At 41.8% G+C, this 72,089-nt stretch overlaps 1 protein-coding gene across 1 annotated transcript; it reads left to right on the plus strand.

Annotated features, from left to right (window-relative positions):
• Positions 1 to 29,586: 29,586 nt before the first annotated feature.
• Positions 29,587 to 58,638, plus strand: LOC121290501 (deleted in malignant brain tumors 1 protein-like). Its single transcript, XM_041210939.1, has 13 exons — positions 29,587 to 29,664; positions 34,809 to 34,841; positions 35,540 to 35,860; positions 37,363 to 37,488; positions 41,952 to 42,266; positions 43,244 to 43,558; positions 44,541 to 44,858; positions 44,934 to 44,996; positions 45,085 to 45,402; positions 45,555 to 45,596; positions 45,783 to 45,899; positions 48,078 to 48,185; positions 58,590 to 58,638. The coding sequence occupies exons 1-13, from the start codon at positions 29,619 to 29,621 to the stop codon at positions 58,610 to 58,612; spliced, it is 2,145 nt and encodes a 714-aa protein (XP_041066873.1). The 5' UTR covers positions 29,587 to 29,618; the 3' UTR covers positions 58,613 to 58,638.
• Positions 58,639 to 72,089: the final 13,451 nt, after the last annotated feature.

Below are 72,089 nucleotides of genomic sequence, written 5' to 3' on the forward strand. Positions count from 1 at the left end.
ATGAGGCAGAATAGATAAGGGAGCTTATGATCAGGGAACCCCTAGTAGGAAGTGACGATAATAAGATAGAATTCACCCTGCAATTTGAAAGGAAAAAGCTGGAATCAGATGTAACTGTATTAGAGTTGAATAAAGGCAACTCCAGAGGCATGAGGAAGGAGCTGGCAGGAATTGATTGGGAGATGAGCCTAGACGAAAGACAGTGGAACAGCAATTTCAGGAGTTTCTGGGAGTAATTTGGGAGACACAGAAAAAAACCATCCCTAGGAAGAAGAAGCATACGAAAGGGAGTACGAGGCAACCATGGCTGACAAGGGAAGTCAGGGACAGGATTAAAGCTAAAGAGAGAGCATACAATGTGGCGAAGAGTAAAAGGAAACCAAGGGATTTGGAAGCCTACAAAGACCAACAGAGGACAACTAAAATGAAATAAGGAGGGAGAAGTTTAAATATGAGTGTAAACTAGCCAGTAATATAAAACAAATTTGCAATAGTTTTTTTTAAATATATAAAGAGTAAGAGAGAGGCAGAACTGGACATTGGGCCTCTGAATAATGACACTTGAGAAGTAGTAGTGGACAAAAAAGAAATAGCGGAGGATTGAATAGATACTTTATGTCAGTCTTCACGGTGGAAGACACGAGTAACATCCCCAAAGTTCAAGAGAGTCGGGGGGGCAGAGGTGAGTATCCTGGCCATCACTAAAGAGAAGGTGCTCGGGAAAGTGAAAGGCCTGACGGTGGATAAATCAGCTGGACCAGATGGATTACACCACAGAGTTCTGAAGGAGATAGCTGAAGAGAGAGTGGAGGCGTTAGTGGCGATCTTTCAGGAATCACTGGAGTCAGGGAGGGTCGCAAAGGACTAGAAAATCGCTAAAGTAACCCGCGTGTTTAAGAAGGACATAAGGAAAAAAGAGAAAATTACAGGCCAATTAGTCTGACCTCGGTCGTTGGTAAGATTTTAGAGTCCAATAATAAGGATGAGATTTCAGAATACTTGGAAGTGCATGATAAAATAGACGAAAGTCAGCATGGTTTCATCAAGTGGCTGTCAGACGTGACAAATCTGTTAGATTTCTTTGAGGAGGTAATGAGTAGGTTAGACAAAGGAGGGCTGATGGTTGTTATCTACCTGGACTTACAGAAGCCCATTGACAAGGTGCCACAAAGGATGCTGCTCAGTAAGATAAGAGCCCATGATCTTAGAGGCAAAGATAGAAGATTGGCTGTCTGGCAGGAGGCAGAGAGTGGGGATAAGGGACTCCGTCTCAGCATGGTGGCCGGTGACTGGTGGGGTTCCACTGGCATCAGTGTTGGGTCCACAACTTTTCACTTTACACATTAATGATCTAGATGAAGGAACTTTGGGCATCCTGGCTAAGTTTGGAGATGATACAAAGGTCCGTGAAGAGTCAAATAGTATTGAGGATGCGGGGAGGCTGCAGAAGCATTTGTACAGGTTAGGAGAATGGGCAAAAAAGCGGCAGATGGTATGTAACGTTGGGAAGTGTGATGGCATGCACTTTGGTAGGCAGAATACAGGCATAGACTATTTTCCAAGTGGGGAGAAAATTCAGAAATCTGGAGTGCAAAGGGACTTGGGTGTTCTAGTCCAGGATTCTCTTAAGGTTAAATTGTAGGTTGAGTCGGTAGTTAGGAAGGCAAATGCAAAGATGGCATTTATTTCGAGAGGACTAGAATATAAAAGCAGGGATGTACTGCTGAGGCTTTATAAGGCTCTGGCCAGACCACATCTAGTATTTTGTGAGCTATTTTGAGCCCTGTATCTCAGAAAAGCTGTGCTGGCCCTGGAGAGGGTCTAGACGAAATTCACAAGAACGATCCCAGGAATGAAAGGCTTAACATTTGAGAACGTTTGAGGGCTGTGGGTCTATACTCGATGGAGTTTAGAAGGATGAGGGGGTATCTGATGGAAACTTACAGAATAATGAAAGGCCTGGATAGAGTGGACGTGGGGGAGATATTTGTATGAGTAGGAGAGACTAGGCCCCGAGTTCATAGCCTCAGAGTAAAGAGAAGACCTTTTAGAACGGAGATGAGGAGAAACTTCTTTAGCCAGAGAGTGGTAAATCTGCGGAATTAATTGCCCAGAAGGCTGTGGAGGGCAGCTCATTGAGTTTATTTAAACCAAGAAAGATAGGATCTCATTTGGTAGGATGATCAAAGGTATTGGTGAGAAGGCAGGACAATGGGGTTGAAAAACTTATCAGCCATGATCAAATGGCAGAGCAGACTCGATGGGCCGAATTCACTAATTGCTGCTCCTATGTCTTATGTTGTTATGATCTTATGGAATCTGGAAGCAAACGTTCTTGCAAGCTAGCACATACCTAACCTTAAATTCTCTTCACCGCTAAAGGTTTTTTTAACTTTTGCCACCCCCCAAAAATGTAAATTCCCTGAAAAAACACGTTTTGATGCCTCAAATCCGATGTCCAATCCTTTCAACATGCAGAAACGGACTATGAAATGACATTTTAGGGAAAGTATCCCTTATCTTTCTCCATTGGAGGATAGTATAGAGTGATGGAATAAGTTTTATGTTGAGTAACAGCCTCTTGAGCCATATCACTTAACAAGTTATTCATGATCAATACAACCTGAGCTTCGAATTCAACCTCGCGGTTTTCTGATCAGTGAAAGTAACTTAGCCATTAGATGGCATGCTAACGCCTGAAGTGTTTGTTACTATTGCCCACCTATAATTTGATTTGAGATCACTCAGAGTCAGTGTGTGACGACTAAATATTATCGAATGTTATCTGAACAGGGATTAAACTCAAAATGAGGGCTGTCTGAAGTGACGGGGCGGGTCAGGGTGAGTGGAAATATTGGGTGCCTCCCCTTTTTTTAATTTTGCGTCGCTTAAACAACCTACTCTGAGAATTGATGTACATTAACTGCATGGAGGCAGGTGACGGTTTTATCAGGCCACTTCCTAATATTCATATTGGACAAATCCAGTGAAATTATAAGAAGGCCATTGGAAGAGTTTTCAAACAGTTGGATGACTTTAAAAAGTGACTTCCTCACAAGCTGCAGATGTCGGTACCCTCCAGGCGACCTTCCTTTGATACAATGGATCGTTGAAAGCTCTCACATAACAGGTGCCGTTTGCCTTTGTGTCCATATACACCAGACTGCCTTTTGTTAACACACATAATACCCTACCTTAAATCGAATCATGATGTTATAAGCGCCAATGGAGGAACGCAGTGAACTCTGTACAATAAAACTTGTAAATTGCAGTGAGGAGTATGAACACAGATGTCGAGACATCAAATGTTCTAGGCAAAAAAAAAAAATAAAATAAGAGAAGTAACTCTCAATTGAAAGTGTGAAAGAAAGTTCCCATGAACAAACGAAATTCCAATGGCAAAGATATTCCGGAAAGTCGCCGGGAAACTTGTGTCCCAGAAGAGAAGTATCGGCCTTGGAGCCTTTAAAACGCCTGCCAGAAATCCCAAATTTAATTTAAAATACATAATTAAAAACAATCTTTGCTCTAAGTGAAAAAAAGAAATGTTGTGTAATATTCAAATTATTGATCCCTGTCCTTACAAATTGAGTTTTCTTCCAAATGAGGCTAAATGGGAAAGATCAGAAATTCAAAATCGGTACGGGGGATAAAAATAGTACAACGATTATTATCGATGCGTACTGGCCAAGGGAGCACTATAGAATTATTTTAGCACAAATGACTATTTGCTGCTTTATTTGATTGTTGTAACATTTAAATCGCTCAGAAGGTAAAGCACTCCTGCAAAAGCATAAGGATTATCAATGAATCTTGTGGCTTTAATGTGGGGATTACGACGCCAGATTGACAGAGACGAAGCATAATGTTTTTCAGATGTTCGACGGCTTATTCGACCATAAGCTGCGTGTCCCGCATCATCCAAAGTCAAGGGCGTGATGATATATCCAAAAAAAGCTCGTATAGCATTTGATGGAATATTAGATTTACAATTTGAATGGTTGTGATATCCTAATCATAGAATAGCACGTAAGAATATAAGAAATATTAGCAGGAGTAGTCCAAACGGTATCTTGAGACTTCCCCTCGATGAAAATGGATCATGGTTGATATGACGCGGCCTGAAATCCACATCTGTGCACCTGTGCCTTCTCTATCATTAATTATATTATTGATGTAGCTCCCCTGCCAGCTGTGGAAGAGAATTTTAAATACTAACAATCCTCTGAGTGAACGGCAAAAATGCTCCTCCCCTCCGAAATAAATGGGAAACTCCATAATGTTATTTTTAGCAGCGCCCCTCGCCCTATATACCAGCTGGCATCGGCCATGATTCTTTCATTCATAAAGTTATATCGGAGGAAACACATCACCTCTCAGTCCTCTTACTTTCAAAATTTTCAACAACACATGCTCAAAAGTAATTTATCGCACGCAATTCATCCCAGTAATCCGCGTCCTGATTGTTGTCTGAACCAACTCCCATAAAATTCTAACCTGTCTCTCTCTGAATTTACTGCACTCCATTCTCTCAGGTCCAACCCTGACATTGTCATCAAACCCGCTCACAAGGGTGGTGCTGTTGTTGTCTGGCGCACTGACCTCTACCTCGCGGAGGCTGAGCGTCAACTCGCAGAAACCTCCTCTTACCTCTCCCTGGACCATGACCCCACCACTGAACATCAAGCCATTGTTTCCAGGACTGTCACTGACCTCATCTCCTCTGGGGATCTCCCTCCCACAGCTTCCAACCTGATAGTCGCCCAACCTCGGACGGCCCGCTTCTATCTCCTACCCAAAATCCACAAACAGAACTGCCCCGGTAGACCGATCGTCTCAGCTTGCTCCTGCCCCACAGAACTCATTTCTCGTTATCTTGACTCCCTTCTCTCTCCCCTTGTCCAGTCCCTTCCCACCTACATCCGTGATTCCTCTAACACCTTACGTCACATCAACAATTTCCAGTTCCCTGGCCCCAACCGCTTACTCTTCACCATGGACGTCCAATCCCTCTACACCTCCATCCCCCACCAGGATGGTCTGAGGGCCCTTAGCTTCTTCCTCGAACAGAGGCCCGAACAATCCCCATCCACCACTACTCTCCTCCATCTGGCTGAACTTGTTCTCACACTGAACAATTTCTCCCTCAACTCCTCTCACATCCTGCAAATAAAAGGTGTGGCTATGTGTGCCCGCATGGGCCCCAGCTATGCCTGTCTCTTTATGGGGTATGTGGAACATTCCTTGTTGCAGTCCTACTCCGGCCCCCTTCCACAACTCTTTCTCCGGTACATCGATGATTACTTCGGTGCCGCTTCATGCTCTCGTCAGGACTTGGAAAAATTTATTAATTTTGCTTCCAATCTCCACCCCTCCATCATTTTCACGTGGTCCATCTCTGACACTTCCCTTCCCTTCCTTGACCTCTCTGTCTCAATCTCTGGTGATAGACTGTCCACCAATATCCATTACAAACCCACCGACTCCCACAGCTATCTCGACTACAGCTCCTCACACCCTGCTTCCTGTAAGCACACCATCCCATTCTCTCAATTCCTTCGCCTCCGTCGCATCTGTTCCGATGATGCTACATTCAAAAACAGTTCCTCTGACATGTCCTCCTTCTTCCTTAACCGAGGTTTTCCACCCACGGTCGTTGACAGGGCCCTCAACCGTGTCCGGCCCATCTCCCGCGCATCCGCCCTCACGCCTTCTCCTCCATCCCAGAAACATGATAGGGTCCCCCTTGTCCTCACTTATCACCCCACCAGCCTCCGCATTTAAAGGATCATCCTCCGCCATTTCCGCCAACTCCAGCATGATGTCACCACAAAACACATCTTCCCTTCACCCCCCCTTATCGGCATTCCGTAGGGATCGCTCCCTCCGGGACACCCTGGTCCACTCCTCCATCACCCCCTACTCCTCAACCCCCTCCTATGGCACCACCCCATGCCCACGCAATAGATGCAACACCTGCCCCTTCACTTCCTCTCTCCTCACCGTCCAAGGACCCAAACACTCCTTTCAAGTGAAGCAGCATTTCACTTGCATTTCCCCCAACTTAGTCTACTGCATCCGTTGCTCCCAATGTGGTCTCCTCTACATTGGAGAGACCAAACGTAAACTGGGCGACTGCTTTGCAGAACACCTGCGGTCTGTCCGCAAGAATGACCCAAACCTCCCTGTCGCTTGCCATTTCAACACTCCACCCTGCTCTCTTGCCCACATGTCTGTCCTTGGCTTGCTGCATTGTTCCAGTGAAGCCCAACGCAAACTGGAGGAACAACACCTCATCTTCCAACTAGGGACTTTACAGCCTTCCGGACTGAATATTGAATTCAACAACTTTAGGTCGTAAGCTCCCTCCCCCATCCCCACCCCCTTTCTGTTTCCCCCTTCCCTTTTTTTTCCAATAAATTATAAAGATTTTCCTTTTCCCACCTATTTCCATTATACATATAAAAAAAAATTAAAAAAAAATAAAAAAAACCACTAGAGCTATACCTTGAGTGCCCTACCATCCATTCTTAATTAGCACATTCGTTTAGATAATATCACCAACTTTAATTTTAACACCTATATGTTCTATTGTACTATTGTCGTTGAAATCTTTTGATGATCTGCTTCTATCACTGCTTGTTTGTCCCTACAACCACACACCCCCACCCCCCCTCCACCTCTTTGTCTCTCTATCTCTCCGCCCCCCACACACACACCTTAAACCAGCTTATATTTCAACTCTTTCTTGGACTCGAACGCAAGTTCTGTCGAAGGGTCATGAGGACTCGAAACGTCAACTCTTTTCTTCTCCACCGATGCTGCCAGACCTGCTGAGTTTTTCCAGGTAATTCTGTTTTTGTTTTGGATTTCCAGCATCCGCAGTTTTTTTGTTTTTATCCCATAAAATTAAGTTGCTCTTTAAATAAGGTGACAAAAAATGGACTCTGTACTCTAGGTGTGTTCTCACCGATAATTTGTACTTTTATAGCAGAAGTGTTTTTGTTTTATTCTTCGTCATACTTGCAATCAAGAGCACCATTCTATTTACCTTCTGAGCTTGCTGTACAGGCACGCTGACTTGTGTTCATAGGTGCTCTTGAATACCAGGGTGCCTCTTTACCGTTGCATCCTATAGTCTCTCTCCTTTTAAAAAAAAATCTGATTTTATATTCTTCCTTCCGGTGGAGAACCTCATGTTTTCCCATATAAGGCTCCTTGTTTCAAATTTTAGCCACCCACTAAACCTATCTATATCAATTTCCATACGTTTCTCATTCTGATCAGTACTCGCTTCCCTCCCCATCTTAGTATTGTTCACAAATTGTGTTACAATGCAACCTGTTGCCTCACAGAAGGCACTAATACAGAGCATAAGAAGCTAAGGACCGATAAGTGATTATTTCCAGTTTTAAGGGTAGAAATATGGAGATATACAACTCCGGAATGCTTTGTGAAGGGAGTTACTGCAAGTTCAGTAGTAAAATCGTGGGGTTATCCGAACTCTGTGTTTGCTGTGTTTTTTCTGTTCGCAACTGTTTCATTGTTATTAGTTTTTAACAGTTTGAAGGGTGCAAATGATCTCTCGTAACTTTCAGGCCTCTTGCAATCTGTGCTTTGGTAAACTAATTGAAAAACAATGTTGTTTTTCGGAATGATTCTCAGGCCTTTCCTGAAGAAAATCTCTCCACTTTACACACAACTTTAAAATGGCGACATTTTAGTTGTATTTGGGAAATTTGTAAGAAGGCCAACTATCATACGGGGCATAACTCAGAAACCGGAAACAGAGCTGCCCGTAAAATCATCACTCACTTTATGTAGCTACAGGCTGAAACGGACAGCGCATCTGCACATGTGCATGAACTGGTCCTCACGTATGTTGAGATACAAGTGAACAAAGTTTTTTTTCTCAAGCGACTGAAAAAAAGTTAATCTCTCCGTCTTCCATCTAATAGATGCTGTCACTGGCAACAGCGATTCATTTGTTGCTCTGCATCATTAATTTATAACTATCTTGAGAATATTTAATCTGGCGAGATGTCCACTAGCGCACATAGCTCAGATATTCGTTTTGCACCGAATCTTGACTGACGCTTCCACCTGCATTGTTTTTATTTTTGTGTGTGGATTATCAAGAACAGTATTCTCCTCTCTGTACTCATTTAAGGGAATCATACCCCACTGTCAGTGTCCGTGTCCATAAGGGCAGTGATAGAAAAATGGTTTTGGGAAGAATTTTACTGTTATTCATTGCTCAAATATTCAAAACCAAAATATTGTTGCAATCTATTGACGTTAAAATTAATCTACACGTGCACAGTTCACACGTTTTTCTGGACGGAGAAGCCCCGATATAGTTGCTCTTTTTTTTATTAGCTTTGTTTGTACATACATTTGACGAGGGATTGGAATGGAAATCATAACAGCGCCAGGGCACAGAGGAGGGGTAACTGCGTGAATGTCAGCAATTCAAATCACCGAGAGTGGGGAGATCATTACCGGCATCTATCACTGTGAAGAGATCACAACGGCCAGATTCCAGCAGCAGCTAACCGACCTGATATTCAATGGTTTCATCCTGAAATCATCATAATATCCCGGAAGCGGACCTACGATCAAACAGAGACTTTTACTGAAACCAAGTGATAACACCTAGCCATCAGGCATCAAGTTTTAGGTGTAAAACGACCGAGATTTCTAAGGTCACGAAGCAATGGATCACTGTTGTTCTTTCGGTGTGGAAAGAGCAGACTGGTGGAAAATATTGGACCGTGCACAGTTGGTGATGTTACACATTGAAGTTGCTGAAAATCTAAAAAAAGCTATTAGAATCCTCCAGAAATATTGACTGCCTGAGATAAAATAAGTGAGTTTGCACCCATTTAAAGGCGGTCTAACACGTTGCTGCTTCACTGGGTCACTAATTCCCTGGAGAACGTGTAAATCAGCTCCTTTGTTTCCTCCACAGTGCTCAGCTGCCGTAGTTGATGCTGCTTGCTGCGATGACCGCGAACAATTCGAAGTCCCTTCTCAACTTTGCAAATATCAACACATTATTTAGGCCTTAACACGGCCAGTAAAATTCCCCTTGATCTTTTGTTCATGACATCAAGATTAGTCCCTCCTTTTCAATCAGCTATCGCTGGCCTTCTATGCAGCTTTATCTGCTCCACACGCATTGAACAGTATGCATTTAATTAAATTTCTACTTCACTTTAGCTCTGAAGAAGGGTGAATCAAATTCGCTATTTGGTCCCCGTTTGTCCCTCCAGAGATGCTATTGGACTTGCTCGGTTTTAAAAAAATGTTCTGTTATTGTTTCAGATTTCAATTATGCAGTTTTCCGCTTTCATCTTCGTGTTTAATTCACTTTTACCCCTCTTCCTGGAATTCCTACCTTCAAGAAATTCTAATCTTCTCCACAGGTCTCTTTTGACCTGTTGACCTCCTTTGTTTTGCATTTCCCTCCTTGTGTTTGACAAAGTGTTTGCCAAAACTCGCTTTCACAGCTGTACTCCCTTACTCAGCGACTGTCTCCATCTCCGATTTCCACCATATGGATCCAAGTCCATGTTCAATTGATAATGTTTCGAATCAATTTATCCATCCAAGATTCCAGGTATCCCCAGGACACACAAGGTTCCTCTGATTGGTGTCCTTCCTTATCCTTCAGTCCACGTTCAGTGCACTGAGCTGCCACAAGTACGCACGCGAGCAACCACACATCAGCTTCGATGCATTCTATCTCATAGCTGTCCCCAGATTCATTTTAGATTTCGCCTCACCCAACATTTTCAGAGATAACTTTTCTCTTCCTTTCAGTTACTAAGGAACGAAAGCTCCAACCATTTATGGATAACAACGCCCATCCACAAGCCAAACCCCTTCCCATCCTTTTGACTCCATCCATGTCTCATAATCCCACCCTTTGCGATTTATTCACAATATTATCTGGCCTTACATCTCTGATGCTCAACATTCAGTATTCAGCAATTGACTAATTTACATGCACTTGTGTCGTCACCTCAATGAATATTGGGCTCTGCACAATGCTGAACACTTATTCTGCTGCATTCGGATCCGTGCTCACGTTTTTGGGAAGGAGTATGCTCCACGCCCCAACGCCACCTATTTACCCGGTAATTTCAACCACCCCCTGGATTCTCCCTGCACCTGGACACCTGCCGCTGGCATATTCCCTGCTCTTGATCTTTTTTTGAGAGCTGTCATTGTGACGTCATCCAACTCAATTCCTATGTCCTCTTACCCACTCCAAACTTTTTCCTTCTGAACTAGCTGCACTGCGTTCTAATAGGTGCAAAACTGACTTTGTTATGAAACCTACTGACAAACGTTTTGTGATGTTGTCTGGACTACTTCCCTCTACCTCAGAGAGGCTGAGCTTTAAATCTCAGACAACGCTTCCTACCTCCCCTTGTAACATGGCCCCACCACCGAAAATGTGGCCATTGATTCCAGGACTGTGACTGTCCTCATCTACTCCGAAGCTGTTCCGTCCAGAGCTTCCACTCATAGTCTCCCAACCATAGAACCCAAGCTTCGAACTCCTTCCCAAAAGTAACAAACAGGACTCCCCAGCAAAGCGATGGGGCCTGAGTGTCCTTGCCTCACTGTACTCATTTATTTCTATATTGATTCCGTCCTTTCTCCCCTTGTCCAGTATTCTCCCTCCTATATCCATGCTTCCTCTGATGCCCAAAGCCAGATCAACCATTTCCACTTCCCTGGTTCTAACGTTCTCCTCTTTACCATGGAAGCCCAATATCTCTACTCCTTCATCTCCACCAGTATCTTGAACAGGGGCCCGGGCAACCAGCCATCCATCATTCCACCCCGTCTGTCTGAAATTGTTCTCTCAATGATACAATTCTGCTTTTACTTGTCTCACTTCATTCATTTCACTTATGAGGCTATGGGTTGCCGCATGTACCCAGTTTTGTCCACCTCTTCGAGTGTACAGTAGAGTATTCCTTGTTCCAGTGATACTCAGCCCTCCTCACACAACTCTTTTTCTTGCAGTACATCGATGACTGTACCCGTGCAGCTTCATGTTCTCATCCAAATCTTAGGAAAAAAAAAAAACAATTTTGCTTCAAATTTCTTCTCCTCTACCACCTTCATATGCTCTATCTCCGGCACTTCCCCTCCATTCCTTAACCTCTCTGTTGTAACTTATGGTGATAGCGTGCCCATCACTTTTCATGATACGCCCAGCCACTATCACAGACCAATCGACTCATGCTCCTCCTCGGCATTCTTCCTGTGACGCCTCCATCCCATTCTCCCAGTTCTCTCGGCGACTTTGCATCTGGTCCGATGATGCTACTTCCCAAAATGGCACTTCGGGCATGTGTCCCTTCCTCCATAAAGGAGGTTCTCCACACTCTGAGACTGACAGAGTACTTAGGCGTATCCTACCTCCTCCCGTGCTTCTGCCCGAATACGCTCTTTACCTCCTAGAAGCATGATAGGTCCCCCATGCCCTCAATTTTCACCACAGCCATCTACACCTTTGAAGCATATTCTCGCACCATTTTCACCAACTGCACCATGATGCCACCACAAAACACAACTTCCAGTGACCCCGTCAGTCAGCATTCCGTTCCAACTGTTCCCTCTAAGCTCCTGCGATCACTCCTCTATCAGCCCTAATCTTTCATTCTGTTCCCACAGCACCTTTCCATGCAATTGCACAATTTGCAGCACGCGATCCTTTACCTCATCTTGTCTTACCACCCAACGGCTCAAACACTTCTTTCAGGTGAATCAGCGCTTCACTTGCACCACCTTCAATTCAGTCTACTAAGGTCACTGTGCCAAATACGATCTCCGTGACATTGGACAGAACAAAGGAAGACTAAATAACCGCTTTGCAGGACACCTCAGTTTGTCCACAAGCATGACCCAGACCTTCCTGACGCTTCTCATTTTAACACAACATCCTGCTCTTATGCCCACATGTAAATTATCGGGCAGTTGCAAAGTTTCAGTGAAACCCCACACAAACTGGAGAGACAGTGTCTCGTCTATTTAGGCACATTACAGCCGTTCATAATTAACATTCCGTTCAACAACTCCGGTTTTTTTTTAGCTCTCTTCCCTATCCAAACTCTCATTTTAATCCCATTTTTCTTCATTCACAATTATTTCATCAACTTATGTTGTAGTCATTTATACATTTTTATACTTATTAATCTGCTCTTCTATCATATTTTCTATTATTTTCCACAAAAACCGACGCCCCCAACAACCCTACCCCCAAAATTGCGACCTTTTACTTCTTCCCTGTTGTTCTATCACACAATCCTACTCTTGTTCAACGATCATCCCATTTTGCTTTCTTGAATTTATGCGACTATCAGCGCCGTCTTTCACCCGTACCACTACCATTAACAGTCCCAGTGTCAGTGTATCATTATTACATCTTTGTCAATCTCTCCTTTGACATCACCTATCACTTTTTTTCTCCATCTTCACCTGCTCCTCTGCCCTTAAACAGTATAAATCTCATAAAAAATCCACTTGTCTTCAGCTCCCTCGAAGGGTCGTACAGAATTGAAGCAATGGCTCAGTTTCTTTCTCCACAGATGCTGCTGGACCTGCTATGCTTTCCCAGCATTGGCTGTTACTGCTTCAGTTTACAGCATCCCCTATTCACCAAAACTGCAGGTTAATTTTCTACACAGAATATTGGTCACACCCTGACAATAATGAGCTCAATATGACGCCATAACCGGGAGTCACAATATCTACCAATATGAATGGTTTATTTTCTCATAACGCTGTAGAAACCAACAAATCACTGATCAACTTTATAAATTCCATGAAATGTACAAAGACTCCTAAAACTTTCTTGCCAGTTACACAACTCAGCTATGTTTTCATGCATGTAATTCTTTTCATCTATGTTTTCAAGTGCTAGATTATGGGGAATAGAGAGCTGGTAGTAGGTAGGGTTAGACGGCATCCAGGAGTAGGTTGCGGGAAGTCAATGACAGGGTCTTAAGTGCAAGATGTTGAACTACAGCACTGGGCTCAGAGGTTTGGAGTTTTGAGCATAAGGTACTAGGGGCAGCCCCTGTAAGACACCAAGACTGTGAATGCAGAGTGAGTGGGGTGGAGGGGGTGGGGGGTGGGGGCTTGTGTGTGTTTGTGTGTTTTTGCTCCGGTGGAGGTGCAAGGGTTGTGCTGGCAGCAGGCCGAGGAGAGGATCGGTTCTTATTGTGCCTCTGTGAACAGCAGGGTTCAGACTGCCAGATGTTCTAACGCTGCAGGAAAACAATAAAAATAAAATCTCACCTAAAGAGGTCAAATTCAGGTTTCTGGATACATCAAAGGCGGATTGCTGCAGGCTTCGGATCAAGGGTCACAATGGGGAAAAATGAGACACTTTAGGGACTGTAACCCAAGGAAAATGCAGCGGTGGGAATAACAATGATATGGGTCAGTAGATGAAGTGTGGAAATTGAACACAACCTGGTTAGTGCGGGGCTTATTGATAGAAGATGCAGATTGATTGGCTGGCAATTACTGAAGGCGACCCTTCTAATTTAACTAGTATCATCTTCTGAACAAGGAGAAGAAGAAAAATATCGGCTGATAAACAGTGAATTTGGGAATGTCAGTGGGACAACATCAGTGCCTGCACATACAATTATCGCAGCACACCCTCGGTTGGAATCCTGAACGTGAATGTTACCTGTCCTCATGTCAGAGACACACAGTTAATGGTTTGACTGACAAAATGCAGGGTTGGAATTAAGCTGTTAGCTTGTGTTCCTATATTCATTTTAATACAGATGCATCAGTAAGAATTAGATTTGGAACTGAATGAGTGAACAGGGTCCAAAAGTCGTTCGAAAATTGTGAAGCGCCAGTTCCTTTTTATGAGATGAGCCGTTAATGTGCACAGTTATGCGTTTTCTGTGAGGATAGTTCTGAGTTAGGTGTTGTCTTGCATTTGGAAATGCCTGTCTTGAGCCAAATAATTCAAAGCTGCTGACGGAATCTGTTTGTTTAAGTGAGTGTGAATTCGAGCAATTAACGTACATATAACAATCGGTGTAGTCTCACCCCGCGTATCCGTCACGACACATTTAAATGGGTCTGTTCAGAGCTTCTTCATGAAATGCAGGTATCCTGAAAAGCAGAGGTCGCTGTTTCACAGAGAAAAGGGTTATTCGGTAATCGAGCAGGGGGGTTTGTTCACCTTCAAGGACCTGCAGCTGCTGAAGTTCCAAATGAATTTACATTTCTGTTCTTAATATTGTTTGTGACTATTAAACATTCTGCTGTACTACGTTTTATTTCTCACTGTGTGCTTTAGACAACCGTTTGTTTTCTCACTTTCAGCAGTTGATTCATCGATGCCCCAGTCTCTGATATTTCAGTCTTGTAGCAGTTGCCCTTTACCTGTATTTCAAAATGCTTTGAAATGTTACGAATCTTAAATTGCTTAATAATCATACGCGATGCATTGCACATGTATTTCTGGGCTAACAGCATGATTCAGACCATCATGAGCTCTGAATATGGTTTTGTTTCTGGGCTTCATGTCTTGCATTATTTTGATGAAAGTTTTTCCAGGGTTTCAGAATGACACAGTTGACTGTTACATTTTTAAATGTGGCAGCGGAAATACTGCCCTCTCCAATAGCATGCTTACTTTTTAACTTTGATTCATTTTTTTTCTCACTGTTGTGTTGTTTCATTCTGGCACTGCCTCAGATTTCCAATTGAATTCCCTACTCAATAATTCATATCTGCTCCCAATCTCATTTTGGAATCATTCAATGTAAGTGGGCCGCACTGAAAAAAAAGCATTTTAATTGGACGTTGTATAATGTTCACAGTTTCTTTAGGGATGTTCACTCCTTCTGTAGCGTGGACGGTTCCCTCCAGTAAAATATAAAGTTAGAGGAATTATCGATTAAGTTGCATTTCTGCTTTTGAATCGTAGGACAATCTAGTGCTGTGCATTACATTTGGAAAATAAACATGTTTTTTTGCGTGAGGTCTGGCTGGAAGAGCCATGGAATATTTTTATTTCACTGTGCATTGTATATGATATAAACAGAAGGAGACACGCATCGTTTGTTAACATTTTCAGCTGCTCACAGCGCTGGACAACTGTACAAACTGTGAATTGTAACGTTGAAAATCTGGCGGGGGAAAACTATGGAGAAGCAGGGTGTACAAGGGATTACCATCATTGAGAGAAGAGAACAGAGCATTGGAGAGATAGAGAGAGAGAGAGAACGAAATGTAGTGAGCGAATCATCAGTCTAAACAATCCACAAGGTTGGACGGCTGATAGGCTCGCAGCAATTACTGAAAAAAACTGATTAGAAGTTATTCAAATGATGCTGCTACGTATAGAGAGGATTCATGGTGGACCTGGTCCCTATGAGTTCAGCTTATCCAGTCCTGAGTTTGTTTTGCTTTTTTTTTTCCCCTTTCATGAAGCTTAATTTTCTACCTTACCGAGTAACCAGGCGATTTAGCGCCCTGTTTTTATTTGAATGTTGGCAATTCATTGATTCACTATTTTTTTTTTAAATTCTATCTGACAATTGAATTGAAAAAATGGCAAAATGATTTCAAGACCATCATTTAATTAAATGCCCATGAAAATGTGCTGAGGGAATTAATCATAGGTGTTATGTTCCCAGGTTACTGCTTCAATAACACAAATGGGAATAAATCCTTATTGCACTAAATGACCCCTGTTGCTGACATTTTAAGGCAGTAATTCTGCTGAAATGTATCCCTGTTTGACTCAGCCTCCACGTATTTTGTTCAAATAGTCTACTTTCCAAAACCATCTGCTCCAGCCTTCCTTCCAGCTCGCACATGTCATGTCCTCTCTCCTACTTGCAATTTCACTCAATCTCTCGTTCCCCAAATTCTTCTTCAAATGGGAGCCAAAAGCTGCAACCAACTACGGAGTAAGTCTTTTATTTTAAGTTTTGCGTTATAAAAGCACTGACCGAATGCCTTAAAACAATAGAACGAACCAGCTGTAATAAACGATTTCGCTCAGGCTTCCTTGCCCTTTGACTTCAGGCCATATGAGAATTTAAACATTTGGATTCCGCCTGTGTAAAAAAAAAGAAAATCTGCCTCTCGACTGGCACTGCAGAGTCACTCAGTTCTTTCTGCAGCATCCGCAAAATTGTGTGCATTTATTAAAGGAGCTCATTACTTATTTCTGACAGTTTTTTTAAAAATCCAAAGGTTTAAAAAAAAGCGTGAAACGTGCGATGAAGGAAGAAAGTAGTAAATTCCACCACAGGGCATATCACCTCTTGTTTTGGACCCGCATCTTAATTGAAACATGTATGTTTATTTTTTTCCGTTGTCCCAGTTAAATTAGTATCGATTGGGAACATTTCCTGAGGAAAGTGCGGTCTGTCAAAATGTATCACTACGCACCTGCTGGGCATGGCTGTGGCCGATCCCCCTGTCGCAATCACTGAAATGATATTGCGATGGAATGTTTTCTTTTATTTCCGAGATTAGTTCCTGTAGATTACTGCTGTGAGCTGCGTCATAATCACATTAGTATTTGCAGCCACACTGCTTTCTATATGGTTCACAGTCGCTTTGAACTTTGACTGATTCTGGCCATTTTTCCCGAGAAACTGAAAACAAAATATTGTACAGCGTATACAGAGGCCGTTGTTCATGGAACAGTCAACGTGGTGGGCTGTTCTACATTGTCCCAGGGTATATTAGACGTGAAAAACTATATATGATAATGTTCCCTGGCATGTCATATTTAACTTAATTTTTGATACTTCACTTGCATCATCCGCTGATTTATTATTTCTTATGATTTTAAATCTCTATATCCCAATGATCAGACATATTGTGCTTTCTAGTAAAATCAGACGATGACTCCTGAGTTGAAAGAAGGTGTAGAATCTCAATGAACCTTAGCTAGAGAGCCAAATGATGTTCATCATTTTATTTTTTAGTATATCTTGCTGATTAATTCTGTTATAAAAATAGAAACAAAAAACTGCGGATGCTGTAAATCCAAAACAAAAACAGAATTTCCTGGAAAAACTCAGCAGGTCTGGCAACACCGGCAAAGAAGAAAAGAATTGAATACTCCGGCCCCCTTCCACAACTCATTCTCCGATACATCGATGATTACTTAGGTGCTGCTTCATGCTCTCGTCGGGACTTGGAAAAATGTATTAATTTCGCTTCCAATCTCCAACCCTGCATCATTTTCACGTGGTCCATCTCTGACACTTCCCTTCCCTTCCTTGACCTCTCTGTCTCAATCTCTGGTGATAGACTGTCCACCAATATCCATTACAAGCCTACCGACTCTTCCAGCTAACTCAACTACAGCTCCTCACATCCAGCTTGCTGTAAGGACTCCATCCCATTCTCTCAGTTCCTTCACCTCCGTCGCATCTGTCCCGATGATGCTCCCTTCAAAAGCAGTTCCTCTGACATGTCCTTCTTCTTCCAGAACTAAGGTTTTCCACCCACGGTCATTGACAGGGCCCTCAACCGTGTCCGGCCCATCTCCTGCGCATCCACCCTCAAGCCTTCTCCTCCCTCCCAGAAACATGATAGGGTGCCCCTTCTCTTCACTTATCACCCCACCAGCCTCCGCATTCAAAGGATCATCCTCTGCCATTTCCGCCAACTCCAGCATGATGTCACCACAAAACACATCTTCCCTTCACCACCCCCACTGTCGGCATTCCATAGGGATCATTCCCTCCGGGACACCCTGGTCCACTCCTCCATCACCCCCTAATCCTCAAACCGCACATATGGCTCCTCCTGATGCACAAGCAAAAGATGTAACACCTGCCCCTTCACTTCCTCTCTCCTCACCGTCCAAGTGCCCAAACGCTCCTTTCAAGTGAAGCAGCATTTCACTTGCATTTCCCCCAGCTGAATCCTCTGTATTTGTTGCTCCCAATGCGGTCTCCTCTACATTGGAGAGACCAAACTGGGCGACTGGTTTGCAGAACACCTGCAGTCTGTCCACAAGTATGACCCAAACCTCTCTGTTACTTACCATTTTAACACTCGACCCTCCTCTCATGCCCACATGTCTGTCCTTGGCTTGCTGCATTGTTCCAGTGAAGCCCAACGCAAACTGGAGGAACAGCACCTCATTTTCGACTAGGCACTTTACAGCCTTCCAGTCTGAAAATTGAATTCAACAACTTTTGGTCTTGAAATCTCTTCTCCATCTCCACTCCCTTTCTTTTTCTTCCACCTTCCTTTTATTTTTTTTTCCCAATAAATTATTTAGATTTTTCTTTTCCCCCCTATTTCCATTATGTTTAAATATTTTATGCTCCCCCCAGCCCCACCAGAGCTATACCTTGAGTGCCCTACCATCCATTCTTAATTAGCACATTTGTTTAGATAATATCACCAACTTCAACATCTATGTGTTCTTTTGTTCTTTTGTCTGTGACATCTTTTGTGATCTGCTTCTATCACTGCTTGCTTGTCCCTACAACCACCCCCCTCCACTTCTCTCCCCCCACCCAACCGCACCGCTCCCCCCTCCCCCACCACACACACACACAACTTATACCAGCTTATATTTCACCCTTTCCTTGGATTCACCTATTTCTGTTGAAGGGTCATGAGGACTCGAAACATCAACACTTTTCTTCTCCGCCGATGCTGCCAGACCTGCTGAGTTTTTCCAAATTAATTTTGTTATTGTTTAACCGTCTTGTTTATAACATTTATCTGATTTTCTTGTGCAGCCGGTAAATATAAAATATCACAGAGCAGCAATGTTGCCGCTTTACAATACCCCCATCAACACGTGGATTAACATTCTTACACAAACTAAATTCAGAGAACAGGAAGTGAAATGCGACAATAGCCCAACGAACTTAATTCTGAAAATCGGGAAAGGTCGATTCAGCTGATGGCCATCCAGCAGTGAGAGTTCCCTACATACGTAGACTGGTGTCTAATGATGGTGATGGTGGTGCCTGACTGAATCATCAACAAGGAAGTGCAAAATAACCAGGGAGGAGCGGCGGGTGGAGGCCGAGGCTTTTGGGGTGGGGCGATGGGTAAAGCTTTCGCTGTTACTAGATCGTTTAACATCACAGTCTGTTGGGGAACGGGGCCTGCAGGGGTGGGGTGGTTCTATGAGGGGACATTTCCCTGTCCGGTGAGGGCTCACAGTACGAAGTCGGAGTCTGTGTGTCTACAGTGCTCTCTGTTTACCATTTATTCACCCCGAGTCTGTGGGGGTGGCTGCATGGGCCGACATGTATTGGGCGTTCCAAATAGGCCTGATAAGTTTGTGCTGAGTGGCCTTCAGGGACCATTGCAATGCCTGATGTGTAGTAACGCCTACCGTGTTGTTAACAATATTCACAGCAATTTGACCCATTGAAATCGAGGAAATGTCGGTTTCATTCACTGTCATCATGCTGAGTTGCTGGCAGGTGAATTTCCAGGTGGTCGGATTCTGCCTTTTCCACAGTAGATCGAAGCGATATTGAGCAATAGATTACATTGTACTCTTTAAGTAGGGTTGGGTGGCCTGCGGTGCATGCTGTTGATAGTACACTCTGCAACCAATGTGGATCGTTGGTGGATGGAAAGTATGTTTGTGTAAAAGGGAAACAATGATCGGTCTGCTTCGTTCTGTGTATTACCAAGTTTCTTTTATTTTGCTTGAACGTACACTCATTCCTGCAAATGTAGGGTATGCCATCACATTACTGATCGTACCTTGTAGATGATGGAACAGCTTTGAGGAGTCAGGAGGTGAGTTACTCATTGGAGTGCTTCATACCTCGTACCTGCCTTTATAGGCACAGTAATTGCATGGCTAGTCGTGTTGTAGAGTTATCAGCTGTCTTTGAGTGATGCTCCCTTTTAGCCAAGAGGATAAATGTTATGACGGCATATTTGTGTGGGGTCCCCATGTGTGGTTTGCAATGTGGGGATTCCGTTTTAGAGGGTAACGGTTTTTGGTACGTTGTTATGCAAAGCGGCTTTTGTTTAGGGACAATTCTTATTCAGGTTGAATCTGTTTGGTGAGGGTACGCTGCATGGGGAAGGGTATTTATGAGTGGGAATGTGACGCTGAGTTGCATTGGGCACACTGCTATATCAGTGTGGGGATCATTGTGATATTGATTTGAACTCCCCGTGTGAGCAGGGCTGTTTGCATGAAATGGTTGCTTTGTGTGAGCCTATTCCTGTGAAAGGTTTGTTTGCAGCATATGAAAATCCGTATGTGCGGTGTGTTTCTCGCGATTCGTGAAGTATTTTGCACATAGCAAGATGTGGATTAGATCTCTCTAGTATCAAAAAGTCCTTGTCCATTTCTGTCTGCACTTTTTGAATTCTGTAATACTCGCCTTTTTTAAATCTTCCCCCTACACAATCTCAGAGATTGTTTTGCAGATCAGAAGTTCTCAGTGTCCTTAAATGGGAGCCCTCCATTCACAACCACGTCACCATGAAGAAAACCTTACCTCTGTCTATTCTGCACAGTATCGACATTGGTTTGAAAACCAAGGTGATAGCTACAATGTGTCATCTCCCGTCATTGGAGAGCAGATCAAATTCCATTGACCAAATCAGATAATTGAATTCCTCCACTTTAAATCACCGTTTCTGCTTCCTCTGTAATTCCTTCATATCATTAATTTTGTATACTGTTCAACAGTGCACGCAACATGACATTTGAACCTGAACTAATGTTGCTTACATTTTATCATGACTAATTGTCTCTTGGAATCCATATCCCTGTTAATAAAGCACAAAACCTGTATACTTTATCATCATAGTCTTTCGGATTCAGTAACTTATGGAAATATAGCAGCCCTCTCTGCCTCAAATCCACTTATCTATTATAACAATTATTTTTTATATTCGCTCGTCCAGTCCTGACTAAGTTAATCATTTGATACCGCCGTGCAATGGGCAAATTTTGAACTTGTGTGTTTACACCCAATAATCTGCCATCACTACATACTTGTAAAAGCACGTGATTAACGTTGATTATGTTCATTGAATTTTGAGGTGATGGCGGGATGAGAGTCATCATACGTGGAATGCTTGGTTGGACCTTTGGAGGATCCCATTTAGATTAATGAGAGCTAATTTTATTAACACATGTAAGGTCCTGATGTAGATTGACATGGTGACAGCTGATTGGATGATTCACCTCGTGGGGTAGACTAGAACTAGACTTAATGGTTTTAAAACTAAGGTTTCTACCATCTCAAACGCAGGTGAGCAGATTTTCTCTTTCAGATCGTTCTGAAACTTTGAGCGTCTCTTGTCCAAAGAGCAGTGGCAGCAGCACAATGCATTTTTTTTTTAATGCGGATGTAGAATCGTACTTGATTAAAAAGGGACTCGAAGTTGATCGGGGGTAGCTTATTTGTGGGGTTGAGGGCATAATAATATAATTCATGATCTTATTGAATGGCAGAGCAGTCTCTAGTGGAAGAATAGCCTACTGTTGCTTCTAGTTAGTATGTGTGGGTAATATGTTATTACTCAACAATGCCTTCATGTTGCAGTTTCTCTGCGAGAATGCAACAGGGCGTAGTTCTGTGTGGAGAGAGATCTCTGTGTTTGTGATGTTTGTCTGAATGGATGATATCTGAGGAGGGCACTGGTATGCGGGAATGGGGAAAAGTTCTCTTTGAGGAGCAAGGCTGCTTCAGCAAGACTGAACAACAGCGATGAACACCACTTTATCTGCCTCGTTCTGTCTTTCTCTTTCTTGTGCACCTCCTTCTCCGATATTTTCAACTCGCCTTATTTCATACTGGGTTCGATTTCCAAATCAAAACACTGCCCGAGATCTCTCAACTGCTCAAATGGTGCTCCCTTGTTCATCTCAGATTTTCATCACTTCACTATTGCAGAGAGATGGTTACATATGAACTATAATCATACCTCCTCCTGCTGTCATGCAATCAATACAACTTCTCAGACTATCTTTCAAAATGTACCTCAACCAACGTTATCCCAGATGAAACCTGATTAAGTTACTTATTTTAAGATCAAGCTATAACTTGTCTTCTTGGAAAATAAGGAAGGAGATACGAAATTGTAAGTTATATAATAAAAAATTCAAAATGCCTGAAAAAAATCTGCTCATCTGGAAGCATCTGTGGAGAGGAAAACATGGAAGAGGTAGTGAGTCCGATAACACTTACTGCTTATGAACTGGAAAGAGGTGGAAATCCGATGAGCTTAAAGCTGTTGCAAAATAAAGAAGTGGCAGTGGATCAAATTAAGAGGTCAGGGATATGATAGAGGGGAGGAGAGATTAGATTAGAAAGATGCATTGGAACACAAGTCAAAGGGAATGACAATCAAATTGCTAAAGATTGATACTTTTGTCTAGACCAGGTATTGATAGCACAATAAATGTCGGCATTGCGTGAAGCAAAATAAAAGGATGGCAGAACATGGTAGAACAAATGCGCCAGTTATCTCTAAAAGCAACAAGAGAAAACATTATAGATTGTAATGGGCGAAGAATAAAATCAAAATCTTGAACAAATTTCATTGCCTGAAGTTTTGATATTCAATTCTGACTACGAGAGGCATTTGGAAGGAAAGATGTTGTTCTACCAGCCTGCAAAGACCTTCCTTGGAACATTACAACAGGCTGAGGGCAGAGATTTGAGCCTGAGAGCAATTTGATGAATTGAAATAGGAAGTGATAGGAAGATTGGAATCGTTCCTGACACAGATCATTTTGTTGACCACAAGACCACCAATTCTGCTTTTGGACTCCCCAATTTAGATTATAATGCATCGTGAGCAGCGAATACAGTACAATACATTGCAAAAAAGTACCTGTAAATCGCTTCTTGACCTAAAGTGATTGCTTGAGGATTTGAAGGTAATGGGGGAGGATGTAAATGTTCTGTTTTTAGATCTCCTTCGGTTGAACATGAGACTGCCCTTGGAAAAACATTGAAGTGTTGCTTGCGTTAGGGGATTGCACAAAGGTGTCACAGAGAGAGCCGTTCCTTTGGAATGTTTACAGGCTATGGAGGGGGCGATGTGTTTGCTGCTGGCATCATGCTAAAATTCTTGGAAGTGGCGTAGGCTGCTGGAGTGGAGAATGTGTTTGAGGGATCAACGTCCTAGTATTAGGAAGGATGTGTGTAGAAGTGCTGGATATGTGTCGGACACTGTTCAGAGGCAACAAAGACGGATTTGCTTGGATGGGGAGGAAGAGAGGCTTTTAAGGATGTTAATGTGAAACGTAATTTCATCAGATATGTGGAAGGCAATAGATTTTGGAATAGGAGAGAATCCTTACCGAAAGAAGTATGTGAAGAATTATAACCGAGGTAACTGTGGAAATTTGTGGATTTGTAAAGAATCTTCGTAGACAGCCTATGGCCAGCAATTGAAAAAAGTGCAGTCACGGAATTTGGGTATTGGAGACGGATCATATGAAAGTGAGAAAGAGATGTTATTGAAAGCAAAATTAATTAATTATTTGTTTCCAGATATTCAGGACAAGTGGCACGAAAACAGCCTTCACTATTCCAGAAAAATTAACAACTGTGAGATTGGGCCTGAGTCGGCCTTTATTCAGGAATGTTGAACATGACCACCCCCCCAAAAAAAGGCAGATGTAACTGGTGTCCATGCTGGCAGCCATAAGAGCACCGATGTGAGTGCAAATGTGATGAGAGAAAAAAGCTTTTTCACGCAGTGAGTAGTTGCTGTTTCTAACCCTATGCCTGGAATTGTTCTGGAAGCTTCTATAGAGCCATTTAAACTATGAATGGGTGGTTATTAAAATGCAAAAAATGTACAGGATTAGAAGGAAAAGGCAGGAGTTTGACAAATATTTAAAATGCCCATAGAGCCGGTGTAGATAAAATGGGCCTAACGCTGTTCTTATGCACCTTTACAGTTCATTGATTCTGTGATTCATATTTTACGAAAGCAAAAGAAAAACAGGTTAATGTTTGTTTCCTCAATTTGGCAATGAGATCACCCAGGCTGAAGTGGGCGGTGGTGGATATGGACTGTTCGGGCCTCTGTTCTTGGAGAAGCTGAGAGCCATTAATATGCCAATGTTGAGGAGGGAGGTTTAGAGGGACTCAATGTACATAGTGAAGAGTCGTGCTTAGGGCAGGTTACTGGAAAATGTTGAGGTGATGTAGGGTGTCTGAATAATCACAAATTTGGGTAGGAGCTTTTTGCACAGTGGGGAGAAAAATACAGACAAATCTGAAGAAAAAATGTCATTGGGGTTGGCACTGGTGGAGAAAATAGTTTAAATAGATCAATCGTTTTTGGAGCTTCATATCAATTAGCTACAAGTAGGCTGTAGAGATGGGGCAACATGAGGCTGGAGAGGTTGGAGGGAAGGTTTCCTTCGGAGTTAAGGTTGGTGTGAGGCTTGAAAACTATGGTTTGATGTTTGTTGGTGTGGTTTTGGTCCAGATGGGGTGAAGAAGAAGTGTCTGCGTTTTGGTGCACAGTCTCTGCAAGGCCAAAGTCGGTGCACCAGACCATATGCGCACCAAATTGATTTTGTCAACTTGGCTTTTTTGTGTATTGAGTAAATGTCAATGACTGAACACACAGTCTACATGCTGGTGAACTCTGATTCTGTGCCCAGCTCATAGCAAAGACAAAAGATAAATTAACTGGCTGTGTGACTCTACTTTGGCACTCGGCTATAAACTGGAATAATGTCTTACAAAATGACATTGTGATGATAAAGTAACCAAAAAAATGGAAAAAAAAGTTATCACCCCCAAAGGGACCCAAAGTCTTCAATCCTGAGCAATAACACTATTTTTGCAAAACAAACAAAAAAACAAGAGATTACCCATGTCCCAAATTAGTTGAAGAGCCAGAAATAGTCGCCGTGCCGATACAGTGTTCAGTGATTAGCTCGTAATCCATTGAATTTAAATGTTCGATCACTTCCAAACTAGCACTGAGACATTATGTATCCAACTGTCTTTTAACGAACTGGCGACCCATAAACTGCCTCACTCGTCCAAAAGTACAAGCTTCCCACAATCGAACCCTCATTCAACTAATAAAATACGTTAACTTCAGGCAGTCAAGAAACTGCCTCTCTCGTCCTAGCAACGCAAAAAAGTCTATAAATACACATTCTGATTTGCTGAATTAGAACATGAAGAACGACTGTTAAAAGCAAGCTCTACTGACACAAGTCCAATGTTGGGAGAATGCAATATGTACCAGTAATCTGACGGAACACCCGTAAACTGATAATGTTAGCTTATTGAGCGCCATAAATCTATGGGCAATGGCAGTGGGACACAAAAAGACAAATTGACTGAACAATATCTAATCTTACCACTGCCAATGTAATTAATCGTGTACTCATATGATATTTTTTTTTAAAAAAGAAACCTGTAATGCAATGCACTATCAATTAAGTGAACTATTCCAATAAAGCGAATAATCATTAATTAAAAACGTATTTAGAATTATATGACTCATTCAGCTTATTAGAAATACGGACACAATGATATGGTCAAGTAGCATGAAGTATCCAACTAGCACTCATAATTAGCTCTCAATAATGAAGTAAATCAACCAATGGATTAATATGAATCCATTACCTGTATCAGCTTCATGATTAAACCAGACTCACAACAATCAGCTGGTCGTATGAATGCCCGACATCAGCAATTACCAATTGAGAAAACAGCTGAAAACTGTCTGAAGACAAGGAAGGTCGTTGCACGGCCTTCTCCGGAAGACCAGGGATGAGGGTGGACCAACTTCAAACGGCTGTGTACATTAGGCAGAAGCATTGTGTTACCTTCGAATGAAGGCTCGGGATTATTTGGCACTAATGAAAATGGTTCGAACATTAGCTTAATGCATTTATTGGCATATATGATGGCTCGGGATGATTAGCGACTAACAGATAAAATTTCCATTGTCGCCAGAGCGCTTGATTGGTGTACTGAACATACACTTTGAATCTGGCTATGCTGGGGAGCAGATGTTTCCTAACGCCTGATAAAGAAAGAAGAAATTGACGACCATGAACTTTAAACACAATTCACATACTGGATATCCGTAAACGCCAGGCATTAATCAAAGCAGCAAAATCAACTGGCCGAAAATCCACCAGGTGGACACAAAGCAGCAAACGATGCTGAATGGTCGTTGACTTTGCAGGAGCCAGCAGTGCAAAGGTGCTCTGAAGGTTTCTGTTTTAAGGGTACCTTCTCATATTTAGGCATTACAGTCATCATCCGAAGTGAAACATTAAATCCTTAAGCATTGTATATAAGCAGTGATTAAGCAAGTCATTCATTACAAATTAAACCTTGCATGTTGGTTTGCTAAGTGATATATTTTGAAGAAATTGACAGTTGGCAAAATAAAACTTATATAAACCGAGAACTTCAAATGCCATGTAAAAATAAGGATTCCTTGCTGATTCAACATCCATAAAATGACTCGAAGCACACGCCTGTTAAAAATACAAGCACCTGATACAATATTTAAAGCGCACCTGCCACAACAATCAGCTCAATGTCCAAATATTCATTTTACTGAACACCAAGGAACCGATTTAGATTTCATCACTTAACAAAGTTAACACGATCCATCCAATCACCCCTCCCTAACAAAGGATTACAATGTCGAAAAGCTACCCTGTGCTCCGAAACTCACCAAGCATCTCAGAAATCACCCAGTGTTTATCAATTTCCATATTATCTAGCAATAGATTATAATTTAAAGTGATACATTACACAGTGGCCCAGAACTATTCAAAAAATTCAGCACCCAAACAAAAGAGGCATACCCGTTATCCGAGGAAATTTTTAGCCCTCATCGAAATCCTCTCCGTAAAGTGATGCCCTGGTCTGCTCCGGGGAGTTTGGCTACACCAAAACATATTTTTATAGCAGGATCCCAGGCCGCCAGTAGCTTGAGGAGGGTGTTGTTGAAGGTAGGCTGGCATTAGCTGTGGGGTTTTGGGGCTGGGTGGGAGCAGTGATAAATGCCGGCATGTTGGCTGTAGATTTTCACAGCCTGAGCAATGGCAATAGTCGGTTCAACCCACCAAGTTCGACGTTTTGTTTGTAGCACACGCCAGACTGTCTCGTCAGTTTACCGAGATCTTATTTCCTGACCAACCATCAATGGCACTGATTAGGTTATTTGCAGGCGACATTCTACCAAGGTATTCCCTTGAATAGTTGCGGTTATCCCGATAACCAGCCCCGATTCATTGGCCTATATATGTTCAATGTCCAGAAGCATTATTTTAATATTTTAAGGGAGCAGCGACGAAGATGCTGTTGCAGACATCACCACAACGCCAGGTGTTTCCTGTCAGTTGTGCACAACAGAAAATCATACAGTGATTGCTATGTTTTTTTCTGCACAGCTACGAGCGGCTTAGAGATTACACACAAACATCTTCAGCGCTAATTAGTCATCTAAAAAAAAAACACTTTTCATATTGCAACCAATATCCCTGTGGTCTCTCCTCCCCAAGACTAGCGCTGAATGATGGCAACACAATTATTCAAATGATTGGCAATATTTCCCGAAGAAAGTGCAAGTACATTTCGGCAACAAATCGAGAATGATTGAGGAGCGGCATAGTTCGGAATGGATAAATTGGGAAAACCGCCCAAGTAATAATGGTGCTCTCTACACATGTGTTATTGGTGAGAGTGGTAATCAAACAACTGCCCTTTGAATGAGGGATTTTTCAAAGTGTGACCACAATGCGCACCAATAAATTAGAAGTCATATGAGATGCAGCCGTTAATTTGATTTAAGTTTACTTCAATCTCAATAGTTAGCTAAATCGCTATGTTTAGCTGCTTGAATTTTAAATGTATTGACTATCATCTTATATGAAAATTCCGTCAAATTCTCCTCCACAAATTTGAAAAATTGAATTCGTTATGGGACTGCAGACAACCCACTGAAATAACTAATAGCAGCCGCAAAAAAGTCCAGTGCAAACCCACAGGGTCATCAATATAAGGAAAGTTATTTATCTGCGAAGCTTTTAAAATGGGTCCTTCGGTCTTGGAACTTAGAAAAGAGAGATTGTAAATAGATAGTTGCGTTGATTGTGTCTATCCGTTTCCTAAGGTGAAAAGGCCTCTCGAGAAAATGTACCAGCATTAATTTAATTGTTTTAATTGTTTAATACGTCTAATAAGTTTATGAACTTACATTTCAAGGCGCTGCAGTCTGCCTGACATTGAAAGGTGTAAACCACACGCTCCCCAGCTCAAACACAGATTTTAATCAGGATGCAGAAAATGCATCACAGTACGTTTAAAAATTAAAACCTCAGCTTTCAAACATAACAGCATAGCTCTCATGAGGCTACTGAGTTGCCCACGTTGATTATGATGTTTAGAATGATAAAGACAATTATTTTTCAATTAAAGTGACGTTGTTCGTTGCATTCTGTATTACAGCCTGAAGGCATGTTCTTCACAGTTTTATACCCGACTTCTAAATGATTGAAAAATCATTTTTTTCTTACAATGCCTGTTGAATTTCAAATGGATTTTCTATCTCATCCCAACGCTATCAGTTACGAATATAATTAACGATTCAGGTGGAAATCACCTTCCATTTTGATAAGAACCGTTTTAAAAGACAGGTCTTGTCGACATGAACGTTAACCGCTTCTTTCCAGAGGAGATGCACCATCCGCTGTATATTCCATCTTTTGTTTTGTTTGCATTTCACATCAACAGCCTCTCTTTTTTTTCCCCGTTCTTTGTACTGTTCGGGAAAATCCTCTAATTGGAGCAAAGAGATGGAGGGACAGTCAGAGAGACAGGTGGTTAGAAAGACGAAGACTGAGTTAGAGAGAATGAGCCCCGAACAAAGCAGATAGAGAGAAACACAAACGAAAACAAAGACACCCACACCCACACAGACACAGACACACACACAAAGAGATATATCTCAGGGCGAGTAGGAAAAAGTATTCCAACTGGCTTATGTGTCATTACCTAGATGTTATAAACTTAAATAAATGGTGAACATTGTTACTGAACTGAAACTTATTCACACAGCGGCTTGCTAAGAACTGGAATGTACCATTGGACGTGATGGTGTAATCATATTGCACAGAATTCTTGAGAAGGCAATTGGACATGTGCTTTAAGAGGTCTCATTTACAAATGTATGTAGGAAAAAAAAACAGCACTTGTGATACAGCAGCTGTAAGAGCCCACTGCTTTGTATGTTCCTGCTGTAAGTTTCAAAGATTCAATGATCTGATACAGTGTCGGTGACTCATTTCCTTTCCTTCCTCACAGGAAAAGGCGGTGGATGGGGCCTCGGCTCGTTTTGTCCATTAACGGGCAGGTTCATTCTCATTGGTGTGTTACCAGGCAGCAGCTTAGAGCTCTCACATGATAACATCTACCGCTTGTTTGGAAGGAAGAGTCAAACCTCTACAAATGTTTTCAAATTCTGAATTGACGCCTCAGCCGGGTTTTCAGAAGGTGCTCGAAGGAGACCCTGGCACCTGTGCATAACATTCGGTTAATTCTCAATTCCCATCGCAGAAACCCAGTGGCGGGACAATGCTGCGGTCCTTTCTGACTCTAACTGCACTGCAAGTTCTGAACTGTGAGTGACTACAAATTGATGTTATCATGTAGTATCTTGAGGCTTCCACTATTATTCAACAATCAATCTTATCAATAGACATATTGCTATTTATTGCTGAAAGTATTGAGATGTAATGGAAGGCAATTTTTGGATTTTTGTTTCAATATGAACACTTTTGCCTGTTGTGTGATGGGATAGTGATGTATAATAATACGTAGACCGAAGGAAGCTCGCTAAGTAACATGCCGGTGAATGCAGAAACCCTCATTACATTTAAAACATGCTCGGTTGCGCATTTAATTTATGGTAGCGCAAAACCTAGGGGCCAAAACTGGAAAGTGGGACGACGTGGTGTCCGATTGTTCGACCCGAGAAGACCCATTTAGCCGAAGGCCGTAATTTTGTGTCGCAAAGTGCTCTGGCTTTACCCGCGTACATAGGTCCCTGTTCTCTATCGGCGTTCACCTGAGGTCCCTTAACAGGCTGCCTAGTTCGGAGTTCAAAACTTTCGAAACGGTGAGCTAGGCACAAATGAAAAGCAGCTGGATTTCCCGAGAAATAGTATTCCTCTATGGGCTTTATTTGTGGAAAAATTACGATATACATTTATTTCTGCCCTTCATTATGATCGTATGAATTGAAGATTGAAGTTCTCGAGTTTATTGCTGACATTTCATCTAAAGAATATGTTAGGCAGTTCAAGTGATTTCAAAATCGATTATTTTTTATCGTATTTGAAAGCAGTTACACCTGATTGGCGATTGTTTCAAGTGCCAATTTGGTATTTACGTCAGGCTGATTTAAGTCCGAAGTAGAACATAAATAACACAGCAGATGTTTTTATTTAGTCCCCTGCGTCTCTTTCTCACACACAGCTCATGAAAATTTACACTCCGATCAGACAATTTCAGCTGAGCTGGTACGACGTACAGAGCCGTCACAGTTACAATAACAGGGAGCGGAGTTTTGGTTTACGTTAATTTACTGAGTATCAAACTGCACCTGCTAACGTGGGAGGCAACACACATATTAATGTCAGGGGTATTTCTCAGTCGACGTCCCGTCTGAAGTGCGTGTGATATAGGGGCAAGCACTAAAGCATCCATAGCAGTTGATTCAGCCTGACAGTGATTTGCAAGTTCGATAAATAGTGTTTTTTGATATAAGAATAAAGCGCACAATTAATATGATCATGTTTTGTTTTGGTGATTAAGTGCATTCCCCAAATATATTGTTACTGCAACTTCTTTAACTTATAGGAAATAGCATTGATCAATATTCTTGCTTAATTTGTTGATACATCCTTCCAAGATATGACCACTTGCTATGAAGGTTAAAATTCGCATTTATTTGTTTACTTTGAAGGGTTATGTCATGAGTAAGTTGGCTTAAATTTATTCCGTATTCTCATTGCTTTTCACGGTCCCATGTGGTGTCTAATGAGGTATCGAGTCATGTGCCTTTATTTTCTTCCAACGGCCTGATATTTTTATTCACTTTTATGTCGATGCCTTGGTTCAGCTCTTTTGCTGATTCCTGCGTGTCTCTTCGGTTACAATTATAAATCTCCAAATAGCAACAACAAATGCTGGTTTACTGAAATGGAAATCTCGCTGCACTCTTGTCACGTACACGGTAAAAGGCATATGGTTCTCTAAATAAGTATCCATTTTTTAAAAATTAAATGACTGACACTAAACACCAGATATTGTAATTGCTTTGAGAAACATGTCTTCTAAATCAAAGAAATGCTGGAGGCACGTATTAGATATTGCTCCAGCAATTATTTTCAGATATGCCAGACTGCAGAAAATGCTTTGTCGAAAACTGGAATTTTTCTTTTCCTTAAATTCTTGATGAATTGGGATTAAGAAGGATGGAAATTATTTTTTTCAGCATTTGCGTGTTGGACATGATTTTTGAATAGAGTATAATAAAATATTAATCATTTTCAGCATCCATATTACTTGAATTAGCTTTCATCATGAATAAAGGTGTTAACTGTAATCCCCAAGCAGTTGCACAGCTAAAATTGTTCTTATATTTACGTCTTTGCTCTGAGGTTTTTTTAGCATTTATTTTTTTTCAAAACTGGTTCCTGTTTCGACTTCATACTTTTTATATGTACAGAGTCAGGAAATTATCATTTTTTTCCCTCCTCCTTCCACGTTCCCGATAACTTTTATGTAGAGTGAATGGGATCTCGGGAATAATTATTTTTATTCTTTCAATTACTTTGCAACGAGGTGAGGATTTTTTTTGGTGCTTTATCGATCGAAGGTGCAAAAATAAATTCTGGTTTACTGAAAGGGAATTAATTTGAGAACTGTTATGAGATACATTTTGCATTTAGCGGAATAGATTTCCATTGGTGTTCACTTTAACTTTTAAAAAATAAAGAGACAAAAAGTTTAAATTTTAAAATCCTATTTATGTCGCTAATTTAATGAACATTTTTTGCCAGCGCAGAAAGGAGACCGAAGATTACATTAATGTTATCCCGAATCGTTTTCAAATACCAAGCGCTGATCAGTTTCAATTCCTCACAGGCGGGCCTAATTTGTTCAATTGGTTTAGTTGGAACGAGATTTGAAAGTGTTTCTTTAACTTGTAGAACGTTCATTGAATGCATATTACGGACTGCTTTAATTTCCGATCATTCGACATCAAACTGTGAAATTAATTTATCCAATGCTATTAATAACTGCGCCATGTAAATAGTAACTTCCATCTGCTTAAGAAAAACTTGGAATGTGCGACTAAATGCATATCAAATTTCGAGTTTATCCAGAATCCATTTCCAATAACGAGACAGTTAGTTTTAATATCTCCCTTGTTGCTATTGCAAAAGCAAAGCAGAGTCGATTGCAAATGATTTCAAAGACAGTGTGCTAGAAGCAGAGCACATTTACTCTTAGAAAAGCATGTATAATATTCTGGGATGTAAGTTCAATCACTGACTGTACAAACCCTGTTAAAGTTGCAGTTCCTGCCAACGGAACACGTGCACATATTTTTCAAACAGATGTTTATCAGTGGCAGAGCTTTTTGACTGTTGTGTGTTGTAATGAGCTGAATGATTTCAAGTAGTGTTTTCAACTTTGGAATTATGACTGTTAATTTTGCATAGATAAATTGTAAATTGTGATCGATCTATGTTGGTTGTGATAGAATAATTATGGTTATAATGAGTATTAATTGCACGCTGAAAGCTGAGGAGAGCATAAGATCGCACATTTGCCCGGGGATCAACCTGTGAACATGCTTGATTATTCGTTTTTTTTTTTTGGGGGGGGGGGTGACATACTTTAAAATTAAAATCATTTTCATAAGGCAGACATTTATACGTTTATTATTTCTGTGAACATGAATGTTTGTCAGCCTTTTCCACATGAATCATATATTTTTCTTTACATAGGATCTTGTTGTAGTTATTGAGATATCCGATGTAATCTCGCAGTCTGGTTTCCCTTTATGTCGCTTTGTATCAGGTTTTAGGACACATTTCTATCTTGTGCATCTTGAACATGTGGTACCTATCGAGGAGATGACTGGACTTCCGATCAAGGGGGTTGCTATGACCCAGCTGGTGTGCAGCTTCTTGAATAATATTGCGACTTCCAGTACCCAGGGAATCACAGACTATTCCAACCAACTCCAGATTTGCATATACTATGTAGGCACAGGCTTGGATAGGGATTGCAGAAATCATGCAAGGGGTTGCAGAAATCCAACTGATTGCGGGAATCAATGTGAGATGTTCTATAACACTTTAGATACGGAATATAGAGATACCAGAATATCCTGCGGGTTAAAATAAAAACCGAAACCCATTTTGGAAAATGTTAACGGACAGTCAATGGTGTGAAACCAACAAATGTAAAGTGACCTAGGAACATGCAGGCCACCATGTTATCGAGCGCTGAGGGTGGATGAGGTTAACATACCATCGATATACATTGTAATTGCTTTGAGCAACATTTCTTCTAAATCAAGAACTGCTGGAGGCATGCAATATGTATTGCTCCAGCAAGTATTTTCACATATCCAGTAATGAAAAAAATGCTTTGTCAAACATTGGAATATATTTCCTTAACTTCGTGATTAATTCGGATTGTGGAACTGAATCGTGAAATAGTCAGTTTAATTGTTTTGAATTGTGAGCTAGTAGACACGTTGCACATGTGTTTAATTTTAAATCCACCAAAATCAAAATGCCCAATTTACCCATTGCTTTTGGAGACCGTAAATTGGGCTAACATGTTTTACTGTTGATTAATTGATTGCAACTGAAACTGAGGCTCGGGTGACAAAATGTCGAAAGTGATCACACTCCCATCAGTTTGCTTTATCTTGAAGTCTGCGCCTCTTGTACAGAAATAGCCGACTGGGCATCCAATTCTAACCTGGTAATTTAAAGTCAGTGTACAAAGAGCGGAGACTGTCGCTGTTAGAATGAAGCATATCAAATTCTGGAATGTAAATTAACTCAATGAGTTGAGGATCCTTGTCAGGGCGGCACTCACTAGTGAATGAACCAATGCAGATGCCACAGTAACTGATTTTCCTCAGTAGAAATGCGGGAATCAATGTGAGATTATCTATAACACATAAAACATGGAATATAGATATGCTAGTAGATCCTCCTGGTTAAAATGAAAACCCAAACCAATTTTAACGCACAGTCAATGGTGTGAAACCAACAAATGGAAAGTGACCAAGAAACATCCAGACCACCATGTCATTGAGCGCTGAGGGTGGGTGAGGTAAATATCCCATTGAAAGTATGTTAGCAGGACTTTAGATGGTGAGAAGGTGATCTGTGTAATGGGGTATTCTCGGCATCTCCTGGATAAATAGTGATCCGTTACTAACATGAACGTGTTGCTGTGTCTGTACTGGAAGCTTTATTAGTATTGGAGAACAGATGAAATCACAAACCGAGGGATTATTTCTTCCGAAGCGCGATGGAAAATCAACGTTCATGGAATGATGGAAACTTGGGTGCTTGTGAAATATGTTAAAATCAAGTTCCTGCAAACCTTATGTTCAAAAAGGGACTAAATATTCTCGCTGTTGCTTTTGAGAAATGACTTTTCTGGCCGTTTCAATGTTCTCCTACGCCATGAAACTTTAATTCTCAACATTTCGTTTCATTTCAGGCAGAACTGGGAGCAGTCAGGCTGATCCATCAGGTAATAACTCTCAATTCTGATATTAGCTGATATCTTCCTGTCCACTCAACGTCAATTAAAACTGACTGTCGGAGACAATTCCAGCACCGATTTGATCAATGATTAACTCACTCTCCATCTGACTGTCAGGGAGGAATGGAAAGTTTCCTGCACTCTGATAATCTTTCATAATTAAACCCTGTTGAGGGACTGCCTACTGGAGAGCGACCATGACTGGGGAGGGGAAGATTAATAACAACTGAGAATGCTACTGACCAATATGGGCTGCCAATTAACGAATTACATCCGGCCAAAGATAGAGGTTACGTGACATTCCAGTTCCTGTGGTTGGGGGAGGGTGGGGCTCTCTTTGAGAAGGAGCTTCCAAGTTGTCCCCTGGCTGGATTTCACTCTCTGCCAATCAGCTAGTTAGCTATTAATTCATGTCCATCTCCTGACCTCCAGGGACTTGAATATATTCTGAATGTATCGACGACCTTTCCCAGAAGGGACATTTCTCCCACTTATTGCAGACTCGTTAAAGGGTTGAATACAATTATAACCTTGTGTTAGACACGTTTGATAAATTTCATTGTGAAGTTGGGCACAAGCCAATATTGCACATTCTTCTGCTGTGACCTGCAGAAATTGGTGACCGGTTACTTGGTGTTCGCGCATTTAGTAGGTTGTAATTCTGGCTGTTTTATTGTATTTTACAGAGGCGGCGAAATTGAGACTGGTGGATGGGGACAGTCGCTGTGCAGGAAGAGTGGAGATTCTCCACAGGGGGAAGTGGGGGACTGTGTATGATAACATCTGGGACCTGAAGGACGCCGCTGTTGTGTGTAGGGAGCTGGGCTGCGGGACCGCGCTCTCGGCACCGCTCTCGGCTCACTTTGGGGAAGGCTCTGGACCCGTTGTGATGCATAATGTTCGGTGCAGCGGGAACGAGGCCACTCTGCGGGAGTGCAGATCATACTACTGGGATGACCATTCCTCTTCCTTGTCACACAAAAAAGATGCCAGCGCGGTCTGCTCAGGTACAAATATATTTTCTGCCTCTCATCGCACTTCGGGGCTGATTTACCCCCCCTGCCCGGAATAATAGCGGAAATTTTAATTTGGGAATGTCCATAGCTGAAAAATGAGAGTTAGGGCAGAATAGCTCAATTGGACTCAATGTGTTATTTAATTAGAATCAATGAGTGTAATAAATTCTTGACAAAAATTGCGCTAATTTAAAAAGTAAGCTCACACCGGACTGCCACGGTGTGCCCCGCTTTGTTTTGCTACTGGCCTCCTGCTGTGAAGTGACCCGGACTTTTCGTGGAGAGGGAATGATGTTTGAAAAATCCCGCACACAAAATATCCTTTCCCTCGCCACTCGCCTGATGATTTGGGATGATGTTGGGGGATTCAGTGAGAGCGATTGCACAGCCTGGTTGTTCAGTTACCCGGCTCTTAGATTATTGATTTTTTTTCTCCCTCCCTTTATAATTTCCCTGGCTATCAAACCCCGGGAGAACCTTAGAGCATGCCAGAGTATTAGATTCAAGCTCATGTGCGCAGTCTCCCAGGGAGCAGTGGAATTCCGCAAATGAGCTTGGAATTTCCCGGGCTGTTCACACATAGTTCAAGGCGCCAATACTTCTGCAGCACCCGCAAGCTCATTTCTGTGTACCTCTGGTCTCCGAGAGTCCGTAAGATGGAATGTTTGGTCTGATATTTCAAAAGTTGTGAAACGGGAATTGGGGACGAAGGTTTCTGAGCAGAGGGAGAAGTCATGTGGAAGCAAAGAGGATTAGCTGCAAACAGGATCCCAATGTTAACTGCACAGACCACTCGTTTCAAAATATAATCTATGTTGAGATCGAAAGAAGGGCAGTATTTCAAAGAAATATATTATGTGCATTGCACGACACAATTGCAGTGATTAATCATAACAACTGGATGAAAGGTGGAGAGTTCCCCATCCCCGCCCCCAAGAAATCCTGGCACATGGACTTCACCTGGCCATCATCAGAGCACATTACTTATCAATTTTACACAATGTTGGATTTTCTTGCACAGGGCAGCAATTGTAAAACTGAATAAGTCTGAAAACAAGTGTCATTGGAAATTAAACGGAAACTGCACCTTCAAAGTTACTGATCAATGTCGAACTATCTTGAACTGCTTCAGTCATGTCCCTATTTACGTTCTATGTACAGAAGAGTAGTTGTTTGATCATGATTGCTCAGTGCTCAGCTCCATTCAAAATTCATCAAATTAGGAAAGAGCCCAGGACCGCAGCGAACAAATCCTAGACAACATAGATGCCTCAAATGAAAAAATACAAGAAAGAAGTGAACATTGAGCAAATAGATACAATTTTTTTGGGAGCGTTTAGCATGTCAATTGGTTGCAAACGGCAAGATTTGAAAACATTGCATGCAAAATGGTGATATTAATGTTCTGCTTTTCCTTTTTGTTACGTTTTGCCATGTATATATACTCATGGTGATTTACACTTTGCTTTGGGCTGTATTTGTATTCAAAACAGAGAGCCATGGAACCCGATTGGTTGGTGGTGAGGACAGGTGCTCCGGCCGTGTGGAGGTGCTGCACGGAGAGCAGTGGGGGACGCTGTGTGATGTTCACTTTGGTTTAGAGGACGCCAGTGTGGTGTGTGAGTACCTCCAGTGCGGGGCGGTAAAGGAAATCCCGAGAGTATCTCCCTTTGGGCAGGGAACCGGCCCGGTGTGGAAGGAAAATTACAGGTGCCGCGGGAATGAATCCCGATTATCAGAGTGTCCGGTTACATCCGGGGAAAAATTTAACTGCTCAATTGGAAATGACGCAAGTGTTATGTGTTCGGGTGAGTCTTCTCAGTCTATGCAATCATGGAAAAAGATAATGTTGTGCAACACAGAAAGCAGCCTCTCGGTCTGTCCTGTCCATGCAGGTTATCTGCAAAATTATCTGACCCAGTCACACGCCCGCTAATTTACAATAATGCTGCATTATTTTGCATTCACATATCTGACCACTTATATTTTTAAATATGCGATTCATGTTCATCAACCAAATCTTCAGGCAATGCATTTCAGATCCTCAAAGCCAATTTATTAGACTGTGCTCTTCATATCTTCATCCATCATAGTCGCTGACAACGAATTGCAGATCCTCATCACCATCAATTTCAGAGAGTGCATTTTAGATCCTCATCCTTCACTTTCTCAGGCAATGCATTGCAGACCCTCATCCTCCAAATTCTCCAACAGTACATTGCAGATCCTCAACCAGCACAATCTTAGACAGTGCATTGCAGATTGTCAATAAGCACATTCTCAGACAGTGCAATGCAGATCTATATATGCCACATTTTCAGATAGTGCGTTCCAGGTCCACATCCACCACAGTCTCAGGAAGTGTGTTTCAAATCTTCATCCACCACATTCTGAGGTGTACTCCATATCCTCATCCGACACATTTCCCGAAATTGCGCTGCAGATCGTCATTCAGACATTTTCATACGTTTGTATTCCAGATCCTCATCTCACACATTCTCAGTCAGTGCATTGCAAATCTACATTCACCATATTCTCAGGCAGTGCATTGCAGATCCTCATACACCACATTCTCAGACAGTGCATTACAGGTCCACATCCAACACATTCTCAGGCAGTGCATTGCAGATGCACATCCACGACATTCTCAGGCAGTGCATTGCAGATCCTCATACAAAGCATTCTCAAACAATCCATTGCAGGTCCTCAGCCAACACATTCTCAGGCAGTGCATTACAGATCCTCATCTCCCACATTGTCAGACAGTGCAATGCAGATCCTCATCCCCCACATTCTCAGGCAGTGCATTGCAAATCCACATTCACCACATTCTCAGAGAGTGCATTGCAGATCCTCATCACCCACAACCTAAAAAAGTGCATTTCAAGTCCTCATCCACCACTTTGACAGATAGCGAGCAGCAGATCCTCACCCACCACAATCTCAGACAGTGTATTGCAGATCGTCATCCAGCAGATTCTCATACATTGCATCCCAGGTCCTCTTCACCCAAATTCTCAATCAGTGCATTAAAGATTCTCATCCATCATAATGTCAGACAGAGCATTGCAGACCTTAATCCAGCACATTCTCAGACAATGCACTGCAGATCCTTTTTCACAACGATTTCAGGCATGCATTGCAGATCCTTCTCCACCACATTCTCAGGCAGTGCATTACAGAAAATAATTACTCGTGCCATGGGAAATGAGGATCCTTTCTTCACCATTACCATTTCCTAACATCATACCTATGTACTGGTCGTCCTTGATCATAATGCCAAAGGGAACAATTTTTCTGTATAATTTTCTTCAGAGCGCTGAGGTTTCAGCATTCCTTCCGGAAGTGGAATATTCGCAGATTCTCCAAACTATGAAGAAAACGTACGTTTATCATCTCCAGAACAATCTTATGAAGCATTTCTGCATCTTTTCTAATGCCTTCAAACCCTCCCTAAAGTGTGTCGCCCAGAAATGTACGGATTACTCCAGTTGAGGTCGAAGCAAATCCTGAAAACTTCCCTATAGTGTGCTCCGTGCCTTAATTATAAAACAAAGAGCTCTTAACCCGAGGTTCCCCAGCTGCTAATACTCAATTAAAAATGATCCCGTTCTTTGTTTTTACTTCAATTCATCCTTCGTGTGCCAGCCTTGCCTCACTTGATGACACTCTCTCTTCTCAAGCACAAGCCCTGATACCTGCCCCACTCAGGTTATTTAGCAGAGCAGTCAAGTCTGAGAATGAAGTGCAGTGCTGAGGGAATGCAGTCCTCTATAATTTGCCGTGTTCCAGTTAAGGGGTAAAATCGATGCCATATCTGCATTCATTCTTTAGTGAAGATTAATAAAAAATATTAACCATGGCTCTACTTTGAGGGAAACCAGGGAGTTTTCGCCGGTGTCCTATCCAATATTATCCCTTGATCCAACAATGCAGCTCATCTTTTTATTATCACACAGCTGTTTGTGCTATTTTATTGCGCCCATTATGGCTGCAGTGTCCCTTATATTGCAACAGTGACGACAATTCACAATGCAAATAAATTATTGCAACTTGCGTTGAGGCTTCCGTTATTTTTGAAAAAAAAAGTTATCTAATTTAAATATGGATTTTTTACTTCTGACAAAAGTGAGACAACCGATGCTGCCCTGAACGGAATTTTATCTGGCACTTCACCGCCTTTTCTAACAGCTTGTCAGTATTCGAATGAAATTTATATTTTTCATATTTTACAACAATTCAAAATACCGTGTACTATGAAAACAAATGAAATTTCTCCATTTACAATCAAGTGTGATGGCTAAAATACATTATCGGAAAATCAAGGTTTCCAGCCACCTGGAATGATCCTTTCCTCTGGCCTGGAAAAAAAAAAGAACTTTGAACAGTACATCCTGTTCCCTTTCAAACAGCAACTCCATTTCCAAGCAGCTATATATTTTTTAAATTTTATTCCACAGGCAATAAAATTTCTGACAAACATCTTTGACGAAGGTCATTTGAAAGTTAATCAAAAACACATCCACCGCATTAACCTCATTAACACTCTCAGTAACATCAACAAATTACTCCAGCAAGTCCGTCCAAAATCATTATCCTTTAACTAATCAGCCCTAGTTTGTTAATTAACCCACTTTTGTTCACCTGTCCCTAACTTCTGCCCCACGTTATCTTTTCAAGAAAGAAAGCTTTCCAAAAGCCACAATTAAACTTACTGGTCTGTAGTTACTGCGTTTACACTTACATCCTTTCTCGAACAAGGTTTTGATGTTTGGAAACTTCAGCTATCGGCATTGAAGAAGGATTGGAACTTTATGGCCATTATCTGGCGATTGCGGCTCTGACATTGGTCATGCTCCTTGAGTACATCTCATCCATTCCATGTGTCCCGTCAAATTTAACGTCATTTACCCAAGCTAATTCGTCCTCTTTATAAATATCTAGCAATTCCATTGTTTCATCTGCTTATTCTTTGGTCATTATTGAGCAGCATTTTCTTCTTTGGCAAACACATTTTCAAAATGCTCACTCAGCACCTGCGCCATAACATCAGCCTTCATCTGCTGAATTCCTTCCTGGTGTCGTTTTTTTTTTTCCCACATAAGACTGTAAGATCCCTTTTAATGTTAGTGGGAGTCTCTTACATGCTCTGGATATTGCACATTAATCCTGGGTAACACTTGCGTTAGCCCAATTCATTATTACATGCATATTTTTTTTTTCTGCTTCACCTTCCTCCCCATCCTTTTTATCACCAAAGGGATCTTTGGAGTTTTTGCATGGTCTTGCACTTATCTAAGCCAATTGTCCATTATCTCTCCTGAATCATTTTCAGAGGTGGATACCTGTGCCCGCATGTCATGAAAATAATTTACCACAATATATGTTCAGACACCTGAACGGTAAATCTAAATGAGGACCTATTACAATCACTGTTACTCTTATCTTGAATAAGACCACAATATTTCCTCTGTTAATGCCATATTTAGTTAATAGTTTTCTGAGCAGTTTGATTTTTCTCTCCAACATTATCTGCCCGTTCCCAAATCCCTGACCAATTCGTTCAGACCTGCCCAACAAATAAACCAGACGGGCATCACCCACGGATTTTTTCATGTGAAATACATGAACAGATCCATTGGTACTTTCTTCACAAAATTGAGTCTATGAATCCATGAGAACAGATCACAAAGACACATGAACTTGATTGGCGTTCCCATGCACCATCTCTTCCGCGAAAATTTCATCAGTTCTACCCTTAGTTCGTTGTGCTGGGATATTTTAATATTATAGTATATTTTCCAGTTGATGGCAACTTCCCAGAATGTTCGCAGCATCCATAAACGTAATTTGCAGGACATCATCTTTCCTTCTACCTCTGTCATTGGGCCAGTAACTGAGTACGAATGCTGACTGCTCAACCTCCCGCCTCAGGTTGCTCAGCGGGATTCCAGTGAGATGCTTCAAATTGGCCCCAGGACCAGAACATTTAAGTGAACAATTATTGTCCCGGTTACATTGGATAAAATGTGCATTATTTTGTTGAAATTTAACCGTTGCTCTCAATGGCTTCTTCTTGTAGATGAAAGTTGGTCACTGAGATTGACGAATGGGGGAAGCCGCTGCGATGGTCGGGTGGAAATTTACCACAACGGTCGCTGGGGTCGAGTACAGGACAGCATCTGGGAACTCAATGATTCTAACGTAGTCTGCAGGCAACTAGGATGTGGGGTTGCAATTGCCGGTTACAACGTTTCAAAGTATGGAGTGAGTGAAGGGCCTGTGTGGGTGAATGATATCCAGTGTGAAGGAAACGAATTGCATCTCCGCAACTGCAGCTCATTTGCAATGAACTCGTCTCTCAATGAGAGTATCGACGTCGGGGTTCTGTGTTCAGGTGAATAAATAGTTCACTTTTGCAGGAACATAAATAGAAATACCTAATAAGAAGGAAAGCGTGAGTATACGTCACTTGTTCCTCGAGTTCTTTTAAGCTAACTCCTTAACATTGGAGGGTTAACATGGAGAGAGTGGGCACGGACAGATCTGATCAACAAGCGGGACATGCATTTTTGCTGCGCATTTATTAACGACAGAACTTTCAATTTTCTAGCAGACAGTAAATTCTGACTGCACATTTTGGAAAATGTGTTGCAGTTATTTGCGTGAAGGTGGGGGGAGGCTTGAGGGGGAAGCGCGGTGGTGTCGGGAGGGGCCTTACAGTTTGGTACGAATTTGTGTGTTGATTTAACAACATTTTCACAGAATTGCAGTTCATGACCTGGTCAGGGTGATAGGCCGCTCATGAGGTATCTGGGTTTATTCCATGCCTGAAATACCGAGTCACTTACAGGCTGACCTTCTGGGAAATGTCTGTCTGAAACATCAACTTGGTTTCTTTTTCCACTGATGTTATCAGATCTCCTGAGGAATTACTGCATTTTTTTCCATATTATCAATATAAAAGAGGTAGATATTCGGAAATCGAGTGAAATAAGAGTTAGAGATGCATTCAGGGAAAAAGAAAGTTGTGAACAATTGATGTTCAGAAGTCGTTTGTGTGGAACAATGAATACGAAAATCTTCAATTGAGTTTGAAACAGTGCACACAGCATTTAGCGCACAATAGGTGAACTGCAAGCCAGAATATCGTAGGAGTCAGTGGTAGTAATATCTGAAATATTTGTGCACTCATGTTATTTATTTCAAATAATTCGAGATACTTGTTTTCAACTGTAGAATCAGTTACCTGTCACAGTCAAGTTAAATGTTTTGTTATTACTTTTGCTGGATAATATTGAACAGTTTTAACTGAGTTATGAGATAAATTCGTAATTGAAGATTCATGATATATATTGTATTTTTTTGGATCAGAACACCAACAATTAAGGCTGTCAGATAGTGGAAGCCCATGTGCAGGTCGACTGGAGATTTATTACAACGGGACCTGGGGTTCAGTTTGTGATGATTCTTGGGATCTGACAGACGCTGACGTAGTTTGCAAACAGCTGCATTGTGGAAAGGCTTTGGACGTGACACTTCCTGCCTCTTGTGGACCAGGCTCAGGTCCAGTTTGGCTGGAAGGATTCAACTGTTCAGGGGAAGAATCGTTTCTCTGGCAATGTCCCTCTGCATATTGGGGTTCACACGACTGTACTCATAAAGAGGATGTTAAGATCATGTGCTCAGGTAAGGATGACCTCAATGAACTTATTTCCTTTATTAGAGAAGATTCAAACAGATAGCATTTTACTGAAAGGCGCAGAAACTGCGCATAAACTGTCCATTCCACTCAACGCGTCTGACAGCTGCCTGTTCTGCACATAAGTCTTACATGATTTCAGCCGGTCCGAGCTGTTTTTCGCTCTGTTTTCTCTACCTCGTGTCTTTATCAAATGTCACATTCAAGGCATCAGTACAATTCGCCCCATCAAACATATATGTTCCATGTTCCACATTCTCCTTCTGTCTGGGTATTCGAAAGTGAAAAGAAACTTCTGAAATCCAAATCAGTTTGGCTCTTGTGTTTCTTTGTATCAAATAACAATACTTTATTTTAATCAATACTGAAATATTTTCGTTACTAACACGCCTATCCTGTCGTCTCTGGCCGTCTGCTTGCAGATAGTGGAAACTGTCTTGGTGTTAGCAACAACATTTTGGATATTTACTTCAATTCCAATTAGCAAATGTTATATGTTAATCTTAAGCAGAATTGACCTCCCATCATCAATCCATGAGCACACCACACCCCGATCTCTGTTATTCTATGTGACATCCTGCATTGTTGCTTGTTGGATCTTCTTTTTCTACGGTGTCATTATTTTCATATTCCCTGTTCTCAGCCTTAATTCTGCTGTGGAATAATTAATCAAAAGTTTTTTTTTCAAAATCCATGTGGATTACATATACATTATCACCTATGTGTGTAATGTTTCTGAAACTTCTTCAAGTAATACAATGAATTGGAAAATGTATAATTCGCTCTGTTGAAATCTGTGTTGATTATCCTTGATTAGAAAATTGAATTGTACATGCACCTCTGTTACATTTCTGAAATAATGATATCTATCCATTGAACGCATCTGGCACAACTTGGGTTGAGGGGGCACTGTTGTCCTGTTGCCATTTATCATTGGAACCATCTGGAGATTTCTTGTTTCGTTGATAGAACACAAAGAGCTGCGGCTGGTGAATGGAAAGCATCGCTGTGAGGGGAGGGCGGAAGTGTTCTACAATGGTACCTGGGGAACAGTGTGCTCGGAAGCACTCAATAGCCATGATGCTGAGGTGATCTGTAAACAATTACAGTGCGGCCCCCTGGATTCTATAGATTATACTGCTCGGTCATTTGGAGAAGGATCCGGAACTATTTGGCTCGATGAGATGGAATGTAAGTTTCATGAGTCGACCATTTGGCAGTGTCAGACAGACCCGTGGGGACAACACAACTGTTATCACACAGAAGATGCAGGAGTTTTCTGTACAGGTAACAAAACAAACCACCTAATGTGCGGGTGCTAATTCATTCATTGATGTTAAAATGAGTAACACGTTTCCTTAGTCACAGGAGGAAAGATAACGAAGGGCCAGGCCGGCAGTGAAAAGGAGTGCGGTCGAAAATCAGGTGATTCATCCTCTTTCTTACACCAATTAGTTGAGTTGTATACCTCTATTTTTCCATAGACATAATAGTGATTGATTATCTTTCACAGATTCGGTCATAGGATTGCGCCTGGTTGGAGGTAACACTAAATGCTCTGGGAGAGTGGAGTTGTTGAGCAATAACACCTGGAGCACGGTGTGTGATGACTCCTGGGATATGGCCGATGCCAATGTTGTTTGCAGACAGTTGGGTTGTGGTTCTGCTCTATTGGCAAAAGGAGGGTCCGCCTTTGGCCAGGGTGAAGGTGAGATCTGGTCTGAAGAGGTGAGGTGTACCGGAAGTGAATCCCTTCTCCCAGATTGTCCTTCCTCAGCGTCTGCTCAACCTGACTGTGGTCACAAGGAGGACGCCAGTGTGATTTGTTCCGGTAAGTGCAGTTCTAAACGGTGTGGGTTGGGGCTAGGAGAGTGGCGGTTGTTCATTGTTCACTGAATATGACTCATGAATTCGTAAATTATGAACCACAGATATCTTTATAAATTAAAGTTCTGTTGTTTTTTTTTGCATAATACCCCATAGGTCCCGATTTATCGTCGACTGCTTCTCCGTCAACACTCACTGGTTGGTGTTATTAAAATGTTGTATTCCTGTCAAGGCTAATGAAGCGAATGGAATGCCATTATTGACATTTCCGTGTTTATTTTTTTTTAAATCAGAAGTTAATCTGTGTGTTTCAGAATGTTGGACCGTTTAAAAATACAAGGCATTCATTGTCTCTTTTGAATTTGTCTTTAACATTTCATTAAGGACATGAAGATGAAATCACTTCCATCCCTCTTGTGATCGCTATAACACAAGGGACCCTCTTGATCTGTGAGTTCATCGCACTAATTGTGCTAATGCGGAGACAATCATCAAGAAAAGGTGAGACTCAAATCTTAGCACTGACTTCACATTAAATCTCGGATTTTTTTTTATTTTTTATTTCAATTCATGATTGAGATTTGAACCTCATTGGCAGCCTAACATTCATTGCCCGTCCATACTTGGCCTTGAGAAAGTGGTGATGAGCTGCCTTCTTGAACCGTTGCAGTCCATGTTGCGTAGGTACACCCACAGTGCTTTTAGGTAGGGAGTCTAATGATTTGAACCAGCTACCATGCAGGAACGGTGACATATATCCAAATAAGGTTGGTGAGAAACTTGAAACGTGAGGTCCAGGACTTTGATTTCCCATGTGTTTGATTCCCTTGCACTTCTCTATCATTGTTTATGTGGTTTTGAAAGGCACTGTCTAAGCAGCCTTGCTGAATTCTTCATTTGCAACTGGTAAATATTTCACACTGCTGACACTGTACGTCGGTGGTGGAGCGGGTGATTGCTTGTGGATATGTGCCAATAAAGTGGAACGCTGTACTGTGGATGATGAGAAACATCTTGAGTTTTGTTGTAGCTGCACTCAAGCAGGCAAGTGTAGTGTATTCACACACAATCCTGATTGTCCCTTGCAGATGGTGTGAAGCTTTTGCCGAGTCAGGAGTTGACTTCCCTCAGAAGGGTTCCTTGCCTCTGACCTGCTTTTGTCACCACATCATCATTTATCACAAGCCCAGTTCAGTTTCTGTTCAATGGAAATCCCCAGGATGTTTTTAGCCGGGGATTCAGTGACGACCATGCCATTGAATGTCAAAGGCCAACAATTAGATTATACCTCTTTTTGATGGTCATTTCCTGGCATTTGTGTCGTGAATTTTACTCGCCACTTTGAATGTCTGGCCTGGATGTGGTCCATGTCTGTCTGCATGTGGACACGGCCTGCTGCAGTAGCTGAGGATTCCACACTGTTAATGAACATTGTGCCATCATCAGCGAAGATGCCCATGCCTGACCTTCAGATGAAGGTATGATAATTGATGAAACAGATGAAGATCGTTCAACCCAGCACCCTAAGCTCAGGTGCTCTTGTATTAATTTCGCAGGACTGAAATATGATTTAAATGCATGAACCACAAGTCCCTTGTTTTGTGCTCACTCTGACTCCAAGCAGCGAAGAGTTTCCTCCAGAATCCTTTTGGCTCCATTTTTATCGGGCCCCTTCATGCCACATATCCTGGCGACAATTCACTTCATTAACCTTTTCCACAGATTGTCACTTGTCATGTTGGAAACTAATGTTAATCGATTTTAGCCAGCATTCTGGTTCGAAGCATTCCGTGAAACAGCAAAATGTGACATTTAAATGGAAGAGTCACTTGACTGTCCACATTTGCATTCCTACTTGATCCACCTCTACTGCAGCTCGAGGTGAAACTAATTGTTATAGCCATAGATCAAAAGGTTATCAGAAGCATTTTAGACTTAGTGCCCAGTAATTATATATCATTCAACCGTCCTCTATCCCATCAGTGTCCGTCCACTCCTTCATTTCCGTGCCCAGATGTCCAATCTCTAGCTCGCTAGCCAGAATCAATCCCCAGTTTTGAGACCTGACACTTTGATGGGATCTTCGCCACCCATTTAACAATATTGTTGCCCCTGACATAATTGATTACTCTGATCTGAACAATCCTCACACTCCTGTTCGATGCACTCAGCAAATGAATTTTAATGCTGATGTGATACATAAAAGAAATGTGAACTCCACACTCGTCTTTCAAACCTGATGCTCTCAGCAGAATTCAACGATTTTTCCCCAGCTTCTATTCAGCTGAAATCGCCATGGGCCTCAAGACCGAGTGATCAACTGGAATTGATTTCTCTTGAACAAGCCTCGTTTGATCTTTTCCAACCTTAATTAAATTTTCCCTAATCTGGTGGAGTTGAACATGTGTCCATGCAGTTACACAAACACGCACACGCACCCACAGACACAGTGACACGCACATACCATCTATCTCTCTCTGCCTCTCAGTCTCTCTCACACACATATGGAGACATGCTCTCTCGTAAAAATACCTGCGTAACAAAAATCCTTCATAGCGAGCTCACTGACTTTCTGCATTCAATTCCAAATCTGCTTTGTCTTATTATTCGCAAACATTTAATTACTAAACAAGGTTAAAGCACAACAAAATGTTAATCACTCTGCCTTGGCTCCATTAGGTTCTGCCACTGGCGGTTGGGGCTTACTGATGGGTTTGCACGAAGCAATTTATGAAAAAATCCAAGATATTCCGTCTGTCAGGGATCCTGCTCGGACCCGTGGCCCAGGTGAGTAACTTTCATTGCAAAGCCAATGCACACTGCGAACTCTATTTCCGTTTACCTGCTCTCTAACTCAGTGCAATGAATTGCGCGACTGGCATTCAGCTCACTTACATCATGTTAAACTTCCCAAATCTGTCTGTGTCTGTTATGCGTGAAGGGTAATGAGCTTCTCAAAATTCTGTGTTGCTCAAAATGTGTTTTGCCATTTGTTTGAAAATAGCGACTAGGTCGCTGCTTTCAACTTCCCAACGGAATGTTCGCTGCCTCCATTAGGTTTCTGACTTAATAAATTATACAGATAAAGGATTATTGAATAGACATTTTTTCCACTCACACCAACTATGAGAGTCTCTAGGGCCCCTGATCTCAGTGGCAGAGAATACCATTTGGGAATAATTTATCCAACATTATCCATATAGATATTGAAAAAAAAACACATTTAAACTATTCTCAACCGAATCCAAGAGGATATGTTTCAATAACTAACAAGAATATGTTTACACTAGGGCAAACTTTAGGGAACAACAGCACATGGAAAAAAAATATAACGACAACATAGGGAAGTAAAACAATGTTGGAAAGTGGGTGGGTGGCAAAGCAGGACAAGGGAGAATATGGCAAGTGACGACCAATGAAATTACAGTGATAATTCTGACTAATCAATGAAATCGTCGAGGATCATCTAGCAAGTTAGTACAATAGTTAAAGGTAAAAGGGAATTGTGGGTCAGAATTGCATGACCTTATTCCAAGACGAACTGAAAGAATAAGATCCAGCATTTATGAAATATCAGAAATATTAATCAATATTTTTCTTTTAGTATTTTTCAGCGATAAAACGTAAGAGGACATGACGTTGGAAAATTAGGATAGGAGTGACAAAATTGCATTTAAAATTATTTTAAAAAGGAAATTAAAAAAACATTCACCAACAAAAGCACAGGTCAGAACAGTTTGTTTTCATTAATTATAGAAAAATATAAGATAGCAGCGGCATTATTACAGTTGTTAACCAATTCATTTCAAGCGGTGGTAGTGTCAAGATCCTGGTGGATAACTAACATTAAATCCCCAGTTAAATAGGGAGAAGGAAAATGTGCAGGGACGAAAGATCTGCTGTCTGAAGGTTGGTGTGAGAAAAAACTAATTAAACTTATACCACGAAGGAAAATAATACAAATACACATCAAATAAAGTAAATCACCGTCAGCAAATACTTCATCATGGAATCTCTCACATTAGGAACCTCACCAAAATCTTGAAAAATGTAACATCATAGATAAAGTTAACAATGAGGACATAAATTCTGTGGATAAGATAAATAATTTTTAGGAAAAATCCACTTAATACCGATGGATAAGACAAGTGCGTACCGCTCAGTTATAGCCCAGAGGGTGTGAATAGTGCTTTTGATTCGATCCCTTTCGAGATCCAGTTCCACTCCAGTACTTGGAGAGAAATATCAAGACTGATACTCTGGTGAAAATGAACGGCTGATGCCCTCATCAGTGTTCTCTTTCAGAGTTGTTGTTTAAGCGGTGACCAAAATGTCTTCACCTAAAGATTTGAGTGTTGCCCTTGGTATACTGACAAATATTTATCACTTGAACAAAATCACAAAATCAGATTATCTGCTAATAAGCACATCACTGTGATTCCCCGTGGAAGATTGCTGTGGCCAAATTGCCTTCCGTATTTCCCATATTTCAATGTTGACGAAACATTGCAAGTATCCATTAGCTGCAAACAGCTTTGGACATCTGGTGAGCATGAAAGGAGAGGTGACAGGGAGATTGAAAAAAACGTGAGGGGAGAGTCTGTCTGGAAAATGACGACAACATGAGAGGAGAGGTGATTGGGAGTTTGAAAACAGCACAATAGGAGAGGTGATTGGGAGATTGAGAATAAAAGTAGGCGAAGCTGAAGAGGAGCGGCCAGTGTGTGGGTGGCTCAATGAAGGAGTGGAGCTTTGAGGCTTTGGCTCAAGAGGGTTCAGCGAGCAGGGGCTGAGGACGAGCTTGCTTCTAGTGGGGTAGGGCCGGGTAGGTTCCTTTAATTAAATCAGGAGTATGTAATGGAGGCAGCAGTTAGGGCAGTCGAGTGCTCCGAATGCAGCATATGGGAAGTCTGGGACAGCACAATTGTCACTGATTACTACACATGCAAAAGATGCATCCAGCTGCTGCTCCTGAAAAGCCGAGTTAGGGAACTGGAGCTGGATAAAAACAAAAAAACTGCGGATGCTGGAAATCCAAAACAAAAACAAAAACAGAATTACCTGGAAAAACTCAGCAGGTCTGGCAGCATCGGCGGAGAAGAAAAGAGTTGACGTTTCGAGTCCTCATGACCCTTCGACAGAACTGGAGCTGGAGCTGGATGAACTTCAGATCATACGGGAGGCAGAGGTAGTAATAGGCAGGAGTTTCAGGTAGACAGTCACCCCTAAAAGTCAGGAGGCAGGCAGCTGGGTGAATGTCAGAAGAGGGAAGGGGAACAGACAGAAAGAGCAGGGCACCCCTCTGGCCCTTCCCATCAACAATAGGTACACCGTTTTGGATACTGCTAGTGGGGACGACCTACCAGGGACAAGTTGTAGTGGTCGCGTCTCTGGCACTGAGACTGGACCCTCAGCTCAGAAAGGAAGGAGGGAAAAGAGGAGAGCAGTAGTGATAGGGGATTCGATAGTTAGGGGGACAGATAAGAGGTTCTGTCGGAGAGATCGAGAATCCTGGATGGTCTTTTGCCTCCCTGGTGCCAGGGTTTGCAATATCTCAGTTCGAGTTCTCAGTATTCTTAGGAGGGAGGTTGAGCAGCCAGAGATTGTGGTCCATGTAGAGAACAATGACTTGGATAGGTAGGAAGAAAGGGGTCCTGCAAAGAGAGTTTAGGGAGTTAGGTGCAAAGTTGAAGGACAGGACCTCCAGGGTTGCAATGTCAGGAGTGCTACCCGTGCCACGTGCTAGTGAGGCTAGAAGTAGGAAGTTAATGCTGCTAAATACGTGGCTAAGGAGATGGTGCAGGAGGGAGCGCTTCATTGTTCTGGGCAATTGAGCTCTGTCCCAGGAAATTTGGGACCTGTTCCAAAGGGACGGTTTGCACCTGAACTGGAGTGGGACTAACATCCTTGCGGGTAGGATTGCTAGTGTTGTGCTGCGGGGGGTTTAAATTAGATTTGCAGGGGGAGGGAACCTGAGCGTTAGAGCAGTTAATGAGGTGGAGGAGGATATAGGTCAAGCCAGGAATGCATGTATAGACTTAAATGAAAGGTTTGTATGTGATAGAAATGTTCTCAGGTGCATCTATTTCAATGCAAGGAGTATTGTCAGAAAGGCAGATGAGATCAGAGCGTGGATTGGGAAATGGGATTACTACATTATTGCTATTAGTCAGACATGGTTGCAGGAGGGTCAGGACTGGCAGCTCAATGGTCCAGGGTTCCACTGTTTTTAGATTAGATAGAGGGGGAGGGATAACAATGGGAGGAGTGGCATTACTAGTCAGGGAAAATATCACAGCTGTACATAGACAGCACAGCCCGGAGGGTTCGTCTGCCGAGGCCATTTGGTGGAACTGAGGAACGGGAATGGTGTGACCACACTAATAGGATTGTATTATAGACCACTCAAAAAGAATTGGAGGAGTAAATCTGTAGAGAGATAGGCGACTGATGTAAGAAACAGAAAGTTGTGCTATAAGGAGATTTTAACTGTCCACGTATTGATTGAGATTCCCATACTGTAAAAGGGCTGGATGACTTGGAGCTTGTCAGATGTGTTCAGGAAAGATTTCTAAATCAATATATAGAGGTACCAACGAAAGTGGATGAAATACTTGATCTCCTATCAGGGAACCAGACATGTCAGGTGATAGAAGTGTTTGTAGGCGAGCATTTTGGGTCCAGTGACAACAATGTCATTAGTTTTACGTTAATTATGGATAAGGATGGGTCTGGTCCTCGAGCTAAGATTCTAAATTGGAGAAGGCCAACTTCGCGGAAATGAGGAAGGATCTGGGAAGAATGGATTGGGAAAAGCTGTTTTTTGGCAAGGGTGTGTTCAGTAAGTGGAAGGCATTCAAAGGCGACATGTTGAGAGTGAAGAATTTGCATGTACCTGTCAGGATTAAAGGCAAAGTTAACAGGCATAGGGAAGCTTGGTTTTCAAGGGATATTGGCAATCTAGTTACGAAGAAGGGAGAGTTGTATAGCAGGTATAGGCAACAAGGAGCAAATGAGGTATTTGTAGAATATAGAAAATTTAAGAAAATACTAAATGAGGAAATCAGGAAGGCAAAAAGAAGACATGAGGTTGCTTTGGCAGATAATGTGAAGGTAAACCCGAAGAGTTTCTACAAATGTATTAAGAGTAAAAGGATACTAAGTGACACAATTGGCCCCATGAAGATCAGTGTGGTCGTCTGCATGTGGAGCCTCACGAGATGGGGAGATCTTAAATAGTTTTCTGTATCAGTATTTACTCAGGAAACTGGCATGTTGTATAAGGAAGGAAGAGAAACAAACAGTAGTTTCATGGAATATATAGAAATAAAAGAGGAGGAGCTGCTCGCTGCCTTACAGTGAATAAAGTTAGATATATCCCCCAGGCTTGCCATGATACTGTCTCGGACCTTGAGGGAAACTAGTGTAGAAATTGCAGGGGCCCTGGCAGAAATATTTAAAATGTCCTTCACCACGGGTGAGGTGCCGGAGGATTGGAGGGTAGCTCATGTTGTACCATTGTTTAAAACAGGATCCAAAAATGAAACCAGGTAATTACAGGCCAGTGAGCCTGCCGTCAGTAGTAGGTGAATTATTAGAAGGTGTTCTGAGAGATTGAATATACAATTATTTGGACAACCAAGGGCTGATTAAGGATAGTCAGCATGGCTTTGTGTGTGGTGGGTCGTGTTTAACGAAAATTGTAGAGTTTTCTGAGGAGGTTACCAAGAACGTAGATGAAGGTAAGGCTGTGGATGTTGTCTACATGGACGTTAGTAAGGCCTTTGACAAGGTCCCACATGGGAGGTTAGTTTAGAAGGTTCACACACTTGGTATCCATGGAGAGATTGTAAACCGGATTCGAAATTTGCTTGTGGGAGAAGACAGAGTGTGGTAGTGGATGATTGCTTCTGAGACTGGAGGCCTGTGACTAGTGGTGTGGCTCAGGGATCTTTGCTGGGACCGTTGTTGTTTGTTGTCTATATCAATGATCTGGATGACAATGTGCTAAATTGGATCAGCAGGTTTGCTGATGACACTAAGATTGGAGGCGTTGTGGACAGCGAAGAAGGCTTTCAAAGCTTGCAGAGGGATCTGGACAACTGGGAAAATGGGCTAGAAAATGGCAGATGGAATTTAATGTGGAAAAGTGTGATGTGTTGCATTTTGGATAGGCAAAACAAGGTAGGACATACACAGTAAATGGTAGGATAATGGAGAGTGCAGAGCAAAAAATGGATCTGGGAGTTCAGATACATAATTCCTTGAAAGTGGTGTCACAGGTAAACAGGGTTTTAAAGAAATCTTATGGCATACTGGCTTTCATAAATCAAATTATTGAGTATAGGAGTTGGAATGTTATGGTGAGGTTGCATAAGACATTGGTGAGGCCAACTTTGGAGTACTGTGTGCAATTCTGGTCGCCTAACTACAGGAAGGAGATCAGTAATATTGAAAGAGTGCAGAGAAGATTTACTAGGATGTTGCAGGGTCTTCAGGAATTGAGGTGCAGTGAAAGATTAAACACTTTATTCCTTGGAGTGTAGGAGAATGAGGGGAGATTTGATCGAAGTTTACAAAATTATGAGGTGTATAGACAGAGTAAATGCAAGTAGGTTCTTTCCACTTAGATTCGGAGAGATAAACAAGAGAGGACATGCCTTTAAGGTGAAAGGGGAAAGGTTTAGGGGGAACAATAAGGTGACTTTCTTCACTCAGAGAGTGGTGGGAATGTTGAACAAACTGCCATCTGACGTGGTAAATGCGGACTCACTCTTAAGTGTTAAGATTAAATTGGATAGACACGTGGATGGGAGAGCTCTGGAGGTTTAAGGACAGGGTGCAGGACAATGTGACAAGCAGAATAATAGTTCAGCACAGACTAGAAGGGCTGAATGGCTTGTTTTCTGTGCTGTGTTGTTCTATGGTTCTATGAAAGTCTCTGTCTGCACTCATTCAATACCTTTATCTGGAGTAAAGTGCCACCTATGAGAATGGGTAGACTGCTGCCTATAAGACAGACAAGAAAAGTGTGGGATACAGGATAGTTATGTAGAGGAAATAAAGTGCGAATGGATTTTCCAGACGCTTCACTGCCAAGATCACTGTTGTTCGAAATTTATCTGAATGGTATAGACTTTGGAAAAAAACTTTATTTTTTTTCCTAAATTTAACAATTGACCAAATTGTGGTGGGCAGGGAGGTAGTGAAAACTTTTTAAAAATAGCCGTTAATAAACTTGTGTGAATGAACATGTGATTGGCAAATGAATCTCCACATAACTAATTATGAGAAATTACAATCTGTTATGTAAACTAAGAATCAATTTTCCATTTGTAAAACTGAATCAGACGTAAATATTAAAGTCTTGGGCTACAGGAGATCAGGGAAACAAATAAAAAAAGAAAATCGATGCAGACTGAACAGACTGTCAAAAGCGAAACCAAACACTGTATTTTACTTCTGGATAGATTAACTTTAATAAAAAGATTAGCCTGGTGAACCTTGATCGAACATTTGTTAGAGGGAATTTGAGGTAAAATTTACGGTCCAACTCAGCAAAATTTTAAAAGATACGTAGGAGAAGTTGGTGAGGCTCAATGCATTTTACATGGACATAAACCATGTTAGTAGCGAAAGCTATCCAAACATGACAGAAAGATCATAAAATGCTTTTTGACCTCTTTTTGATGGCATTGCCCATGAGTTCCGCTCTCTTCTGTCAAATGGGACGATTTAAAGCCTCTGAAAATGAAAGAGAATGGGATTTTTGTGGAGGGGGTTGAGGTGGGGGATTGTGCATAAGGAAACTACGCCCACTGACCACTGAGGGTTATATTGCTTCTCGAGGTCAAGCGGAAGATTTACTGCCCATCCCTGGATGTCGTGATAACCTGATAATGGTTTTTACCATTGAAAGACTCCCGTACATTTGGTGAATGTTCTGGAAAAAGTGGCGTAAGGTAACAAAAAAACTGAAATTGCTACATGGACCATTAATTATTTTGACCTCTACTCCAAGGGGCTGAATGTTTCTGCAGCGTGATGACGCTATAATAACACACAGACTTGCTCCAAAAACCAGAGAGTTTTTTTTTCCCCCTCTCTTTAACATTTTCTAGTTCCATTGAGTCTCACAACCATTTTGAATACTACACCAGCCACATTTTGATTGACAAAGGTATTGGATCGGAACGTCCTGACGAGATCTCCTCCAGTATTCAGGATGGGTAAACTTTTAGTTTCGGCCATTTGGTTTCCATCCATTACACTCAGCAATAACTTCAATCGAAAATGAAGTATGAAAAAAACAAACGAATACAATATTAACTTGGACGGCCGATGATCTCAGATATTGCAGTGACCTTAGTTTCAAAAGCTGCTGAAATACTTTCAGGCTGATACAATATCATGTGATTGCACTCAATAATATAAATGGGTGAAATAGTTTCATTTAGAGTACTTATCATGTTATTAGATTCAAAACAAGGCCCAATAATCTGTGAAATTTGAAATGCGCAAGCAGGATGGCAAGATCATTGATCAGTGAGACACGTGACATCAAAACAAAAAATAAAAATACTGTGAGGCGAATTGTTCCAAAAATTGTCCACGCTTTAATCTCCTTCCCCTATATGCGCAATAGAACCACTGTCCTCTCCTCTGATTGTTTGGTTGATTGATAAGTCTCAACGTTATTCTAACTATTCATTGCTAGCAATTAATTTCAGTGAAAGTAGTTTGTTCCTCACAGATCTGCGCGATTACGACGATGCTGAGACTGTAGGCAATGATTCTAAGGTCGATCACTTGCTGCAGGAATGTGCTAATGATGATTCCTTCACACGGGAAAGTACCTGCGGTGATCTGTGAACTCGGGGAGAGATAGAGGTTCATTTATCTTCTCAGCCTGTCGCTCTGTATTGTTGGTGACGTTCTTCCTTTCTGCTTATATCGGTTTTGAAATGTTTGATAGTCTACTGGGCGATCTTCAGAGTCTGTAATTAACGGGACAGGCGCTGATTGAATGGCTGGGTACACAGGTTGTTCGAAGGGATGTTCACTCCATTGATCATCACGACTTAGTACATGCATGTTTGTTTTTGGTGGACTGCGGCCAACCACTGTCTCAAGTCAGTCGAGGGGATGGTTGTGTGTCATGGATGCATTGGAGACATCGCTGAATTGTTTTTCCATCTCCTTCTCGGAGAACCCAACCTACTCCATCTCTCACCAATGATTTCTGAGTAGATGATTACTTCTGATTTATCCTTCACTCACCTACCCACATATGTGGAAAGAACTGTGTCTGTTTTAAAGTTCATTCATATTGTTGCCAGAACTAAGCATTGTTAGGTGCATGCGCCTGTTCAGATGATACGATCTAATTCTATCATTTATTGGATGCGGGCATCACTGGCTTGGCCAGCATTTATTGCCCAACCACAATTGTCTTTGCTAAGATGGCGGTGAGCTGCCTTCTTGAAGCGTTTGAGTCCCTCTATGGTAGGTAGCCGCGCACTGTTGTTGGACTGAGATTTCCAGGATTTTGAGCCAACAACACTGAAGGAAAGGCGATAAATTTCCAAGTCAGAAAGGCGTGCAGCTTGGAGGGAAACTCTAAATGTGGCTGATTCCATGAATGCAATACAATTGTCCTGCTAAATGATCCTGGTCTGGCGCTGAGAAGCACAGAGGACTTGGTGTGATTCTACAGTGCTTCCTACAAATGGTGCACATTGATGATACTGTTCTTCGATGGGAATGGAGCGAATGTGTGTGGAAGGGCTGTCCATCAAGCAGAGTTCCTTGTTCTGCAGTGTTTCAAGATTATTCGGTGTTGCTGGTCGTGCACTCATCCAGTCAATTGGAGAGTATTCCTTTAGACTCCTGACGTGTGCCATGTACATGATGGACAGGTTCTGTGGAGTCCTGAGATGAGTTGCTCGTCGCAGAGATCCCAGCAACTGACATGCTCTTGTAGCAACAGTGTTGATGATACGTAGCCTCCAACAACAACAACCATCTTCCTGTGTGCTATATATGACTCTAGATATCGGCAAATGTTTTTTTTTTCTTTTCCTGTCCGTTGGATCCCAAAGTCACCAGTTTGGCTCGTGATCATTGATGCCACATTTGGTCACACAGCGCGTTGATGTAAAAAGGCAGTCACTGTCAAATCACCGCGGGAGTTTAGCTTTGATTCCCATCTTTGATCCAAGGCCGAAATGATGAATGAAACTCATTGACCCCGGCAAAGCCCAAACCGATCGTCACTGAGCAGGTGATTGCTAAGCATGAGTCGCTTTTGATTAGCCCTTCCATCGTTTTACCGATGATGGAGAGTAGAATGATTGGGCGAGAGATTACTTCAATCATTAATAAAATTAATGCTATTCACTGTGATTTGTCTCACTTGCTTAGACTACAAGCGAGAATATCTCGCTAACTCTAAGCTGAGTGCCACTATTATAAGAAATCAAAACACAAAAAAGAGAAAAAATGCTCAACATTCTGACTCTCCAGTACGTCTTATGTGGTCTCACAGCGGTACGGAACAGCCTGGGCAATAATAAACACCATTTCTCTTTCACTCAAAATAAACAAAGTCTAACCTTTTCATGCTGCTCTCACACGCCCGCACACATGCTCACTCACGCGTGCACCAACACACACATGCACAGACATTGGAAATGCACCCGCGCTCAGCCCATTATTAACTGATAATATGCTCATCCCAATTGCATAACACTCAGGTATTTTTTTTGATCATGCCTTATCGGTTCATCACATCCCTGAAATGAATGACAATGTCCTCCGTGTAAAATTGTTAAGCCCGCACATTCTGTCGCAAGAACTTCCAGAGGGTGCTGCTCCAAATATACAGCAGATACATAAAACTGGTAAAACCAAGGCTACATCACATACTCCAAGCTTCTTTTGCACAGATGGAGAGCATGCAGCCCTCTCTGGTTTTTACTGTTTGATTACATGGAGTTGTTCCAAAACTTTTAATGATGCTGCAAATATCACTGATAACATGTTTTTTTTTTTCTCAAGAAACAGCAAAAACAACTAGCTAATTTGTAAATAGATCGATCAAAAAAAATGAATGTTTGACCTTTATTTAGTTGATGGTGGCAATAGTTGCAAAACTCTCTCTCAAGCAATATTTTTTTACCCATCTTTCAGGTAAAAGATATGGACAAATCTAAGATGCTACGGCCCCAGCGTGTGACTCACTGTGTAACATCTGAGGGAACACCCTTAACTTTTCAAATTTAATGTCCCTCTCGAAGTTGCTTGACTTTCTGATATAAACATGTTTTGAAAAAAAAAAAATCACAGTTTACCTTTTGTCGAGACATCTAGGTTCGTATTTTCAGCTATATCTTATCTTAAAATATGTGAATACTGTCTAATCAGAAATCAAGGAAAAGGGGATTTTTTCCCCCACATTTCATTGTATAAAATAAAACTGTACCACACTCCGCTGCATCGACAATAAAACCCATCAAGAGAATTGAAGAACCGATGACTATCATTACAAGTTAATTTCAGCTTCATTTTGTATTTTCTTTATTCCATATGTCTTAAAAGAAGGATTAGATCAGGGGAACAAAGGAATATCTGTTTTACTTCCAGTTAGTCTTCATTTTCTCTAGACTGCCACATACGGTGGACCCAGAGAGCTGCAATCGCACAGCAGCTCACCACATCATGATGTTGCTTTACATTATGCCCACTTCTAATCAACAATATTTGCAAATCATTTACAATTCCCTTGCGACATCATGGCGCCATGTTTAACCATTTCCAGTATCTGCGACTTCACCAGTTGACTTCACAATGGACGCCCAGTTTCCCTACAACAACCAGCACACTCAAATACAACTATATCACCATTCCTTCAATGTCGGTGGGTCAAGGTCCTGGAATTACCTTCCTTACAACACATAACTAAAGGGCAATTAGGAAACGGCAACAAAAGCTGAACTGACTCCCGCTTACCGCTAAGGAATAAATGTAGTGAAACATCCCTTCCTCAGTAGAACATCTAGTCCCCATACAACTTCATTATTCAGAAGGTGACTCAATCCCTTTACATCTCATCCATCACGACCAAATCCATCCTTCACCAGGAAATCCAAATCGTCAATGCATATATTCCTCAACACTATACCTGGTCACTCTGAACATCCATCTTTGAACAGGATATCCAGTCTCTCTATGCCACCATCTCTTTCCGCGATATCCAATCCTTCTTCTCCTCCATCTCTCTTCAGGACTTGGAGTCCATCTGCACATCTTGCCCTGAACAGGATATCACTTTGCTCTACACCTCCATGCCCAAGCAAGAAGGCAAATCCCTCCACATCTCCATCCCTCACCACGGCACTCAATCACTCTGCATCTCCATCCCTCACCATTCACTCCCTCTGCAGCTCTGTGCAATTAATCAGACCATCTACACATTCATTTTCTCCAGGAAATCCGATCTCTCTACACGTCCATCTCTGAACACAACTGGAAATCTCTCCTTACCTCTATTCCTTACCAGGACATGCAGTTGCTCTGCACATCCGAACCTCAACAGCATACAATTTCCCTGTACATATTCATCCCTCAGCCAGGCAACCAGTAAGTCTGCATTCCAAATCTGTCCAGCCTTTCGACACCACCTGACTCAACTCTGGCATCCGGTCCTTCTATACTGCTCCTTCCGTGGACATCCAGTCTTCTAGAATTCCATTCCTCACTACGACATCCAGTCCCTCTACCTCTCCAGCCCTCATCAGAAAAACTAAACTTCCAGCTGGTTCATCCCTTACCAATTTGCTAAGAGGCTCTACAACTCTGTCGCTTTGGTGGAAATTCATTCCCTCTGACACCTCAGCTTCTGTTAAGGACAGGATGGTGTGGCACTATCTCTCAGCTTGAGGTTCATATCCAATGCAGCACAAAACACGGAGAAGCCAGCTTGGCAGAATACACCTCTGTCCCTAATTGTAACGGCTAGCAGTGATCTCCGCCACATCCCTATTTAATATAATTCACCAAGGTTATAAGTGCATCTTTGGCCCACCGTTGCAGGGAATTCTGGGAATGCCCTCCCCGTGGCCCCTCTTATCTGACACTCCAAATGCCCATCTTTTTTTCTTCCGTACATGTCAGTCCAGATATATGCAAAGTAACAGCAGCAATCTTCTTCTGTCTAACCCTTACTCTCATTGGAAAAAATTGCGTTTGCATCTACACCATTTCTACAACAAAATCAAAATAATAGTATCGAAAACCTTATGAATCCGAGCTATCCCTGTGTTTAATTGGAGTGCGGGGAACATTATTTCTGATATTTTGGCTGCCACAAAATTCTTCCTTGACTTTACTGCTGTTGTCACGGACTGGACCATGTATTTCTTTTAAATGATTCAAGCCCTGTACTCCCTTAGGATGTCTCATATTTGAGACCTCCCACTAAAACCATAGAATTCATATGTCAATTTCTGTGTACAGTCTGCTAGAATGCATTCTGCAATGCTGCTGCCTTGCACAATCTTTATCGTAAATCCTGCCATTCTGCTTCGTATAATTTCCAAATAGATTTTTCATATTCCTCCGCCTTCTTCACATCTGGGTCATGTTCCACAACAGTACATTAGAATCTCTTTCCTTTCTGCTCAGCCAATAGCTCAGCTTCATTGGGGATCGCAAGGATCTCGACCATGACTGACCTATATCCTGCACTTCCGGACTCGCCCCCACTCCTCTGCATCAACATCATGGAAGGCCCCCACCTATTTGCACTTCGCAAAACGCCAAGCATTGCTTATTATATTGGCTTTGCAATTTGAACCTACTACGTCTGCAAATGTACTTTCTTTTTCACCTGGCTTATTTCACTAATCATAAGTGGGCTGTTTTGCCTTTGGGGCTCAGCTTTATTTCTGTACCCTCCCTCCTACACCACCTGTTCAGCCAAGTGTCCAGCTGCACTATCTTCCTAGACTAGATATAGGAAGTTAGTGCAGCTGAATGCGTGGCTGAACAGATGGTGCAGGAGGGAGAGTTTCAAATATCTGGATCAATGGGATATCTTCCACGGCAGGTGGGACCTGTACAAGAAGCTCGGGTTGCATCTAAACTGGAGGGGCACCAATATCCTGGCTGTGAGGTTCGCTAGTGTCACTCGGGATGGTTTAAAGTAGTATGCCCGGGGGGTGGAAACCAGAGCAATAGGCCTGCAGGTGAAATGAATTACTGGGACCCAGTGAATTTGGGCAGTAGGGCTAAGAGGAAGTGCAGGCACGGAGAAATTACTAAACACAGTTGGACTGGCGGTCTGAAATACGTTTGTTGCAATGCAAATAGTTTAACAGGAAAGGCAGATGAGCTTAGAGAGTAGATTAGTAATTGGTGCTATGATGTTAGTGCTATTACAGAGACTTGTTTGGAGGATGGAGAGGATTGGTGGATAAACGTTCCAGAATTTAGAAGTTTCAGTCAGGATAGAGAGGAATGCAGAAGCGGTGGGGTGTTGTAATGCTGGTTAAGGGGAATATCACAGCTGTAAGATAGGAGGACACATCGGTGGGCTCATGCAGTGAGGCAATGTTGGTAGAACTCCGGAATAGGGAGTGTGCAGTCATAATGTTGTGGGTTTACGATAGGCATCCCAATTGCTGGTGAGATATTGAGGAACAGTTATGTAGACAGATTTTTAAAAAGATGTAGAAGCAATAGGGTTGTTGTTGTGAATGATTTTAACTTTCCCTATATTGAATGGGAATCACTTAGTGCTAGTCGTTCAGATGGTGCGGAATTTGCAAGATGCATCCAGGAGGGTGTCCTGAAACGATATGCAGGTAGTAGAACTAGGGAAGGAGCAATACTGGAACTGGTATGAGGGAACGAACCTGGCCAGGATGTCGAAGCTTCAGTAGGGGAGCATTTCGGGAAAAGTGACCATAATTCAGTAAGTTTCAAGATATTGCTGGATAAGGATAAGAGGAATCCTCTGTTTAGGGTGCTTAATTGGGAGATGGCTAATTATCAAAATATTATGCAGGAACTGAGGAACCTAGACTAGCGGTGGATGTTTGTGTGCAAATCTATAACTGACATGGGGGGGGTTTTCAAACGTCAGTTGATAAGAATTCAGGACCGGCATGTTCCTGCTAGGAGGAAGGATAATCATGGCAAGTTTCAGGAACCTTGGATAGTGAAGATTGCTAGATTATTCAAAAAGAATAGGGAAGCATTCGTACAGGCTAGAAGGCTGGAAACAGATGAAGCCCGTGGAGAATAGAAAGAAAGCTGGAAGAATGTTATTCAAAGAGTCAGGAGGGCTAAAATGTGTCAAGAAAAGTAAGTTGCAACCAGGATTAAATAAATCCCAAGGCAAAAGTGGGAAATTATGCATGGAATTAAAAATCAAAATAGTGCAGGCGTCGGCGGCCTGTAATAAGTACAGAACATGCTGGGAAAGCTCAGCAGGGCTGGCAGCTTCCGTGGAGAGAGAAACAGAGTTAACGTTCCCAGTCAAACATGTTTATTCCTTGGAATTCAGAGTTCTAAAAAAACTGATTTAACACTCTTATTCTCTCCACAGATCCTCCAGGGCTGTGGAAAGTATTTGAACACATTCTGTTGTTTAAATGAAGGAAGCATCTTGTTATCTGCCCGCTCTGCCCTCTAATTGCACCCTGTATTGCAAAGGAAAAACTACCGTTTGATATGAATTGAGAATTATGAATGGAAATGTTTTGCAAGTTTGTCTCAGACACGCTAATACGTTAAAATACATTTAACTACGCTGCTATGCATGTCAAATTTCACGAGTCACTTAATGGGCATATTTTGATTATAAAGTATATATTTATTGGAAAAGTGAAGTATTGAACAGTTTCCATTGTCTGTTTTCCAAATTATCACAGTAATTCTATTCGGTTCGCTCCAGTTCGCGCTCCCACCTGTTTGTGGTTGAGGTTTTCGAACTCTGATATGAGCTCTGAAGTGACGTGGCTTCAAGGAACAAACGCTGGTACCTGATTAATCAAAAGCATTGAACATTAAGTTAGAACAGTCAGATGTTAAATGTGTTTGATAACACTGTCAGTAAAAGAGTAATAATACTGCAGTGACAGATAACCGTGTATCCGTAGTAAAGACATGGAATTAATTTAGGTGGAATTAACAAACAGCAAGCTCCAAAAACGGGTGCATGAAGCAGCAAATTTACTTTAAATCATGAGAGAAATCAGGACATTTTTTTATTGCGTGTTACAAGAATAATACCATAATCACAGTATCACGAAATCAGAATCACAGCATCACAGTGCAGAAGAGGCTATTCAGCCCACTGAATCGGCAATGACACGAGTTTAACACTTGACCTACCAATCGAATTCCTTTTCCCAGCACCTGGCTCATCGCCTTGAAAGTTATGACGTGCCGAATGCTCATCCAGATACTTTTTAAAGGACGGGAGGCAGATCGCTCCGCCATCCCCCTGGGCAGTACATTCCAGTTCGTGGCAACCCTCTGGGTAAAGTAGCAATTCCTCACAAACCGCCTAAACCTCCTGCCCCTCAAGTGGCACCTGTGTCCCCTTGTGATCGCCCTTCAACTAAGGGAAGAGCTGTCCCCTATTAACCCTCTCCATGCTCCTCATAATATTGTACACCTCGATCAGGTCGCCCATCAGTCTTCACTGCTCCAACAAAAAACACCTATCTCTATCCAACATCTCATAATTACTTAAATGTTTCATCCCAGGCAACATCCTGGTCAATCTCCTTTGCACCCTCTCCAGTTCAACCACGACCAGAACTGGACAGAGTAATCCAGCTGTGCACTCAACAAGTTTCTATACAACTCCAACCTAACCTCCTTACTTTTGTCATCAAAGAATCGATTGATAAAGGCAAGTATCCCATTTGCATTTCTCACAACCCCACTAACATGCCCCTCTTCCTTCAGGGATCTATGGACACACACACACCAAGGTCCCTTTGTCCCTCAGAACTTCCTAGTGACAGGACATTCATTATTTTTTCCTTGTCAAATTATTCCTTCCAATGTCTATCACCTCACACTTTTCAGGGTTACATACCATCTGCCATTTCAATGACTATTTGACTATCCCATCTACATTTTCCTATAGCATAAGACAAGCAGCATCACTGTTAACTGCTCGGCCAATCTTTGTGGCCTATGCAAACTTACTAATCCTACAACCCACATAGCAATTTATACCATTTATATTATTAACAAATAATAGGGGACTGAGTGCAGATCCCTGTGATGCACCACTGGACACTGGCTTTTCAGTCACTAAAGCATCCTCCTGTCATCACGCCCTGCCTCCTTCAACCTAAACAATTTTGAATTGAACTTAACAAGTCGCCCTCTATCCCATGTGGATTTGCCTTCTTATAAGTCTCCCGTTTGGGACCTTATCAAAGGCCTTGCTGACATGCATATAAACTACATCAACTGCACGACCCGCATCTAGAAACCTGGTCACCTCTTCAAAAAATACAATCAAACGTGTTAGGCATAACCTCCCTCTCATAAAGCCATGCTGACAATTCCGGATTAAACCTTGCCTCTCCATGTGGAGATAGATTCTTTCCTTCAGAATTTTCTCCAGTAGTTTCCCTACCAATGACCTGAAGCTCACTGGCCTTTAATCCCCTGGCTTATCTCAATAAACATGAGGATATTCAAGCTGCAATATGCTGGTAAATACTGGTCATTACTAATAGTGTGTAGAAAGATATGTTTGAACGTATGCAGGATGTTTTCCTGATATGCACGTTAAAGAACCAACCGGATAACTTGCAATTTTAGATCTAGTATTGTGTTATTAATAGGCCTAATAAATAGTTTTGTTGCAAACTAGCCTTTAGGAAAGAAAGACCATAAAACGCCTAAAAAAAGTATTGATTCACAATGTAGTGTCGTTCAATGGGATATTGGTCTGAAAGGCAATCTAAAGAATATGTGAGGGCATGATTTTCAAATTGGCTTAGTTATTGCGAACCTTCGTTAAAGGGCATGATGGTACACAGTGCATTGCTGATATTTAAGGAACGTGAACATAGTTTACATCAAAAATACATTAATTTAATGCAGTAAGGCCCAAAAAGGAATGTGTTTCAGCCGTGGTTAATTAACTGAATAAAAGTTGACTTTGCATCAAAGGTAAGTAGTACACATTTGCAAAAAATGGTAAACCTGAGGATTGGAAGCATTTTGGAATTCAGCAAAGAGGAAAGAAAAACAGAGACCATCTTCACAGAATCACAGAATCACTCAGTGCTGAAGAGGCCCTTTGGCCGATCGAGTCCACGGCTGCATGTGAGAAACATTTGACTTATTTATGGTAATAAGACCGTAAGGCTAAACTAACATCAAACATTAAAAAATGTACTACTAATTATCCTACAAGGAAGCAAAATTGAAATTATTTTCGCTTAAACGTCAAATTTGTGCCCATTACCTGGGGAGTCATGAAAATTTAAAATGCGGAATAAGGCAATGAATAAGAACCTATACAAATACATTGTGCGTATCTTTGCAAAGGAAAGCACTGATATTCTCCGAAACACTGGAGGAGCAGGGTCCGACGCTAAGCGAGGAAATACATGATATTAATACTAGAAATGAAAATAACACTGGATAAATTACTGGCATTTAAAGCACATGGTTCCCTTTGAGGTGAAGATCTGCATCCAAATAACTTGAAGTATGTTGCCTTAGAGATAGGAGATGCATTGGCGATCATGATTCAAATTTGATACATTCTGGAATAAATCCTGCAGATCGGAATGTGGCGAACGTTACTTAAGAAAATTAGGAGAGAGCAATTGGTGAAATTAAGGTTTTAGCCTATTATTTTTAGTATGGAAAGTTCTACTATTCGTAACGGAGCTTGTGAGCGTTATACACGGAGGAAATAATCGCAGGGTGAGGCCGAGTCAACATGGATTTATAACAGGGAAAGAGTGATTAATAAATTTGCTGGGATTTTCTGAGAATGTGCCCAAGTAGAAGAGGTCACGGTTTAGCTCTGCAAGTGGTATGTTTAGAATTTCAGAAAGGCTTTAGTAAGTTCACACAAGCGAAGGTGTAAAGCAAAATTAGAGCGCTTGGAATTACGGGGGTGGGGTGATGGTGGGGATTGTACGGGATGTGGTAAACAAGCCTGCTTTGAGAACTGGCTAAGAGTCAGAAAACAGAGACCAGCAATAATTAAATATTTTCAGGTAGGCAGGCTGTGGTTAAGTTGGAATTGTAAGATTAATTCCCAGGGATCCATTTATTTACAATCTATATCAATTATTCCGATCCTGGGATTAATGAAAACATATCTAAATTTGCAGATGACACAAACCAAGGTGGGAGTCGCAATATTCAGACGGATGCAAGGAAGTTTGGAGAAATTAAGCGAGTGAGTGCGGGTTCGGCAGATGGAATACCATGTGGAGGAATACGAGGTTATGCACCTTCGTAGGAAAAAGTGAAATTCTGAGTGTTGCTTAAATGTTCAGAGAGTGGGAAGAGTGGCATTGGGTGTTCTTGTTCCTGAGTCACTGAAAGCTAACATGGAGGCACAGCCTGCAGTTAAGAAGGTCAATAGCATATTGGCTTTTTAACGAAAAAAAATGAGTGTAAGATTAAATATTTCTTACAAAATTTGATCGCCATATTTGCTGAACAGGAATGACAACACAATTTCAACCAATTAGTTCATTAAATGGAGGGATGTACGGATGAGGAAAGATTAAATAAAAAAGACCATTTAATATCCAGAGTTTAGAAGATGTGGGGGGATCGCATTCAAACCAAAAAAATCTTACAATGTCAGACAGGTCTGATGCTGCAAGGATGTTTCACCTGGCCTGCGAGTTGCGAAGTAAGTGAGGCAGTCTCTGAATTAAGAACAGGCAATTTATGACAAAGAAGAGGAGGCAATTCTGCATGGTAAGAGTGAAGAATCTTTAGAATTCTCTGCCCTAGAGGGTGGTGAAGGCTCAGGCATTGTGTCTTTAAAGGACCAATGTCGATATATTTCTAATTTTCATAAGGGATATAGGGAAAATGCAGGAAAAGCGTGTTGAACGTGAATTTCGCCCACTACCTCATTGGTTGGTGGGAGGTCGCGAAGGTCTGAATCGCTTACTCCTTCTCCTTTGTCTTCCTTCAGGGCAGATATGACAGCTTAATACTAGGGCATCAATTAGGTTACATGAATGATCACAGCAGTGGGATCGTGTTCATCCACATTGTCGGACATCCAGCCTCGAAATCTACTTCAATCTACTAATCGTTTAAAGGTAAACGTTGTAACCCTGATTGAATGATGAATGCAGTACATGAGTCATGAGCAGCCACATACAACCAAATTGGAGCTGCCAACACGGTGAAGGGGCAACACATGTCTCATTGCAGGCTGCATTGCGGAATCAGCATGAAACGTGCAGAGCTAAGCGATGCCAAAGCCATTGGATCACCTCAAAACTCTGCAGGCCTGCCACATCGTTCGAGAATTGTCATAGGAAATAAAACAGCTAATATTCTGAGGGAAGTCCACTCAGCCAAATCCGCTTCCTTGATTTGTAAAGGACAGCGATAAAGCATTTGAAGCTAATTTCATCAAGAAGCCTCCTCGCATCACAAATGCTGGTCTTGAAATAAATATATTTATTAAATATCGCAGATACCTGTTCTCCTCTGAAAGCAAGGTACATCCGATGTACCAACAGTTTTCTCTGAACAACTAGCTTCGGATGTTATTTAAATCTCGGTCCATACATTCAGTCGAATGCGTGGAGGGTGGGGGGAAAATTTCACAGAAGTGACGTTGTGGGATGGTGTTGGGCATTCTGCACGGGATGCAGTCGCACTTAAGATAAATCCCACAGTATTGTTTGTTGGCGCTGGTCATACCTCTGAAACCCAGAGCAGCTGTTTTATAATTGCTCACCTTTGTGCTCTCGGCCCTACTATCGTTTTGTCCTTTATCAATATCTTCACTCCAACATAAAGCCATCAGTATTGAAGTTCGCCGAAGGATGCACAATATTCAGCTTTATACAGATCTGCTCAGGCTCTGATGTCTTCCCTTCCATATACCACAATGTCTGGACAACTTTAGCGCTTGGACTGATAGGTGGAACTATGCCCAATCCAGGTAATTTCCAACAAAATACATTCTAAACATCTCTTACGTTTCAGTGCGATCAACATTAACAAAGCTTCTCCCTGCAATATGCTTCGGGACATTAGTATGAAGCTCCTTAATAGGATGAGAAGTATAAATGTTGTGCTGGCAAGTCCATTTAATTGCTTGACAAAACTGTGTCGAGTAAATCATCACCATCCTGCCCCAAGCTTGCTCATCCATCAATAAGTAACATCTGATCATTTTGATCGATAAGTTCCAACTTTCGTAGATCAGCCAAGCTCAAGCAATACACAAGAATCTCGAGAAGATCAGAAACAAAGTGTGCCCTACTCGGTACATTGAGCATTCACTTTCTGCACCATCTGCATAGTGTATCAGGAAGGAGTGCCATCTACAGGAGGCACTGCAACCCGCGACAATTACCTCAAGGCAGCAGAAGCATGAGAACACAACTAACTGCATGTTCCGCTCAAAGGTGCACACCATCATGACTTGGTTACATATTGCCGTGCCTTCATTGCCTCTGGACCAACATCTTAGTGAACACTCCCTTTAATCACTGAGAGTGCACCATAATTTCACCGAATGTAATACATCAATGTGGTCAACCTTTGAAATTGCAGTCAGGTGTGGACAACAAATAGTGGACTTTCCATCGAAGCTCAGTTCCTCAGAGTTAAGACATACTATTCCTACTGCTACCATTACTTCTACTAATAGTAATACTATAGGGAGTGCTGCTAATACCACTACTACTTCTACTACTACTACTAGTACTACTAAAACTACTAAAAATGACAATTATAATAATAACAAAGCTTATGATAACAATTACTTTCATCAGCATCGGAACAACAATAATACAACTACCACATCTAATTCCACTGCTACTAAAACAAATATTAAAAATAATAACATTAAATAAACATTAATAACAGTCGGAAGCCATTCCATCCATGATATTTATTGGCCAAAATGTAGCTATGCAACGTAATTTATTTTTCAACAATCCTTCCTTACCTCCTAGGTTTTGGTACATCAGGTGATTTTTTTTTTTCATGCGATGAGACGCTCTGTTTCAAGCTTACTTTTAGACAGCGCATTCTGGATTCACACCAACATCTGGCTGAACATAGATCTCCTCAACTAACTTTCAATTCGTTCATTATGTTTTTATTTAATGTATAAGCCCCTCTTTATTGGCGACGTTTCAATGGGAAATATGTCCTTCCTCGCCACTTAATCTGCCACTATAAAACATCACCATAGCTTGGTAGAGCTCAATTGGACCATCACATTATGTTGCCAACAGTTCCAGCATATCAAATATTTCCTCGTAGATATCATTTTGTGTTTGTGACAAAATCGCCCGTATCTCTCCTCCGACCACTCTCTCTGTTGATCCCATTCTTCCTTTAACGAAGGGACGAGGAATGAAAAAGTACATTGGTCGTGGAATAGATAGTGTTTTTTTTAATCATTGTAGCCTAACATTCTTCTTGTCATATCCAATATGTTGAATAAGAGTGGAAAATATCATGCATGACCCCTCTTGGTGAATGTTCTTATGCAGAATAAAAACCGACAAAGAGCAGGACTGACTGGCTTCTTTACTCTGAAAAGCCATTGAATCTGTTTCCAAAGCCTTTTTAGACTGTACATTACAGATCATCACAGCAAATCTGTAGTTCTCCATTTCGGTACAGACCAGAAATTCCAGGTTGCAGGACATGTGCTTTCATGAAGAGCATCTGTTCACTCGATGGTCTCCGCTGACTGAAACTCGTATGGTTCAAAAGCGGGGAGGAGGCCGACCCTTTCACGCAAAGAAAGCTTCGGTTTGCAGAGGAGGATTGGTAGAGAGAGAGGGAGAGGCGGTGTGTGTGTGTGTCGGGGGAGGAGGGTCGGGGGGCGGGGTGGGGAGCGGGGAGGGTGTGGTTTGGGGAGAAAGAGAGATAGACAGAGAGAGAAAGAGAGAGAGAGAAAGAGAGGGAAATCGAGACAAGGGAAATATTTGGTGTGAAAAAAATCCAATGAGAAGGTAGAGTGTGGGGGCTGGACCACAGCTGCGGGCGGTGAATGGTAGGTAGTTTTGCTGCTGCTGCAAGCAGCATTGACGAACAAAGTCTACTCTTCTTGATTCAGTTTTTATACTGTTAAATTAGAAGGTGATTTTTTTTGGAAATTGATGCTGACTATTACAAAGTGAAAAGGGCCAGTTAGTTTGAAGTACCCATGCACTGCATGGCATGATCAGCGTTGTACATTCTCAATTATGGAGTCACGTGCAGAAAAGGCAATTGGATTTTCTACAGTTAGAGCCGAGTGTTTGCGGAATGATTTGGGATCGGCTAAACTCCCTGTCTGTGTCTCATTTCCAAGGTTCTTGATTATTCATTTCTCAACAGCAATGCTTTCAGAGAATGCCATTGCTCAAGTTATCCAGCTGCCTGATACAGTCTAACTATCTGTCTATCAATGTTTCATTATCTGCCTCATCCTTAGTGGAAACAATCTGACAGAGGCAGAATATATTACTCATCGCAAATAGCCCACTTCATTCACTGATACATTTCAAGTGATCTGGCAACACCATTGGTGCTGTTGGGGTGAATGTGAGCACCCCTTTTTTTTTAACAAAGCTTCACTGAATGAACGAATGGTTAAATTCCAAGGGAAGATGGTCTATGCGTTGAATGAAAAGTTGCAGCTGTCAGTGTCCCCATGCACCTGCTGCTTATATCCTTTTCGGCCGTCAACATCTTGAGTTTCTAACGTGCTTTCCAAGCAGGTTTGGCGTCTTGATGAACAGAACTTTGTCGGTGATACAGGCTGCATTGACGATGACATGGTGGCTGGGCCACATACTGTTTCTTGCAGTGTTTAGCGTACTGCTGATGCAGGCTAGTTGTGTGTTGGTTCTTGTGAAGCTTCCTCTGCTTTGTCCTTTGAAAAGGGGAGAATCAGAATGGGCAATAATTGCTGTCCAGCCATTGATGTCCACATCCCAGGAACGATTTTGTTTTAAAATGATCCATATCGCAGTGATTTTACCATTATTTGATGCATCCATGAGATGGAAATAAATACAGTGATATTGTGATTGGGTGATGGACAGAGATGAAGGAATTAGCCGCTGTGGATAATAAAGATTAGCCTGATCCTTCTTTGCCGAACTGACTTACTGTTTCGTAAATAGTTGGTAGCACCTTATGAATGTAATGTTTAATGTGGTAATGAAAGAGGAGAAAGACAGTTTAAGCGCGGGAAGGGGAGATAGAAAATGTGATCCTGGGAGCCATTACGAGACAGAAGGACGATAATTCGCCAATCTTCTGAGACACCATATCAGAGGTGGTAGGGCACGAAGAGAGATATGGGGAAAGAGAGAGTTTGCAGAAAACGAGGAATGATGGCTGAAATGCGCAATTGGGGAATCGCATTATTGTTAACCACGCTGCTAATTTAATGGAGTTAAGATTCATTCGTCGCTCGTC

Source organism: Carcharodon carcharias, chromosome 18, assembly GCF_017639515.1.
Source record: "Carcharodon carcharias isolate sCarCar2 chromosome 18, sCarCar2.pri, whole genome shotgun sequence".
Lineage (NCBI taxonomy): Eukaryota > Metazoa > Chordata > Chondrichthyes > Lamniformes > Lamnidae > Carcharodon > Carcharodon carcharias.

What these genes read in the sequence shown, in the direction of transcription:
- LOC121290501 (XM_041210939.1), top strand. Translation starts at nt 29,619, where the DNA reads ATGCTGCGGTCCTTTCTGACTCTAACTGCACTGCAAGTTCTGAACT. An exon ending in CGTCGGGGTTCTGTGTTCAG is followed by an intron (nt 42,267 to 43,243) that starts GTGAATAAATAG and finishes TTTTTGGATCAG; the next exon opens with AACACCAACAATTAAGGCTG. An exon ending in GAGACAATCATCAAGAAAAG is followed by an intron (nt 45,900 to 48,077) that starts GTGAGACTCAAA and finishes TGGCTCCATTAG; the next exon opens with GTTCTGCCACTGGCGGTTGG.